Source organism: Amblyomma mixtum, chromosome 6, assembly GCF_055824585.1.
Source record: "Amblyomma mixtum isolate Tamu chromosome 6, ASM5582458v1, whole genome shotgun sequence".
Classification (NCBI taxonomy): domain Eukaryota; kingdom Metazoa; phylum Arthropoda; class Arachnida; order Ixodida; family Ixodidae; genus Amblyomma; species Amblyomma mixtum.
In genome coordinates, this window is record NC_143017.1 from 95122729 (window position 1) to 95194817 (window position 72089).

The 72089-nt window shown below is 47.5% G+C and overlaps 1 protein-coding gene and 1 pseudogene across 2 annotated transcripts; one reads left to right on the top strand and one right to left on the bottom strand.

Annotated features, from left to right (window-relative positions):
• Positions 1 to 209: 209 nt before the first annotated feature.
• LOC149339753 (uncharacterized) lies at positions 210 to 32624 on the bottom strand. 2 transcript variants are annotated; one of them, XM_089548421.1, is made up of 8 exons: positions 32542 to 32624; positions 31529 to 31561; positions 25191 to 25493; positions 20427 to 20735; positions 9870 to 10205; positions 7015 to 7431; positions 5212 to 5664; positions 210 to 4043 (listed from the first exon to the last, which is right to left on the bottom strand). In XM_089548421.1, the coding sequence occupies exons 2-8, from the start codon at positions 31538 to 31540 to the stop codon at positions 3756 to 3758; spliced, it is 2118 nt and encodes a 705-aa protein (XP_089404547.1). In that variant the 5' UTR covers positions 31541 to 31561; positions 32542 to 32624; the 3' UTR covers positions 210 to 3755. The 2 variants fall into 2 exon arrangements, with proteins under 2 accessions (XP_089404547.1, XP_089404548.1); XM_089548422.1 differs by lacking the exon at positions 32542 to 32624 and adding an exon at positions 32186 to 32464.
• A 21681-nt stretch (positions 32625 to 54305) lies between these two features.
• On the top strand, positions 54306 to 68742 carry LOC149339754 (ubiquitin-conjugating enzyme E2 Z pseudogene; annotated as a pseudogene).
• The last annotated feature ends 3347 nt before the right edge of the window (positions 68743 to 72089 follow it).

Sequence of the window (72089 nt, forward strand, 5' to 3'; positions counted from 1 at the left end):
CCCTGCAAACTTCTTCCCACGTAACTTTCCACTGCTCCCCGCTAATCTGGCCTTCTCTTGGCTTAATCTCATTACCTGCTAACACCATTGGCTGGAGAGCACGCCTGCATCTGCTGTGTGTTTCCTGAGTTGCATCAGACTTCAGCAGTTTACAGCAACACACACGCACACACGCACACACAAAAAGAGAGAGAGCAAGATAAGACAACTAAATTTGCACCCTTTTATGAATCATTCAGACAAAGGAGCAACGACAGAACAGGTACAGTAAAATGCATGAATTTGCTCTTCAAATATATTCTTCATACAGCAAAGAATGACTGATGTCTGACAAAAAAGTGAGAATGCTCTCATACACGTAAGGCAGAAAAGCTTTGATTCTGAGAAAAAAGAAGAAGGATGAGGGCAATTCGAGGAGCACACATTGTGAGAGGACTAAACATGTTGCTGAGAGGTTAAGAGCTTGTGCAAGTATTATTGCTCAGGAAGTACACTCTAAAATAAACACACAAAATCTAGCTTGTCTTGTAAGGCACATGCAAGCTTCTTGATGACACCCCATTTCCCATATTTACATAATGACAGACTGTCCACACAGAACAAAAACGACTCTGAGCTACTTGTAATGCTCCGACAGACTTCACAGGAAGGTAACTGCAGCATCAACGAATAAAAACGTGGCTCGAAAACAGACTGCTCACTTCCCCAAGAGCTCTGTTCCTAATCTTGGCCAAAAGAAGCACTCGCAAAAAGACAACATATCGTAAAACTATCTGCAAGGCACTTGTTTCAAGATCCTTACAAGAGCACTGGCGCTAGGATGACAGCATTTGGCTGACGGTTACAACAGCTGCAGTTTAAAACTTGGGCAGAGACACAGCAGGGACAATGAAGGCGGAATGTAGAACTCGCTGGCAATGGACAGCCTAGGCGTAACAATGCCGGCACTACCAAGTGGTCTCAGCCACATGCTTGAAAACTGCAAGCAAACAAAACACAGCCTGGCTTCACAACGCTTTTGCACAATGTGCTTTGCCAGGCTAGGCACAGTGATGATAGTGTCATAGTGAGGCACCACTTAAACACACTGGCGAGTGTCACTCAAAAATCTCAACAATGTGAACCCAGTGGAATGGTTCAACTGCTCAGCATACGTGGCAACAGCAGTCTTTTTTTTTGTTTGCATGATATATGGTGAAAACTTCCCAGTGCACATCAAATAGCCACAGGTGACCATAATTAGGCTTCAGAAACAGTTTTTTTTTTTCTTCATAAGCACTTACCAGATCTTACATAAGGGCAACAGACATGACGGAAGCCGCCAGCCACTGAAATCAAGAAGCATAGGGGATGTTTTTTTTGTTGTTGTTGTTAATTTGTAGTTTTTCATCAGTGGGGGATCAATAAAAGCAGAAGAAAAAATAACCACATGCAGCAGGAGGGATCTGACCTCACGACCTTTTATTAATCTCCCGATTAAAAACTACAAATTAACAAAAAAAAAACGCCCCTATGCTTCTTGGTTTCGCTGGCTGTTGGCTTCCGCCATGTATGTCATACGGAGCGTGTCTCTTCCCTTTACTCGTATGCTTAAGGGCGACAGAGAAAGGTGTAGCAGATTCTCTGCTTTTACTTTAGCAAAAAACATGCAATAATTTGCAAAAATCATAAGTATCGTTTAGAAACAAGAACATCAGAAACAGACCAGAGCTATTGCTCAGGTAATAGAAGGCACTGTGCCCTAGGGCATCATTTTCACTTTCTTGTCTTTGTATGCACTAAAAACATAAGACCAGTGGATAAAGCTGTAGTTGATGATAGCGTGTCTGATACTATCTATATATTAGCGCTTAAGGCATTCACAGTAAAAGGTACATTGTTGTCGTGTCATTTTGAACAATCATTTTTACTTGCATGAACAAGAACATGCATAGACACTTTGTGTTCCTCCATAATTTGCGTTACCGAGTTTCTAAGCTCTCCAGCTTCCATTACTACAGCTAGCTATAAGGTTCATAAGAAAATATACCAGCAGTTTTTTCTTACGCAAAAAACTTAAGACTGAAAACAGTACACATTCAATAAAAGGCAGATGACATCATATAGGCACATACTCCAGATATGCTTTATGCAAATTTTTAGTTTTGTAAGTGGCTTTTATAAATACGACTCAATTCTCTCCTATGAGTTGGCAGTGAGTGACACACAAGCAGTCTCTAAACCTAATTGAAAAAAAAAAAAAAAAAAAAAAAATTTTTTTAGTGCCCTTGGCATATTCCCCAATTGTCAATACCTGGTATTTCTGCTTGTAAACTAAAAGAAATTGCTGCACAGCATGATCACTGAAGCACCAGAAACAAACCGCTCAGGCACTCTCATATTTGGGCATCTTGTTCCTACCAGACCGGACAGGTCTATGATTTCGTGAAAACCTGGAAGACTTTTGAGTTGCACTTGGCTGGCACATAGCATTACTCTGTATCAAGTTGCGTCAACGGGTCAAAAAACAAGGCCGCGATACGAGGCCACTTCTATGAAATGAGTCTACACTTGCACGTGCTATTACTTTGCATGCTGCTGCACGAAAGACCACCCTACAAGACATCTCTGCATGGTTTGGATGGTTCTCAAACACTGTGAATGGTAATACAGACCAATGGCAGCTCTTGCAGTAGTCCTTTCGCACCCGCAGTTTACCAAGTTCTCGGGGCCACCAATAGTGAAGGCAGTAGAAGAGAGAGAGAGAGAGAGAGAGACAGACTGCAGCATTTTCTCATAATTTGGGCTGTCTGCTCATCGTCTGAATGAGCAATGTGTTGTTGGCCTTCCTTCAAATGCATCCCCTGCTGCCTGACACCAACTACAATGTTCACAATTCAGTTCCATTGAGCCCCTTCCCCCACTTTAGGGCCGAGAAGATAATCCTGAGCTTAGCAATGTCTCTAGCTGTCTGTTTTGCTCAATTTTGCCTGAGCAGGAGCATTGTGCAATGAGAAAATGAATACAAGTGAAGACGAAAGGATATATATGCTTCAATAAGAAAACATGAAGAAGGTCTGATGAGGGTGCATGAAGACAAATGTGCTAAGTGGCATACTAGCTAACATGACCAGCTTATTTATAGCAGACCAACCTCTATGTAACGACCCACGAGACCTTAAAGGCATTTCGCTGAGCTAAGTGAGCAGGTCAGTAGCTAGAACATTCATGGAGCGCAGTTTGGTGGAAAACTGTTCATGCTGGAGCAAACCTTGGCTTCTAAACAGTGCTCTTTCTTTCTTTTCTTTCAAATGAAGTTCGAAACCAACATAAACTACAGGTGTACCAATGAAATCAGGCAAACATCATCGAACTTGCGTAGACAGTATTATGATAGGCTATTTGCAGTTACGACCACTGCACAAGTCTGAACACGTCAGTGACAATTTCCAGTGACTAAAGAATCCCCGCAGCACAATGTGGCACCCGCAAAATGCCAATGCATTACAAAACTGCCAACACGGGCTAGAACTGTACAAATGCATGGGACTCCCAATACACATCAACAAACATTCCTTGTGGTCGTAAACCTCTGGCTATTGCTTTATGGTCCCTTTTCTTGGACAGCCTATGATTGTGTCGCACCTAATGCATGATGAAGTATGCGAGCTCCTTGCTCTAAGCAAAACACTTAACTACTTGCTGTCATGCACCCTCACAAGATGTGATCAGCTAACAGAGAAAGAAGAGATGAAACAGGCCACACTACTGAGAAACTAGGACTTTGCCAGACGAAGCACGTGCAGGATGACCTCGTCGACAGTCTGGTTGTTGAGCAGGGTCTTCACGGCATTGTCATCAATGACCACTGTGAAGAGCAGCTTGGAGTTCTCACGCAGCCGGTCCATGTAGTTGTAATCGTCCGGGCTGGCTGGACTGTGGCCACAGCGGCGAATGACGGCTTCCAGCAGCTCATCCACAGGCTTGTCCGGGTACCCAAATCCCTTCAGCGTCGGTTCATCCACAAGCAAGCCCAGCAGCTCGCGGATACTCTCGCAGAGAGCCTAAGGCAAAAGAGGGCAGTAAGCAGTAACCCTTTAGTCCTTGTATGTGCAACCAAGTAACAGCTTAACATCTTTAGCACAGCAGTAATTCTAAAAATGAGTTCTGCAGGAACCTAGGATTCCTTGGGTGCTATTTGGGTTTACAGAGCAAGTAAGTCTATGCATTCCTGAACACCCCACTTTCCTTTATGCACTTCATTCTCAAATTAATCATACCATAATTGCTCCGAGCTGAATGTTTCACTATATAACCAGTCGTTAATATAGTGGCCTTATATTTTTCAGACTCAATAATTCTAACTTCACTGAGGAACCACAACACACCTTATAGGAGCAATTAAGCAGACAAGCAAAGGGGAATGAGGGGCTCGTTATAAATATGAGAGAAGCCAACAGCCTCAGAAACCAAGGGGCACAGGGGATTTTTAATTAATTTATTTTTTTGTGGTGTTGATCAATTTATAATACTACTGAATATGTTATCGCTTAAAGCTAGTTGATTAGAAAGCAGAAGAAAAAACAACCACATGCCGCCGGTGGGATCCGAACCCACGACCTCCGAATTACGCGTCCGGTGCTCTACCTCTGAGCTACAGCGACAGCTGTCAAACCTTCTGCTTTCGGGGGTATTTATGTTTACAAATCACCGAACCTTGGGAGTGTTTACCAGCGCCACCCATGTACAACCATGCGCGTGCATGGTTGTACCGAGTGCTGCAGGCAGCTATTGTCTATCAGCTCCCAGCGTAGCACTATGTAGGCAAAATTATGCACACATGAAGCAACTATTTTAGCCTTTTTTTTTTAATTACTGGCTTTAGGCTCGGGGTGTGTACTGCATAAGTATATATGGTATTCAGCTGCATGTCTTTAGAAACCGTTACTCTGAGAAAGAAAAAAAAAGTCGAGTACAATGGCAGTGAGACTAGGTCAAGCACATAACGTTCTGTAGCCAGCAGCTTCTGGTTGCCTGCCACAAACTAAAAGGACATGGCTGCAATGTCCTTGATATTATTGTAATGCTCCTACCAAAGCCTGGGTAGCATTTTTTTCCATGGCTGCATGGCCTAACACAAGTGTCTATCTCGGTCAAAAACCACATTGCCACATTACACATTTCTAGCATAACTATCAGCACTAAACAAACAAACAAAAAAAAACATGCTACCTGTTCAGACAGGATACGGGCCACGGTGCCAGCAGGGGCGCCGGCCTTGGCCCCTCCCTCGGTGCTTGCAGCGCCCCCTGGGGTGGCAACGGGGGTCGGGGCAAAGCGGTCATCCTCCTCATCGAGCAGGATGCGGTCAAGCAGATCACGGTGGCGCTTGCGCATGTGTCGCATGAGGCAGTCCTTGCGGATGAAGGCGCGCCCACACTCGTGGCACGAGCGCGGCTCCTCCTTGGTGTGCGTCACCATGTGGATCTTGAGCGAGGGCTTGATGGCGAAGCGCTTGTGGCACGTTGGGCACTGGAAGGGCTTCTCGCCCGTGTGCAGCACCGAGTGGCGCGTCAGGTCCTCGCGCCGCGTGAAGCCCTTGCCACAGTCCTCGCACACGTGCGGCTTCTCCTTCAGGTGCAAGTACTTCATGTGCAGGTCAAGGCGAGCCTTGCGGTTGAAAACCTGCGCACGTGCATGCAACAGTGGAAGATTGGTTTGGTTTATTAGGGTTTAAAAGCAACTAAAGCTATCAGAGACGCCGTAGTGAAGGGCTCCGGAAATTTAGACCACCTGGGGTTCTTTAACATGCAGACATCGCACAGTACACGGGCCTCTAGAATTTCGCCTCCATCGAAATTCGACTGCCACGGCCGGGATCGAACCCACGTCTTTCGGTTCAGCTGCCGAGCGCCATAACCACTGAGCCACCGCGGCGGTGCAACAGCGGAAGAGGCACAGCAAGCATAGCATCAGGCACAGGTCTACAGACATCGAGGCAAGAGTCATTTTCATAGGGCCTGAACAGTTATCTCCCCAGTTTAAGCAAGCCTAAAAACAAATATCAAAGTTGCCTAAAAAAAGACTCACCTTGCATGCACTTCAATTGGTGGCTCATTTTCACTTTAACATTCAGTGTCCGGTTCCCAGCTCACAACTGTCCCGATTAAGCTTTCTTTTTCTTTCTTTTTTTTTAGCAGTACAGGCACAAAATCTGACCTCAAACTATTTGAGTGCTTCAATACTGATACTTCCTAGAATGCTTCTACAAAGTATAATGACCAAAGCTGAGAGCTTACAGAAACCTAATTCTCAATAACTACATGGATGAATGATTCATTATGGAGCTCCTCGAGGCATAGTACGGACATCACTGCTAGAGAAAAGGGGCTACTCAGTAGCCAGCACAATATTGCTAAGATGTGCTTAGGTCAGAAATTAGACTGCACCTCGCCTACGTGATCAGTGGCTAGTTTAGTTTGTCTTAATCCCCTCCGACATTGCAGCATGCTTGATGTTCTTTGCCTTCGAAACCAGAACTAGTGGCGGCCAGCGTAGGCATATCCAATTATTTATCCTGTACCTAAACAACTAAGGCTCCACTGTAATAAATGGGTCATTAGCTACTTATTGCGTCATAAAAGCTTGAAACTCCGACTGCTTCTTGTCAGCAGTCTGAGTTGGGATGTGGGTAAATGACCTACTGTAGACAATACGCACACAACTTTGGCGTAGAAGTGTGAACACAAAAATAACAACAAAAGATGACATACACTTGACATACATTGTGGGTGCTCTGCTGCATGTAGAGGTGTACTACTTGGCTCTGGTGCCCATGACAACACAATCGACACAATGCAGTGATTGATCGAGTTGACGTGCTCTCCTTGGAAGGTGTTTCAGAGCCCCTTTAATACACTGCTGATGGTGCCAAAGCACCAGTTCGAGTATAAACCCACTGTTTGAATCAAGCTCAACAAGAGATTCCTCTACAGCAAAAAGCCGCATACCGACTACAGTGCAACAGCTGCTCACCTTGTCACAGACGGAGCACTTGAAGCCGTTCATGCCAGTGTGGTGGAATAGGTGCGCCTTGAGCCCGCCTCCCTGAATGAACTCCTTGCCGCAGTACGGGCATTTGTGCGGCCGGATGCCCGTGTGGATGCGTGTGTGCCGGTTGAGCGTGCCCTTGAGGGAGAAGCGCATGCCGCACTCAGCGCACGCGTAAGGCTTCTCGCCTGTGTGGATGCGCCTGTGCTTGTTGAGTGCTGTGACCGAGGGGAAACCCTTGCTGCAGAAGTCGCAGGCAAAAGGCCGCTCGCCCGTGTGCACTCTGATGTGGATCTTGAGCAGCGAGATGCCGTGGAATGTCTTGCCGCAGTGCTCACACTTGTACTTCTTGCGCCGCGTCACCTCCCCCGCGTGGGCCCGCAAGTGCTCCCGAAGGTTGTCCTGAAGAATGAGGGCATACCGGTCAGTGTCCGACGTCAGATCACGGCTGCACGCATTTTTTTTTAGCAGCTGCCTGCACAGATGTCTGCTTATCCGAGTTGTTTGTCCTATAACTGCACTGCTAGGAAGTTTGCCCAAACTCACTGGTATGACCATGCAAAAAGCCTTATGCCTGCCTCTTGCAGACATGTACACTGCACAGCAGATGTGTAGCATTCAACAAAAAAAAAAGTTCGCAAATCCCCAAGGGCCGCATTTATCTTCAAACTGCTTCGAAATTCATTTGCCCATGTCTGGCTACAACTGGCTCAACTCCTTCACGTGGCTTCCTAGGCAAAGTAAGCTCATGCTGGTGTCACCAGGCTGGTGACACATCAGCCAAGCCAGTTTCTTTATGTGGGTCTCACAGACCGTTCTTTTAGCATGCTACAAACATTTAAAGATGGGTGTAAACATCCTTTTATCATGCTCATAACTGCACCATGAATTTGTTTTTGCATGCAAATTAAAATACTAAAACTAGGAATATGCGCGGTGCGGTCAATGCTGATAGCATCACTATAACTTACACTCTGCAGCCAATGGATAAAACATTGTGCTGAGAATTATGCATGATTTTTATGCCTCGAAGCAGCACATGGACTGTGATAGAGGCTCCAGATTATAATTTTGACCATCTGAGTCCACGCCCCAACTTCAGCCCCAGGAAGGGTCACTCACAAGACAACGAGCCGAAAAGCTCGGTGTGGATGTTGGTGTGGCTGTAACTGCGAGCACCTGCAGCAGTTAAGGTCTTGCAAGCGGTGCCACACAAGATGCAGTGTCAGTTTTGTAATCTGACCATGAACAGAACGTGACCAAAGAAGGCATCGGCCAAATTGCTAGTTGTGTGACGGAGGCTAGACAGGCAATCTAAGTTGCCTCCCACCCCTGTGGGCCTGAACAAATAAAAAACAATCTTTATAAAATTTTTTCTACTTATAAAGGCGAGACGCGTGTTAAAGAAAAAAAAAGTACTTTACACAACTGCATACATGCTTACAGTGACAAATGGTGGCCGCTGCAGTGGCCGATCACCTGTGGTAAATGACGGGATTGTTCGCACAGCGTAGCGTTTTTTTCACATTTACTGCCAGGCAAAAAAAGAATGGAGAGGAAAGTCTGTGGTGTGAACCTCACTCACTACACAAGTGATGGACACACAAAACTGCAGTGATACAAGTAGCAGTGACCACTTCTCTGGACACAAAACAAACACCTATACTTGCTGCCTGCAACATCGCTAAACACAAGTTTCTGCTACGATTGGACACCTGAGCAGACGTCTTGCATACATTTTACACAGGCATGGTGGGAACTGGAAGACATCACTGCGAGGCATTTTTTTTTCTGGACTAAATAAGTAAAAATTGTGATCAGTTTGACATTTCATACTTCTTTTAAGCCATGTGCATGTGGGTAGGCTTTGCACACGAAGTTCTCAGAGGTTCGCCGTGACACAAGCACATGCACAGCCACAGACGCCTGAAAACTGCCACTGGTGAAGAATCTCAACAGGTAGAAGACTTTCGATTGCCGGTCTGTAGGGTGGTCACCAGAGGCAACTCACATGCTCAGTACAGAGCCATCCTACAGCGGCTTTTTACAATCTAAATGTCTCCTATGGCATATTAAACATGTCAGTGCAGTGATGCACGGATTGCCCCTGCTGATGAATCAGCATCAGCATGATGAGCATGGCATTCATGCTGCCAGACAGTGCTGTAAACATTGAATGCAAGGTACTCCGACAGGCATTAACGAATAAAAAAATTCAGGGGGAACTTTGGCTCTCGTAAAGTGCTGCAAGGCGCTGGCGCACTGTTTGGCGGACGCCTTGCGCCACCTGTCGCAGCTGACGACAACTATTTTATTAATTGTCTGTACTAAAAGGGGGCGTCAAGCATCCGTGAATGACAGTACTACTTCGAATCCGCGTGCTTAGAGGTCATGACCATTTCGACCAACTGAAAAGCGTGACATCTCTGCTGAAAACTTTCTGTCAACAACGATGAAGCACTAAAGGCTTTCACCTTAAAATTGTTGCAACCCTTCAAAGCTCAGTAGGGGGGTGTCTTCCATCTACCGAAAACCGTGATCTGTGCTCTTCTACTGCGCGACCTACAAGACGTCCCGGCTCACTTTCTCTGGCGCTTCGCGCCGCAGCCGAGCCAGCCACTCCATCCGCCTCTGCTGTTTCGGCCAATCGGGTCGTGCTACAGAAATGGAGGCCACAGTGGCTATGATTCAAAAGCATAACCTTGGGCTCAGCAGCCAATCATCAGTCACCGAGACATTATATGGGTTGTAATAAAATGGCCCAATAGGAGACGAACGGTCACACACAACCATGTCGGTGAGTGAAGCAGTGGACGAAAGGAAGAGGAGCCACCACTCACCTTGCGGGAGTACACCTTTCCGCACACCTCGCAGGGGTGAGCAGGTGGTGGCCCGCCAGAGCAGGCGGTCATTTGCAGGTGGCGCTGGAGGTAGTACTTCTTGGTGAACTGCTTGCCGCACACAGGGCAGTCCAGCTCCTTGGCGCCTGCGCCAACAACGGCCGACGCCCTCTTGCGGCGCTTCAGCTGCTGCATCCGCTGTTCGGCCTTGACTGCCTTAATGGCATGCGCTACTGCAGCCGAGCTCTTGTCATTGCTTGCGGCTCCCGCAGCTTCTTTGTCTTTCGGCGCAGAGTCCCCATTTGCCTGCTGAACAGGTTCTTCATTTTCACCGTCCTGTAAGAGCCCGTCACCAGGGGGAGGCACGAGGTCAGGGAGAGATGCTGCTCAAAATTAGACTTTATTCTTTCCCCACAATGCCTTTTTCAAAGCACTGACTAGCAATCTCAGAACCTGTTTACAATAATAAAAAGAAGTAATAAAAGCCTTAAATATAACAACCAACTAAAACGGCACCCTCCAAGCACTTACTAGCTTGCAACCCTACTAACATCGATGTCCCTGTCGCATAATGTTAAGTTAAGGTCATTTTTTGAGATAGCTTTCTTAAAGAACAAAATAATTTGTGCCACAAAACCAGCCCAATGCTTTTCGCAATGAAGTGGCCAAACTCTAAATACACAAAGATTACGCTGAACGTTTTGCTGAAACTTAACAAATCCCATAACCGAAAAAAAAAAGGAATGTGAATGTTTTACAACCATCAAATGGGTTTTTCGGTGTCCTAACTGAGCTCCATCACAGTCATGGACACACAAGAACATAAAAGAAAAATGAACAGGCGAGTAACTTTCATTTCAATAGTCTTAAAGGAGCCCTGAAACACTTTCTATCAATTACTAGAAATATTCTGGAACCTTCAAGGTGCCTTAAGAACAACGTAATCATTCCTAAATGTGTGACAAAAGCTGGAAGAAAAATTAACTGTATCAGAAAAAATTCCTTGACATTTCCCTTAGCTCGAGCCTTAAATTCTCCCCATATCCATCAACCTCTGCCTCCGTAGTCGACTTCACTACCGACATGTACTGCATCAGGTGTTTCCCAACTGCGACTGTTGTTATACACTGCTGCGGGCTTCTGTCGACCCTGTTTATGTGAAAGCTAAGAAGTTGTTACCAGGAAGCCGTCACACAGCATACCCTATGACAAGTGGCAACAAAGCAAAGGGGCAGAGGGACTGCGACCAAGTTTGCTCAGGCTTCAGTCACTCACTTATTTGCACTCTCGCGAGACTTAAAACAATCACATCCCGATTTCGTGCCGAACAAATCTGCTCCTGAACAAATGGCAGGTGCACATAAATATTGTGCACTGACGTCGCACAGCAGCTGCTTAAACTCAACTGCGTAAGGCAGACAGAAGAACCAGCTGTAAGAAGTGAAGAAGAGCTTATTTTTACCTACATTTGCGAGCCCTAAACACCATTTAAGACTGCACAACTTAGCCATGGCGTTCATAACAATGTACCCAACCTGCTGAATAACTCGCCACATTCGAGCAGTGATTCGGGCCCCTTTAAACGTTATGTACATGCACAGGACACTTCCTTCCCATCGCTCACGAGGCCAAGAGCAAAGAATGAATGCCTTTACAACATCACAGCATTAGTTACTTTTTTTTTAACACGTTCAAATCCCAGTTCTGTCTTTGCCAATATCTAGAATCATAACTGCGGTTCTGCAGAATTTCCTCTGCATAGTAATGGCCAGAGCTTGGGCATCACACCTGTTGCAACTAATTTATCAATATCCAAAGTTTCGTATCTAATTTCCAGGCAGCCGAGAGCTGAATGCAATGTGATACATGATAATGACGTAGGTTGCACTGGCAAACAGAGCGACAATGATGGAATGTCACAATCTGCTCAGCATCATACATGCAAAAAAACAGATCATACTGGTTAACACTTAAACATGATGTGTAGCAATTACACTGATTTTAACAGGACTGGTAGTCTGAGTGCATTGCATTCTTCAAGTCCAACTGTAGAAGGAGAATGCACTCTAGCTGCTTCCCACCAGTCAAAATTAACGCTTTCAGATGTTTTGTACACAATGTGTACACATCAAATTCACAACTTTTTCTCAATGCGTGATGCCCCTTGCAGCGATTTCATTCGTTCAGGTGAATTTTTCTTCCTTCTTGTAGTGATTAAAGAGACCCTGAAATGATTTTGATGGGCATATTATATGCAACAGATCTGTAGAGGTGGGCTTTGTGGGTATTCGAGCCAAGTTTGAAGGGTCTGCATGGACCCTATAATTTAGAAATAATTTTTAAATATTGCTCCCCCCCCCTGCCCACTGACGTCGTCGGGGTAGGCGACACGCGATGAGGTGTGTCACCCGAATCGGTTGTGAGCTACTGCCAGCAGCGATATTTAAAAATTATTTCTAAATTATAGGCTCCATGCAGACCCTTCAAATTTGGCTCAAATACCCACAAAGCCCACCTCTATAGATCTGTTGCACTAGAATATGGCCCTCGAAACATTTCAGGATCCCTTTAAGATGATATTTTACGCCGTATAGTGAACGCAGTAATTAATATTTCGCGACACGTGGGAGAGGTAGCAGGTTGTCTGCCATTTCTGTGCAGAACGATTTTGTCACCAGTAATAACACAAATTCTTTCTTTCATAATTCCATGTGTAATGCACATCTCCAAAACAGAAACTGATTTGGCCATTCTTCGGATGTTTACATGACAATTCCTGGCATTTTGATGTCGCTATTTGCACCAAACGCAACGCTTCATATGCAAATCTACACATCCTTGTAAATTAACAACTTCCGGTATTCTGCGCTGAAAAACTAAAATTATCTTTCTCAGGCCTGAATATAATATTTAGATGGAAATTATATTTGTTTTCGATAGTAACAAGAAATGGCACCTGAAAGGGTTAATACAAATCATATTTCTGAGCGTGAAAACTGCATGCTCCCACAGCCACGACAACTTGTGTCCCCAACTCCCTTATCGACCTCGCCTGCTCACTGGGCTGCAACAACATATCCAGTCCAGTACAGCCACCAGGCATATTCAAAAGATACAAGGTTGCTGCGAGATAGCTTCACACAAAGCACAAGCACCTAGAATTTTAAGCAAGACATCCTTTCCTACGCTTCAGAGGAAGCAGTACCTTCAAACATATGCTGAACAGCATTATATGCTGTGGCTCACTGCTGTACAACCAAACATACAACACTGTTTATTCAAAGGCAGGGCACACATGGACACACACACACTGACAAACAAAAACGTCACAGACACAAAACCAACGACAATACTCGAGATGTGAACAGCATCCCCAACAGTGCGAGAAAGAAGGAAATGGAAGGGGAAAACACTCCATGCACAATAACTATTGCCACTTTTGACTTCTGAAGACAACACAAAAACGAAGACTGATACTGGACAAAGCCACAAAACAGCTGTCTACAGTAGCAGAAAACAATCCCCACCGTAATGAACAAGCAGCGTGAGAGAAAGATGGGGATGCGGCCTTTAGCACGAGACAAGACAGCGCAAACAACAAATAAACGAGGACGAGTTATTCAGCAAAAAAATGTATGATTCCACAGAAGAATAGCCCAAGTCCCTGCCTAGTAAACCTCAGTACCCTTGTCAATGATAAAAGGAGAGAATACATCGAAATTCCAGCTTTTCTTCTTTCAACGCCATGCAGAACAGCCACTGCTGCTCTCAAAATGCAACAAAAGTACTGAAGAGCTGCTTCTACAAATTGATTTGGATTTGGCAATTTACTGTCTGGCCCTCAACATGTGATCACAGTGGGCTGAGCAATCCTGGAGTCAAACGTCACAGAGTCATTACCTATTGCCAGTGGCCAAGCAAGCATGAGACTGCTGTAAATGCAACAGCAACAACCCCCACTCTGCTGGGACACCACATTACAAAGGCAGCGACCCACACCCCAAGTTGTGTTCTCTAATCAGGGCAGCTTTAGTTTGAGATAGTCAACTAACCTGACGAAGTGATCCAATTAAGTGGTCCAATTCTGAGTGGCTAAAAATTTATCTCAAAGAAAACATTTACTTCCTCTTCACCTCACTCCCCTTTAAAAAGCTAGGAACTCATTTGGAGGGAACCAGAGCTATCAATACTGCAATGATCAAACTTCTAGCATTAGGATGTGTTTAGATTTCACACAGAGTAACCGATTAACTGGCTAGGACAAACCTGTTTTTGTACTTCCAAGGCATTAGTACTGACCCTGGTACTAACGTCTTCATGACATGACACTTGAAAAGACATGGCAGCCCACAGTGAGCACTATTATAAAACAACATAGGTCCTTACCATCTACATTAAGATCACTTCTGTACTGTACTCACTACGGCATGCAACATTGGTAAAGCTATGCAGATAGTGCACTAGTAAAAGAAAGGTGTTGCCCTGCCAACACTGCCGCCAGGCATTTTACAACGCCAGTTGAAGAGCTATTTTAGGCTGAAAACAAAGGCCTTAAGTGGGTTGAAATTTTGCCATAACTCCCCGAAACATTTAAGAGGTGAATTATACATATGCTCAGCCTTTAGCATGCACCCTGAAATTTAAAACTGCCCATTTACTGATGAGACCCAAGTGAAATTCTGAACCAAATGACATGAGGTGAAAAGCCACAGAGGCAAGAAACTAGATGCAAACACAATGCGCGGCATTCAGATAAGCTCTCAAAAACAAATACTTGCTAATAAGAGGTTTATTCATCACTAGTTCTAGTCCCCATGGTGTTTCAATGTCCTCAAGTTAGAAAGTGCTACATTATTCAATGAGCACACCAGTGTTAAAAAAAAAAAAACAGCTTTAGCAATGTTTCATGCCATGTATGTAAAAAACAATGCCGAATTGCTCAGTTCACAAACAAAGCAGACAGAACAGAGGACAGATTGGCAGCAAGGTAGAGGAAATTGAGAGTAAATTCAATATGCCAAAAAAGCTCATTGTGAGTACAAATACAGCAGCGTGTTTTAGTTCCTTATGACTCAACTCTGCAGTCTGCAAACCTCACAACTATCAAATAACGTGAAATTTATTCTTTTCTTTACATGGATTTTCCTACCAGCGTGTGTAATACACTATTTGCAGGAAACTTCCTTCTGAAAGGTCACATAAAAAAGCATGAAGTTCAAAAGGCTTACTGTGTGCAGAGAATACTGCAGTGATTGTGGGAGAGACAGTGTGTGTCAAACAAACAAAAACAAACCCACTTAACAACAACAAAAAAAGGTGGAAGGGTGGGGAGTGTGCAAATCCACATTTTCAGACAACACCTGCCAGCTGATGCCAACTGCGTCACCATGCATGCAATGCTTTACAGCAAGGCAAAGTTAAGACAAAGATGTATTTACGGCAGGACACATACCCCATTTCTCGAGAACCTCCACTTGGCGCTGTGTGGTCCCTGGCTGAGAGTTTGCGAGATCGTTTTGCCAGCACCCAGAAGCGCTGTGTCCCATTCTCTTCGCCGTCAACAAAGTTCTCCTCCCACAATCTGAGCTCACGTCTGGCACATTGGGAAAATGCGTGAACACTACACAACGCAGCCAAATGCTGCAACTCTCTGAAGCCTGCATAAAAAGACTCGCACCCAGCATTGAAGTGCTTGCATTTATCAACCAACACTCGGCACACGGGTGGCAGTCCCAAGTCCTGTGGAAGCCGGAACAGTCACTCACTTCTTACGAGTGGTTAACAGCTCATTTCAAGTAACATTTCAAGCAACATCTAATCTATTCCAGCAAACATGAACTTTTACAATGACAAGATGTGCCCAAAAGTGCCTCCCATATCATAAAGAGCCCAATTTGGCCGCAGTGAGCATTCGGTTCTCGAATCGAACTGCCAGATCTCATTCTAGGCTCGAATTCGCTCCCTGACAGGTGAATCCTGGTGAATTTGCACACCCCCGCAAACCAAGTGTGAAAGAGTGTGAGTTTGTGTCAAGCAGCAGGAAGGTGAAGTTTCACAGAAGTGCAGAGTAGAAAACTACTGCACGGCGCATTTCGATTCGTGAATCGAATACCACACGTTACATGCAATCGCATGCTTCCAGTACCGACGGCAAAACCCAAAGCAGGTTCTACTAGTCTACAATGCATCAACAGTCCTAAAGCAGACCAGTTAGAGGCCAGCCACAAGTAAGCACACTTCCAGGCACCACCCACATATATCAAGGTTAGGTCTGACAAAAGAAACAACATGCTTACAATGATGTTTTCATTCCCATACACACTAAAGGTTAAAAAGAATAAACAGTGCTCACAGACACACAGGCACTATATGTTTCATAGAAAAGTTGTCAGAAAACATCACAAGTAATGGCACATTCACAAATGAAATTGACAAAGGCAACAATAATGTGCAAATGAAGTGGAGCCTCGTTAATTCGAACCTTCAGTTTATTTAAACCGTTGCTTTGGTCCCATCGACGTTACACAATTAAAAAGGCTCCCCTTACTTCAAAAAAATTTTTGGTCCCATTGAGTTTGAATTACTGAGTTGACTGTACAGTCATAATAAATCATACACTAACATTCAAATTTTTGTCTTCTGACTTATGACTCAATGAGGCACTCACATGGCAGTGGAGTTTGTAAGTATTGAAGTTTTTGTCCAGAAATATAGTTCCCACCCTACACATTACAAAGACAAACTGATGCGCTGTGGCGACAGTAGACACTTTTAGTTGCTGCGTATGTAGCGACATTGCGTACGCAACGCTCACTACGTTCCGTACGCTGTAAAGGACACCCCCGTCACACTTATAGTTGGCCGTACCGCCGCAGAGCAGCCGCGTAGCGCGTTGTGTTGTGTCGCCATCTAGTGACAAACACTGAAAGCGCTGTAGCGCTCGGCTGAACATTTTTCAGTTTCTGACAATATGAATAGTATATTACTGTTTTTAATAGACGAAAAAATGTATAATGTTTAATGAAGTGCAAAAGTAGGCACATGACTAAAAAAATTATTCGGTAGGTGCGGTTGCTATGATGATAAACGTACACAACGTTAGTTAGGCTTAAAAGGTCAAAAATCGCCTCATTATCTGAAAAACAAGGGGCATTTGTCCCTAATATTTTGGCGTGTGGGTGAGAGTAGACAAAATAAAAGCTAACAGCACAGGTTAGAGCGAGCCATCGCATTGAAGAAAGCAGCGGCGAAGTGAAATCGGTCCGAAGCGGGCGAGATGGTCGCCGCCATGTTCTCTACGCAGCACGTAGTGTCCCGCATTGCGTACGCTACGCTGTGCTTTACAGCGGGCGGGCGTCCGCAACGCGCGGCTAGATACGTTGCGCTCTGCGCATGCGCATTCGTTACCCGCGGTGTCGTTGCGTGCGCAAGCTCACTGCGTACGTCCAACTAACAGTGTCTAGTAAGAGATCTGTAGTAACGTGCTAGATGCACCAAATTTTCTTACTATCTACCTTTCTATGTACATTACTTCCAGTACAAAATATATATATTATATATATATAAACCTTTATTCTGCTGCTAATACTGAGAAGCTCAGGTAGCTGCACATCAACTTAATTAAAGTAGCTTTCGAACGCTGCAATTTTTCAAGTCCTTTCCATTGCCCTCAACTACATAAATAACCGCTTTCAACATGTACTGACTGATGCTCCAAGGAAGTACGCTGCGTGTCTGACTAGCCCTCAACAGCAGAGGCAAGGAACGAAACTGAATTTGGTATAACAAACTGGCGAAGCGTGTTACTACTGCTTCGCACGTAACACCGACGATGCAGACTAGTTCATTTGCTTTGACTTGACAACTGCTAGCTCAAATGGAGATGGCACTATATACTTATCAGACTAGACAAATGCCATAGACTGTTTAAAACATCAACATGCAGATACTCTCAGAGACTAATGCCCCATATAGTCACGGTCCATTTCGAGCTGTGCAGCAATTCAGTACAATAGAGCGCACAAAACTCTCCTGCATTGCACGTCCGCCATCAACATTGTTTTAATACTGCTGGGTCAACAAAAGCAGCAAACAAACTTCTAGTAGCTTTCTCCCACCACTTTGCCTCATCACCTACACAAAAAGTGACAAACTGTCTCGCTCAGCTAGAAGTACCTAAGCGCATGATCAAAACCACTTAAAGGACTACAGACACCAAAATTTTGGTTGCGCGTTTTCTTTACTTATCACCCCGTGGTCCCCCTTTATGAAATCTTGACGCTGTTTCGGTTCTGGCTTCAGCAACGAAACGATGGCTGTGACATGCAAGGAGTGGTTAGGTGACGTGAGGCATGGAAAAAAACTGCAGCATAATCGCTGATACGTAGTTTTAATTGACTTCAACACTTACGCTAGCCTTCTTCAAGAGTTTGAATAACATTAAAAAAATTTATAAGTGGTTCCATTGCAGTTTTTTTTTATGCCTAACGTGACCGAAACACTCCTTACATGACACAGCCATCTTTCCATTGATGAAATCGAAACAGCATGAGCAAAGAAATGCAATTATAAATTATTCAGTGGCGTAGGCGAATACCACATAGTGGTCTATGTTTTCTAAAGCTGCTACATGCATCATTACAGAGAAGAAAACATGTAACTAAAATGAGGTGTCCATAGTCCTCTAAACTAGATGCGCACACTCAGCCAATCCATTAGCTGCAATACAAACAGTCTATGCCTACAGGCCAACACTAACTTGTCCTCTCACATGTCGATATAAATGTTGTACAATGCAATATCACAGAATTTCACTGACAGCACAGATAGATAAATGTCCAATAAGAAAACATTGCACGCTGACAGTGCCTGGATGGCAAGTAAGAAACGAAACTGCTACTGCACTCTGTGTTCTATTGCACCCAGAAATCAACACAGAACCCATTTTTCTGCTTCGAGCTAAGGTCAATCTTGACGTAAAGCTATCAGAAAATTAGCAGTTCAGAAAACAAATAAAAATTTCAAACAGCAATATAGAGCGGTCCTGACCTATCAGTATCTCATTTCTCATTATCTAGAAAACTAACTTAAAGACCACATCGAATAAGAACTCTTAAAAAGCCATAGTTTTAGAAGATTGCTTTCGATAATACCCCCACTTTCCTGCAGTGCCAGCACAGTGTCTGGCTGCAGTGAAGGACATTAGTGCGTGTCACAGATTTCTGCCTATTGGACCATGCCCAGCATGTCCGCTTACATGTGTCCGAGATAGCGCTTAGGCTTAAAAATGGCACTGGAATGTTGTTCTAGAAATTAAAAACGACACGGTGGTGTTATATGAGAGTATCATCCTCTTCGCAAAAGCCAATACAGAGGTGTCTGTGGTTTGTAAAGAAGCGGGTGTCTCACCATTTCAAGAGGAACAGGAATGTTGTCTGTTGTCATTCAAGCTCAATTACTGTACTTTACAGAATTCGTACATGGTTGCACTTTCCTCCGCAGCGGAAACTTTTCTCACGAGGTTAAGCTGTTAAGAGGTTAACCTCTCCACATCCACACAACTTACTAGATTCAAAAGAAAAATAGCTTAGACAACAAGGACAACTGACGTGAAGAGGTCTCAATGAACCGCCAAACCTCCTTCGTCACAACTTATGAAACGGCAGCAGAAAGATGTTGACACAGGCACTTCAAGAATTATTATACAACAAAGGCGCTGCATCATGTGAAAGACCATGTGGAGAGCAAAGGTGGGACTCAGAACGGCAAAGGCACTCTCAGTACGGGCAGAGCAGGTGGTCCATCAATGAAAGCACCCAAGGTCAGCACTACGCTGCAATCACATCTGCCTGTGGCAGGCAGAAACAATAATAGCAAGGCACATGCCACCTTGCAGTAATTTCTTTTTTATTGCAGCAGTGTGCCTCCCGGCATAAAGTATTATTTACAAATATAGATGCACACTTTTGTGAAGCCACACTACAGCAGTGGACCCAGCTACTACAGACAATTTTCAGTTTGTCCTTATCTTTTTCGCGTGGGTTGTAGCTTGAGAAATACACTGCAGCAAGTAGCAAATTCTTCAAGGGCAGACATCCAAATGGTATAAAGAAGGCCTTGAACAGCTAAGGCCCGGCAGTTTCGCTGCCTTCAGAGAGCGTAAAACTGGACCCTACAAGGTGGCTGACTTGTGCACAAGTGCTGCCAATTCACCAGACTCCTCCTCCATATCCAGAAAATCACGCAACCAGGTTGGTGCTTGGAATTTCACAGACGAGCATGCCCTCAAGCCTGCTACAACCATTCTGAGGCTCCACCTTTGACTCTTCCAAGAAGCACTGCTGTCACAATGCAATGAAGTAAAATAAATTTTTAAGATGTTGGGATGGATGGTCTCCACTAGTCGACTATGTTGAGTGGCGGGGCTACCTTGCCCGCCGTGAAGGAAAAGAGGCCGTCAAAGGCTGAGGGCCCCTCGTGCCGGCTCCAGCCGTACAGCTCCTCCTGCCAAGAGCGCGGAGAGCGCCGGGCATCATCATCATCGCCGTCACCACTTGCCTTGTCTTCGTCGTCGCCACTCTCGCCGCCGCTTTCCTCGTTGTCGCGCGTGCAGTGTTTGCAGCGCGGGCCATCCCGCTTGGGGTCGTAGCTCAGGCCACAGCGCTGGCAAATGAGCTGCGGTTTGCCGCCGGATGAGCCCAGCTTGCCCTTTGCCGGACTGCAGTCGTCATCGTCCTCTTCCTCTGCGCCAGCCTTTGCCAGGCTGCCCTTGCCACCGGCAACTCTTCCCAGGGGTATGTCTGAATCGGAGTCCGAGTCCAGCACGTCGTCCAAGGGCAGGCCACCTGATGCCTCATCATCGTCTTTCTACGAAGCGAACAAAATTCCCCGACCACCTCATTAGTGAAGTTGCACATTAGCATTGTCATCACCATCAGCACAACTACATATACCGTAAAATACCGAACAAGCGCCCCCACCCATGCAAGGGCCCCCCCTAACTTCACTGTCAATTTCACATTTCCGTGCCGTTCCGGGAAAGCGCCCTCTCCCCCCGACCGCGCCCTTATTACGCACCGCGCCCAAGCAACACTGGTCTGCCCCGTCCATTCCAAAAATCCAATCTAATCCAATCCTGCTTTTCAAGCCATTCGCATGCTCGTTCGCACGCGCCATTTGTGGTCTTGTTTTGGCGTTGTGGAGTTCGCGATGCCGATGCATTTGTACACAGTGGCGAAGAAAGTGTAGGTCGTACAATGGCATCGGGAAAACGGAAGAAACGTGCACAAAGCCTCTCGACATTTCAAGCTCGACCACAAATGGATACGGGAATGGGGCCATAATTTTAAGAAGTTGCTTCAGCGTAACTACGGGAGAGCAAAACTTCGGAGACAGCTGGGCAACGGCGGCCCAGTTTTCAGTGAATGCGTGGACGATGCTCTCTTCGAGTTCTTCAAGTGTGAAACAACGGCTGGACGTGCCGTTAATAACCTGCTTCTCTCTAAAGAGGCTGTCAGAATAGCCAAAAACATACAGTGGGGAAACTGCGTAGCCGTGGCTCCAGATAACCGGAGTGGGCCTCAAGTGGAATGCTGTGAAGTTTTTTTGTTTCGACTGACTCGGAGAAATCTTTTGATAGTTTTGATAGTGATTGACATAACAGTCGTAAATCTTTCGCTCAATAAAGTTCATGTTCCTAGAGATAACTAAAAATTTAAATCCATGCGCATTGCGCTTTTTTTTCTGGCGGAAAATGTCGCCGCCATCTTGAATTTTGGCGCCGTTCCGGGATAGCGCCCCCTCCTACTTTGCCAGTGATTTCGACTTGCTGGAGTGGGGGCGCTTGATCGGAATTTTACGGTATGTCTATGTCTGAGCTATACCGCGAGGTGTGCCTCAGTGAAGTGCTCTTTCCCCCACATTTGTCAACACTGCAGACAGGCTGGGCTTCTTGACACCCTGAAGAAAAATTGCAGGCAGGTCCGCATGCACATTTGTGCTTTGTTTACCAGTTACCGAACACCTCCACAGACCCTTATTTCAGTAGATTACAGTAGAAGCTCGTTAATTCGACCACCTGTTAATTCAGAAATATGAAAAATTCGAGCCGTCGGTGTGGCACCGACCAACATCCATGTAAGTCTATGGCATCAGATCCTCGCTAATTCAGACATTACGGGTCTCACACCAACTAATTAAAACGAACTCCCGAAGGAAGGTCGCCTCTAGAAATGACCGGCACAGCAAGTGGCTGTTGGAATTGCATGCTGCAGAGTCGCCTGAACACCTCTGACATGTACACAATGGCAGGCATGACGACAAACAGGCGGCCCCGTCTCAGAGAATTGTCTACTTGCATAGTTTTGGTTTCACTTTTCCAAGTTTGGCGCCAGCCCGCAGTGATGGCGGCTATATGCCATGGGTGCTGCCTGTAGGGGTGCCACCGAAATCCTTCTTACGGCCGGTTCAGAAAAAAGTGGCGGGGTCTGCTGGCCGCACTGGGCGGCACTGGCGCATGTTGCCGTCGTCCATGCTGACACCTTACTGCTGCCACAGTGGCTCAAGTTATCGGCTGAGATTTCCTGTCTGAGTTTTCCCGTGAAGGATATTTCTACAGCTGCAGAGATACCGATACAAATGAATCAGCACTATGACAGTGATTGCAACTTCACCATTGCTGCTGTATGATGAGCCTAGTGCTGCTCGCGGCAAGAGCAACGATGCCCGACTACGAAGTACAGCAGATTGTAGTTGCACAGTTGGGAAGTTGGGAAGTTCGAGAAACAAGCACGTATCCTTTATGTGTTCTGATGCGTCAACCCAATGCCGAATATTTGTCTGTAGTCTAACACAGCAGTCGTGCACCATGGAGCACCAGCTATGCATACCCCCCACTCACGCTGCTGATAGCAATTGAAAGTCTTGCCACTAAATTACGACGAAAATGCAGAAACCACATCTTTGGGCACAGTTCCCCAAGAATTCTGGCCAAGTGGTCGGATGCTCTTGAAATTATATTCTGCGGCACCACCGTAACCTGGTCAGTTACAGACGCCTAAGCAGACTGAACGAAGGGAGAGGATGCGAGGAGTGAAAATGATTGCCTTCTGAACAGTGAAGGTGAAGCAGGCGACCACTGCCCAATCTTTCACCAAATAAATTTGCCGCAATGCAGTTCTTGTCAATTTTTTTTCCGAGGCCATTCGATAACCCAAACTTCAGATAATTTGAACAATTTTTTCTGGTCCCATGAAATTAGAATTAATGAGCTGTTACTGCGTCTGCAAGGTGTTCAGCAAGGCAGAAATTTGGGCGAGTTGGTAAGTATCCATGATTTTGTTCACAGCGCAACAAGAACGGACAGGAGACAAAAGTGTGGCATTGCTTTGAGTCGTAGTGGAGGACAGGACTCTATCTAACAAGGCAGGCACCTTGCAGACATGATTTTGTTCACAGCGCAACAAGAATGGGGCAGGAGACGAAAGAGTGACACAAACAAGTCACTCTTTCGTCTCCTGCCCCATTCTTGTTGCGCTGTGAACAAAATCATGTCTGCAAGGTGCCTGCCTTGTTAGAGTCCTGTCCTCCACTACGACTCAAAGCAATGCCACTGAGGCGACCTTACCTTTGGAATCTTGAATAAACAGCGCGAACGAAGACGAGCACAAAAGCGCTGTGTCGTCCGTTTTCTTGTCTTTTCTTGTCTCGCGCTGTTTATTCAAGATGCTTAACCAACTAGCCCGCCAAAACGTGTTACCTTTGGGAGCTAATGTCTTTTCTGGCTATCCTGCTGTCAACCAATGGATTTGAAAGCTGCCCTTCAAAGGTTACAGCATGGGTTCTGCTCTGAAGGTTGTCCCTTGTTTATTACCTCAAAGGCTTCATGCTAAGACATTCCATTACACTCTCTGTTCTTGCTGCAGCAACCAACCGCACAGGTACAATAGAAGAGGGTTTTCTATGATTCCAGAGGGTACCTTTGCACACAGGCGTCTTGGGCAACAAGGTGGCCGACACCCTCGCCCACGAAGTGCTGTGTGCTGACGTATCAAGAAAATTCCTTCGAGATGCAAAGAGATTCTTCGGGGAAGTGGTGCTGACATTTCAGATTCCTCTGGTGCCCACCTAAACAACCGTGTGTGACCAAGGAACTAGAGAGACCTCAAGATGCTCCGCTGCACCTCCTTTGCACAGCTTCTGTTTGTACCCCAGTGCGAATGCACAAGACTGGTCTGGCATCACCTCCGACGTGTTCATGTGGTGTGAATGGGGATGTAGAACATTACCTTACGCGTTGCCCAGATTACAACGCAGCGAGGTGCATTCCAGTCGCTTCCCTCAAGAGGTCAGGAGCGCCACACTGTTAACTTCAAAGCAATGTTTATCCGCATGGAAATCTCCAGATAGAAGACAGGCTTGCCACGTTCTAAAATTCCTTCAAGACATTAATGCAGACTCAAAATGGTGACAGCAGCAGCTGACGACTATTTTGGAAGTTTTTGTGCCTGGCAGCATAGCTCTGCCCCAAACTCTCACATTTAATTAATATTCAAGTGTCACTCCAGTGGAGCAATAGCAAGCATAATAATTGCAAGGCTAACCCAACCAGTCATTTACAACAACCTCAACTTCTCAACTATGTCTACTGCACGACAAGTGGCTATCCTACTGACCTCCAATTAAAACCCTGTCCCTATGAAATCCCTAATGTGATCTTGGTTTGGTTTATGGGGCTTAACGTCCGAAAGCGACTCAGGCTATGAGGGTCGCCGTAGTGAAGGGCTCCGGAAATTTCGACCATCTGGGGTTCTTTAACATGCTCTGACATCGCACAGTACACTGACCTCTAGAATTTCGCCTCCATCGAAATTCGACTGCCGCGGCCAGGATCGAAACCGCGCCTTCCTAATGTGATCTGCCCATCCAAAGTGCGTGTAGGCATTACAAAACGTTTGCAACAGGAAACCGTAGCGCCATCTCACACTGTATGGAACAAATTCAGATGTGCTATACCTACCACAAATGTGATGTTTGTACCAGAGTTCCTACAGTTTCATTTGTTTACAACTCGACTAGGTTTCTGCTACACAGGTGACTGGCTTGAGGTCACCAGTCAAAGCCAACTCACGCGACTTGTACTCTCGTGTGGTCAGATTCAACACCTCCCTGGAAAATTCACGTGTGCGTCAACTTTGCCAAAAGTAAGCGAACAGCCAAGTTTCATGCACAGGAAGTTGCATGCTGCACAAAATAACTGTATGCGGCAACGAGTAGACACTTGGTGTTGCTGATAGAACGCAGAACATTCGGCTCTTCACTTACAGCAGGTTCTGGCTTGCAGGGCCACCTCTGGTGCATTTTAAGGCCCCGTTCTGTGGTAAATGTGCGGAAACAACGGTCACACTCGGGACCGCTGGTGCCATTTTTCTGCGGGGTTGCAGCAGCCTCCGAGGACGGCAATGGCGATGGCACCTTGGCACCATCCTCTGCCACAGCCAACTTCTTCTTGCCCGAACCCGGAGGCCTTCCACGGCCCCGTTTGACTGGAGCTGGTGTTTTCGCAGGGCTGGCGCTGGCGGCCTTGGCCTTCGCAGCAGCGACAGCCTTGGATGGCCGGCCCCTCCGCTGGAAAGCCAACAAATTCCAAATATTACTCTCAAAACAAATATTCGCGCACCATCTCTTCATGATGAGGCGAAAGCTTTGGTACATAAGCATAATGCTGCTGGCATGCAGTAAAGAGAAGTCAAGCAGCAAGGCACGATAAAAGCCCAAAGGCAAGCAAGAAAAAGCTATGGCACTTCAAAAAAAAAAAAAAAAAAAAGGACGAACAGAGCTAAAAATAAAGTTTCATTTCCGAATGAGTGCTCCAAAATTCTGTTCGACCAAAGTGGTTTTCCCAGCAGAACTTAAGCTTTGCATTACAGCAACACACACCTCAGGCCACAAATGCAATAGGTTCCCTGTCATCTAGAGCATCAGCAGACTGGTTTATGGTGTATGGGGGGGTTTAACATCCCAAAGCGACTCAGGCTATGAGAGACGCCGCAGTGAAGGGCTCCGGAAATTTTGACCACCTGGGGATCTTTAACGTGCACCGACATTGCACAGTACACGGGCCTGTGTCTTTCGGGTCAGCAGCAGAGTGCCATAACCACTGGGCCACCGCAGGCGGTTAGAGTGTCAGCAAAGTTCTTCAGTACTTCTGATAATCAAGAAGCGTTGCAGCAAGCTCAAAATGGGGACAGAAGCTGCCACTAGGGGCACCAATGACCATCTAAGTGCAAGGGAGCGGCACTGGCACTTTGTGGCTTGTTACACAGCTGCCGTTGTGTTACCAGCTTCACATACTTAATTCTTCATGGCTTGAGACATCGTATTTTGCGGGCTTGTGTGGATCACATGTGCTGCAACACTCAGCCTGTTTTATGAAAGACAGGAGTGCATTCTGTCATAAAATTCGTGCCAGTCACTGCTTAGCCTCCATGCACGAGATTGTGCGAAGCCCTTCTTTTGCAACACTATTTGCAACAGCACCTGTGTAGGAGAGGCTCATGCGTAAAATTTCCATTGTATCCACTGCCCCATGGTAAGCTGATGGCTCTTGCCAATACTTTGCTCACTTTCGTTGTCTTATCAGCCGTGGTCTTTAATTCCGGTTCGAAAGACACTGAGAGGCCACTGAATAACGCCAGTACAGCGTTCGGCTTGAGCTTTGGTATCTCGCGTTGCCACATCACAATGGCACCTTTGAAAACTCATTCACTGACGCGGCGGGCATTTGGGGAGTTGAACGTCAGACTCCCACATTATTGACGAGGCATGGCCTGCTTTGACTTTTTGCACCATCTTGGTGTCACTAGACAAGAACACCTTTTCCTGCCTTCCTCTGTGCTTCATGCCACTCCCACGGAGCGCACCAGTCGCAACACTTTGAATAAATGCCAAAAACCACGTGCCCAACTGTCACTACAGCTGCAGTTCACTACACCGCCTGCACCAGTTCACGATGCGCTGCATTCAAGTTCTCGATTCACAGCATCCCCTGCACCACCATCTTCGATTCAGTTAGGTGCAGTCTTGGCGGTGCTGCGGCACACACAACCATGGAACCAGCTAGCAAAGAGGTGCAAGAAAGTTGTGCACATGCAGATGTGCAGATGACGCTACTGATGCACTTTTAGTGTGAAAGCACTCATACGCTCACCAACATCAACCAAGAATCTCGTCATCTTTGGATCTTCTGCCATTGCCTATCAACAGCGACACCTCGCTAGGTTAAAAATGAAATGAAATCAATATCCACGACTGGGAGTCGAACCCGCAGTGGTGCGTACAGGTCAGCATCGCAGGCCGCTGCGTGACAGCAGTGGGCTATTGCTGCAGCTGAACACGCTTCATACTAAACTGCAACACACTCTTGCACTGTCCATAGCCCATCGTCTTCTTCATCCACTCATACTACTACGAAACTAATATTTGCGCTTTTAGCTATGTGGCAGTAGTGACGGAGAGGTGTACGCTGCATGCGTTGACATGGACAACGATGTGCCAGGCACACGGCACTAAAACAATACCCGCAGGTGTTGACAACATCGCTGCAGAAACGTGGCACGTGAGCAAAAGCTGCCGGTGTACTTTAGGTAAATAAAGACTGACGATGATAATGTTGAAGACACTCATAAGTGGCTTCCTGGGTCAATGGAAACCCCAAATGTGCTTTCATGTACACCCCCCATCAAAAGTATACAGCCCAAGGGGTTTGCTTGTCAGGCGTGCTGTATGCCTCGTTATGCATCCTCAGCCACCACAACCTTTCCAAAGAGGAAAGGCTTCGCGCCCTCAATCCTCCCAAGCTTTGGACTACTAGATGTGCTTGGGAGCCCCGCTAAACAGCTTAGAAGCAAACCCCTTGGGCTGTACACTTTTGACGGGGGCTGTACATGACCCTTGCTTTCGCACTGTAATCGGTTTAACCAAGTTAAAACCCAGACACTTTATTTCAGTATTGGTGCCAAGGACCAGCAATGAATTGAATGCAGGTTATATCATCCATGTCCAATGGCGGTCACCTTCCCTACAGTCTGCTCGCTACCCTTAGATGGCACCTAGTGCTTCGGCAAGGCCTCCTAAAAAGAATCTTAAAAAGCTCTCCCATAGCAGTGTTAAGGCGAAGCTTCATGACCGATCAAAGTACTGAACGATACTGGCATTGATAGCAACGACTGCTTGGATCTCTTTTATCACAACCGGCACAACACTTAATAACCACACGTGCCAACTGTCAGTACTTTCAGTCTCATGCATGCATGAAATATTCCAGCAACCATCTGTCATTGAAACAGCCTTTTCGAGGTGACTGGTGATGTGTGCCTTACTGAAAGTACAGTGCTTAGTGCAGTAATTCTTTTACTAATACATATAAGTGTAGGACTGACAAGGAGGTCCCGATTTAGAGGCTTCGTGGCACAAAGTCTTTCCTTACCTCTCATATTCAAGCCCATGTTTTTGATCGACAGCAAGAAACAACCAAAGAAACACATTTGCGGCCATTTGTGTACGTGCAATGTCTTCTCATAAAGAGCTGAAAAAATTCATTACTCCAGTTTCAGATTTTGTTTTCATATCTTCCGCTAAAGAGCTCTTCTTTCTTTAACCTCTCCATGAAAGCCCTGACTGTTTGACTGCATCGAGAAATGAGCATTCATTCCACACTAATTGCACTTGAAAATGGTGCCCGTCTTGCAGTTCCAGGACATCGACTGTTCAGTTCTGTCATGAGCGGTAGTGACAGGTGCATAGAGGACAACCATTCGCCAACCTCTTTGTAATGGCGCCAAGACAGTCAGCATTAGCGCACGCATAAAAAGATAAGAGAAGCTGCATGCAACAGAAGAGCATCTAAATTTCAACCTTTGCCCTGATATGTACACAGCTGGACATGAAACTAGCACTTTCTTTTTTTGCAATGCATATGAACAGTGAATGTGCTTTCTGCGGCCTCCAGAGACATCTTCAGTGGCAGAACAGTAGTCACAAGGGCTAATATTTTTTTTTGGCTGGTCAGATGACTATTAGCTAGGAGTTTTTAGGTTTTTCATAACCTTTTCCGATATGAATAGCTACAAACATAGATGCTAAATTTTTATTACGCTAAATCTTGGGATCCCTAAACTGACTTTTGGTTTTTAATTTTTGCGTCGATCACCCAAATTTTGAAATGAGAATTGAAAGGGAATGATGCAGTAACTGTCCCACATATATCTCAGGGGACACCCAAACCGTGCCGCAAGGAAGGGATAAAGGGAATGAAAGAAGAAAGGAAGGAAAAGGTACCATAGTGGAGGGGTCCGGAATAATTTCGACCACTTGGGGATCTTTAACGTGCACTGGCATCGAACAGCACACGGGCACCTTTCGAGTTTCGCCTCCATCAAAATGAGGCCGTCGTGGTCGGGTTTGAACCCGGGTACTCCAGCTCAGCAGCAGAGTGCCCTAGACACTGAGCCACCGTGGCGTTCCCAATCGGAAGTTTTGTTTCTCAGAACATGCTGCGACTAGCATATTTTTTTCATTCTTCAGAAAGAGTTTCTGCAGCCATGTTTTAGTATCCTACAATAAACAAAACGTTTATATTTAAGGCACAATCAATTAAAAAAAAAACAACTTTCCTGCTGTAAGGCAAGTTAATGAACAAGCATTGGTGATCAGTTTGTTTGGTTTTCTTTTCCAGGGCTCCTGCATAAAATACCTCTTTAGCACAAACACTGCAATCTTGCAAATATGACCAGTGCTATTTGCCCAGTTCCCATACAACTGTATAACACATCGCTAAATACTCTCCACGGAGCATATTTTCCCCAGCTTTTGTTGTCACTACTTAAGAGGCCTGCAGTGATGTCCAGCTCCAGCAAATGGAGTTCTAGAACAGAATGCCTTAATCACGTTTTCTCCAAGGCAAGATAATAACGCTGAGAAACTTCACTTTACAAACTCGCTGGTCTAATAGAAGCAATCCAAATTCGAAGGAATACTGGCACCTTTATTTTTCTGTCATGTTTTAATCTTTGTAATGATGCTTTAGACATCTGACGTGGATCACCCCTTGGTATTCCCCTACAACAGCTATATAATTTATGATTGAATTTCTTCTCTAGCACTGCGCCCGCTTCAACAGCTGCACAATAACTGTGATGAGAAAAGTTTGTTTGGGTCACGTGAGGCATGAAAGAAACTGCTATGTAATCACTGATATGCTGTTTTAATTCTCTACAATGCTTAGACAAGCCTGCCTCAACAGCCAGAATGACAACAAAAGGTGTGGTGCTATGCTACTATGTTATGCTTCTAACTTGAATGGGCTGTCTGATTATGATCAATGAGAATGTACGAAGTCTCAACACTCTTACTTTTCAAAAGAGAAAAAAGATTACCACGACAACCGTTTTTGCTATAACTTAGCAGTCACAAAGTTATAACAATGCAAATACAACAGTCATTTTGTACTCCAAGGTGACAAAGCAATTACTAATAGATCATTTCTTAAGTTTTGGTACTGGCCCTGGACACAACATACTGGTCGCTCGCCGTAGTGGCTCGCTGGTTATGGAGCTAGGCTGCTGATCCGAAAGACGCGGGTTCAATCCCGGCCGAGGTGGTCGAATTTCGATGGAGGCGAAATTGTAGAGGCCCGTGTGCTGTGCGATGTCAGCGCATGGTAAAGAACCCCAGGTGGTCGAAATTTCTAGAGCCCTTCACTAAGGCGTCCCTCATAGCGTGAGTTGCTTTGGGAGGTTAAACCCCGATAAACTAACTAACATACTGGTCGCCCGTTTACATGGAGTAGGGGTATACCTAGCCGACCATTATACGAGATGTACGCACTGAACGCGTGGATGTGCTACGGCACATATTTTCTCGTTTCTTTAATAAAAGTCTTGCAATAAGAACTATAAATAAGATGTGTATTCAATCAGAAATAAAATTTAGAGTACAGTGAGCAGAGATTATTTTGGAAAACAGACAAATGCAGAAAATCAAGCCATGATTCCAATGCTATTTCATGTCAATTCTCTGGACTATTCATGGGTAACTGAACAATGCAGATGCTAGATTAAAAACTACCGGGAACATGTCTTAGTATATGTATGCACTCATCACTATGTTTAATGAACGCTTAATGAACGGAGCCAGTGATTAACAAGTAGCACATTGTTAACGGAGCAATAGCTGCAAAAAATTCTGACAATAATTTGGAACTAAAAATCTGCTCTCAGCAACCACACATAAACACACAAGTGACAATGCAAAAATAATTCAGAGGAGTAAGTGAACAATAATGTCAGGCCACGTAGCCCAAATCACTCTGCTGCCATATATATGTAAGCAATAATGCAGGCAGGTGCAGACTCAGCAGAGGGTGTTGCGAAACCAGGAAGGCGGTGGTGTGCTTTACTCCGTATTTACATCTTACACGACAGAACACCAAAGCTAATAGTGACGTATCTAATGTTAAGATGTTGCAAGCTCTCTAGGAGATCGATCACAATTCCATACCGCGCGTAGGCAGCATGATTCGGAGTGCGCACGCAAAAGGTGAAAAGAAATAAAATGTGCACAAAAGTAATTAACAAAGCTCAAAACAAAAGTGACTGCATTACCTTTTTATCCATGGCAAAAAAACTGCCTCGGCTCTACAAAGGAAGCAAAAGAAAAAATACACATAAGCGAAATTGGCAACCAAAGAATCGGGAGAAATAAACCACAAGAATGCACCAAAAGCAGAGCAAGAACGAAAGCATCAGGCAAAACGATAAATAAGCGGCACTTAATGACCAGTGATCGCACTTCCAGCACTCAGCCAAACAGCGGTAGAAACGAGGTTTTTGCAGCAGAAAAAAAAGAAAAGCGGTTCATGTCAATCCAACGGATTCGCAGAGCAACATTAACAGCAAGCGCACGCAAAGGCCCTTGAACGGGTCAGAATCTGCGATAGTTTGGCTTAAATTCAAGACGACACAGCCAAGGCTGCCAATGCGCCGCCGAAACCGCCGTGAACGGGAAAAATCGCTTCCGAAACTGGCGCGATGAAGCGCTTCGGTAAATTAAGCTTGGCCAGCCCGCGCAAATAAGACACTACGAAAAGTGAGAAGAGGCCATGAGATTCCTCGCCTTAACGTAAGTCACGCCGCACGAAGAAATCAACCCCGGTAAAAAGCGAGCGAATAAGGCTGGTCCGCCATCACCGACTGAGGGTACTGCCGGGATAGGCATTCCACCATATCACCAGAGCCGTAGGGAGAAGCTACGATGTTTACCGGTCGCTTTGACGGGCTTCCAAGACGTGCTGGTGCAAATATCACGACGACTGCAGAAGGCGAAGGGCTCGAGGAATGCTACGACACGACAGCGGGCGATTGTGTCATTTGAGCACGACGCAGCGCGCGAAATTAAAACATCTCCCCTCTGCCGCCCGCCTAGCCGCGTTTCCTGGGGAGCTTCGAAAGACAACGGACAATGCGCCCCGTGACCTGATCCCACCAAACGTAAACGAGCTGGTGTCAGGCCTAACACACGCTCGCTGCTCGAAACAACGCAAGGGCGTACCGAATAATTGACCGGGAAATTTTCTTCCGAATAAAAAAATCACGCAAACATTAGCGACCCAACTTACCCTATGTACGAGTCCTAGCACCAGTAATGACACAACAAATAAAAGAACGAACAACAAAAAAGTTAACTTTATACGTTCAAGAGCGCCGCCACGTGCCTGGTTTTGGCTCTTGAATTTTTTTATTAGCACTCATTTTCATGTTAGTAAGCAAAAAGGTTTGAAATAAATTAGTAACAACTTTTACTAAATTATTTTTTAACAAAACGCTAGAGAAAGAATTACTCGAAGCTGCGTTTGAACTGTACGCTAGCACCGCGTTTTTGCGTGCTGCTTGCAAACAACAATGGCGGCCATCTGGTTTTGTGGAAGAGCGTCAGAGCTATTTCACGGCTCCGCTGTTTTTCCTTGAACGTAATCGCTGAGAGCGGATTTATTTTACGCTTTCTATCCGTGTGGTCTTGCTTGCGAGATAATGAAGCTCGCTTCGAAACAGCAACGCCGAGAAGGTGGACATCTGCGCATATTATAGCTATCGTTGTGAGCAGAAAAATTCTCGTTTTAACCATTTAATGACGTGTGGCCGCAACCAATTCCACGCTCAAGTAATCTTGCAGCAGACCAGCCAATTTTGGTTCCCCGTCCCATGATGATCGTGAACATTTTGATTTTACTGTCGTGAAAACCGAGTATGATAACCGTGAGAGGCATAACGCCACCCGGCATATCGTTTAACGGAGACAGTGAGACGTGTCATTATGTTCGCATTGACTTCGCGTGCATTCCTCCGACCTTGCGTAGTCCGCTATCTGTTGCGTGGTTACATCTCATTTGCCAGCCTGTTAACTGGTTCGCTCAAGGTCATGAAACTAGATTTTCGGTTTCGCTCGCCGTCTAGTTCCTGACGGTACAAAATGTAACGTGTTATTTTTCAACACTGAACCCTTTTTTCTGCGCGTAACCTTCCAGAAAGAAGCGGAGACGTTTGCAACCTAAGCAGATTCTTTTTTTTTTCACTGACGTGAAAGCGCAACAGAGCGCCGTCTTTGGAAGAGAGGTGTGGACGTTGGTCGCAGGTGGACCGCCGCCTCCTGATCGGTATGTTTTCCTGTAGAGGAAAGCTCGTTGCAGGGAAGTGACATTGCGAGGAAATGTGACGGCGCTCCCGGCAAGTGCGCACACACCACTCGGTCACGCATCGTCAACGCGTGGCACGAGCGAAACCGTGAGACACGCGAGCGGCGATTCGCCAGCTCCCGCAAAAACTAGTTTACACCTGGAAGTCGCACTCTTGGCTTCACGCAGGCCGTCGCTCGGAGCGGCGCGCGCAGTCTGTGTGCGAGCGCGTTCAACTGGTTCAAGAGCCAACGCTACGAGCGCTGTGGCTTTAACTGGCTACGAATTTAATGAAGCAACCGCCGACAGGTATGGAGCGGTCGCTGAAAGAATGATTTAGTGAATTCGCACCTTTTTAGACTACACGGGGAGCGGGGAGTTGCTCATGTGTGTAGCACAGCTCTGTCGTGACACTTTTTTTTACTGGACATGCTATAACGAAGCCAGTAAATTACAGCAACGCCATTTCCTGGTTTGTGCCCACAGCTGTACGGCATATTTTTTTTTTTCTCGTATCCTCAAATGAGGCCGATTACGTGGAGATAGTAAAGACATCATTTTTTGATCAGCCTTGGGCCCCTTAGGCGGCATAACTGGCTTATATTTATTGTGGCGTCGCCAAAGGTAATTTGCTTTGCCGTATTCTATTAGTACGAATACTTCTGTGCGGTGTGTGCGTACGACACGCGTCGACGTACCGACGCAGCTTTCCAGCTTTCTGAGCGAGTTGTCAACGCTCGCTTACCCAAGCTACACTCTACCCAAGCGGCCGACTGCCCTTAAGCGCGGAAGATGGCGCCACCTTGCCGCCTTTAAGCCTACGTGACTGCTGCGTTCCATGAAGCGAACGAAGGCAGTCGCGGTGTGGAGGGTATGTGTGAATTTTTACCTCCATGGTGAATGAGGATATCAGGCGGAGGTTTTGAGTCCTGGAAGATATTTGTGCTATACTTTTCATCCACGAAGGCAAGAGGGCTACGGTTTGACTTTCTTAGTAGACTATTCTGGTTACGCAAGGGATAGCAAAACCACGAAGGCAGATAGAGCGCGAAATATCGGCCGATTTTAATTGCGCGGAAATTCATTTTACATGACACGTTCAAAAACGTGCATGAAAGGGAACATGCGCACACACAAAAAATGATGGTGTCAGCGTGTTTGAATCCGAGAAGAAGAGAGAGAGAGGGAAAGGCAGGGATGTTAACCAGAAAGGATTCCGGTTGGCTACCCTGCACAGGGGAAGGGAATGAGTGGAATTAAAGAGGAAAGAGAGAAGTAACGGGAAATAATCACAGTCTGTCAATTAAGGCAGTCGCTCTCAAAAAGCGAAAGAGTGCCTTGTAAGCCTTGATGGCAGTTGACTGTTGTGGCCACGGACCGAGGATCTTGGCCTCTGTGAAAGGGCGAGGGTCCAGGCGGTCCAGAGCACATCGCAGCTTATGTCTTTCGGCTACAAAGGCAGGGCACTCACACAAGATATGGGTGATTGTCTCATCACAGGCGCAGTTCACACAAGAAGGGCTGTCGGCCATCGCGATCCGGAAAGCATACTTATTCGTGAAGGCAACACCGAGCCATAGACGACACAGTAGTGTTGCTTCACGACGCGCTACATTACACGGAAGACGGAGGCGCAGTCCAGGGTCCAAAGTCCTGAGGCGACGGTTGCACAACTCACCAGAGTTCCACGCTGAAAGTGTGAGCTCCAGCCTCAAGGAACGAAGCCCACAAGCTGCGTCAGCTCTCGTTACGGGGATATTAACGGGGATTCCGTCATTGTGGGCAGAACGGGCAGCTTCGTCAGCCTGGTGATTGCCATGAATGCCGCAGTGGCCCGGCAGCCACTGGAAAATTATGTTGTGTCCTTTCAATGTGGCGTCATGGTAGAGCTAGCTTGTGGATTTCGGCAACGAGTTGTTCGTGTGACCCACGGCGTAGTGCAGTTTGCAGGCCTTGAAGGGCTGCTTTAGAGTCGGTGAAAACTGTCCAGACATGTGCAGATTCCTGACTAATGAACTGAACTGCATCCCGTAGGGCAGCTAGTTCTGCACCAGTTGAAGAGGTGAGATAGGTAGTCCTCACCTTCATTAAAATAGACCTGGCCGGTATCACCACAGACCCAGCAGAGCTTGTTGAAGTCACTGAGCCATCTGTGTAGACATGTATGCGGTGTGTATGGTTAAAATGCAAATGATGCAGTGTCAGTTGCTTGAGAGCAGGCAATGATAAATCAGATTTCTTATTAATTCCAGGAATAGATAGGTGCACCCGGGGTTCATGGAGACTCCATATGGGTGAGCATGATCTTGATGGGTGGGCGAACTGCGAAGGAAGATAGGCACGGTGAGCTTGAATTACATTTGCAAATGCAGTATGTGGTCTGAGCACGGGAAGAGCTGCGAGATGATGACTCGGAACTCGCGTGAGGTGCCGAATGTGTGTTCTCATGGTTTCAACAGCAATGTATGAAGTAACAGGATGCTCCCCAGCGACAAGAATAGTGGCTGCCGTTGAGGCACATTTAGGTAGCCCAAGGCAGATTCGTAGAGCTTGCGCTTGAACACTTTGAAGTGTCTGAAGGTTTGTCATTCTGATATTGTTTAAAATGGGAAAGCTATACCGCATGTATCCCAGGAACAGCGAACGGTACAGTTGAAGCATCGAGCGTACAGATGCACCCCAGGACTTTCCCCCGAGGAAGGAGAGAATCTGAACAATCGCTGTCAGTTTCTTTCGCATGTCGTAAAGATGGGGACTCCACGAGAGGTTCCTATCGATAACAACGCCAAGGAAGCGATGGTTTTTCTCATAGGGAATGGCGTTGCCATTAATATTGTTACGTAAATGTAGGCCCACAAAGAGTAGTCACTGAGGAATGCTGACAGCAGCTCACAGCAGCTCAGTCGAACCACTGCCGGCCAACGGCGCACAGATCACACTTCGTCCTCTTCGCGCTCATTGCACGAGCACAGCACTGTCTTCTTCGTTGTCCACTTACCACCCGATTCTTGGATGAAGAAGTGCGTCGCTTCTATGTGCGCTAGTATCAGCCCAGCGAGACGAAGCCATACTACCAGCCGTGCCAGCCCGCTGGGGAACGATTGGTTGAGTTTCGGGTGGTTGGTTGAGGTTTTGTTTTTCTCCCTGAGCCTTTGTCCTTGTCGTTTTTTGGGCATCAAGCACACGGTGAGGCCGTAAGCCCGGGGTATGTCTACCCAGTCTCCCGGCCAGGGGAGCTCCTCCTGGTCGGCATCCCTTTCCCCTGATGTCTTGCCCTTGGAGGCTTTTTTGCGCAGTGGCGTCGGCAGCATCCCGGTTGCGCTGGTGCCTAAGGATGGTGGCGCCATCAAGATGACTAATCCTGGAATTGTTCGGGCTGCGCTCCAGTCAGCCACTTCTCATTATGAAGCCATCAGTGAGGTCCGCCAGTTTGGACGCGGCGGTATTCTCTGCAGGTCCTCAGACCTTGCCTGCGTCAGAGATCTTCTAGCTACCTCGTCTTTCGCATCTCTCCGGGTAAGCTCTTTTATTCCGCCTCATCTGGCTTGCACGAAGGGCATTGTCCGAGGCGTCGACTCTTCGCTGTCTCCAGTTGAGACCCTTGATCTGCTGTCCGCCGCAGGTGTTGTTGCTGTGCACCGCTGTAACCGTGATGTTGGCAACATGCGGGTGCCCACTGAGTCGGTAATTGCCACCTTTGCCGGCACGTCTTGCCCCAGTGAAATAAAGGCCTGGCCTCTAATTTTTCGGGTTGACCAGTTGTCGTCTAGGCCTCTACAGTGCTCCAACTGCTGGCGCTATGGCCATAGCGCCGGCGGTTGTAAATCTACCTTGCGCTGCTGTCACTGTGGAGAAGATCACGCTACGAGCACTTGCTCTGAGCACAACGAGAAGTGTTGTCTTTGCGGTGGCGCCCACGCTGCTAATTCTTCCAACTGCCCCTCTCGTGCGCAGGAAATTCAGATCCTGGAGGTTATAGACCGCAAACGATGTTCGCGCCGAGAAGCTATACAGGAAATTAAGGAACGGGCCTACGGGTATGCAGGGGTGACCGCTCGTCAGGGCATGACTTTAGACTCAACGCTGACTCAGGCAATTGCGTCTGCTGTGGAAGCGTCCATGACAAAAATGGTAGAGAAAATTGCAGCAAGTGTTTCGGAATGCCTCACCAACGTCCTCGCTTCCCAGCTCACTAATGCTATGCAGACCAGTTTGGCTTCTCTATCGAATGATATTACCCCTGCTCTTGTACGTTCTTCTCTATCTGCAACATCTCAGCCCCAGGAACAAACTTCTGCTCCCAACACTGTTCTTACCTCGGGTACTTCCAGTGACGCTGGAGTTATCTCTGATTCCGAGATGATGGAGGCTGACGTGCGGGTCCTAAAGCGTATGCGGGTCCCCGATATCTCCTTCATCTTCTTCTCGTTCACAATCCAAATCACAGAAGAAGCAGCTTGGCAATATGCCGAAGGACACCATTTTAGAGCAGGCAGTTGCTGCTGCTCTGCTTTCGAAACCATAGCGTCGTTGCGAGTTTTACAGTGGAACTGTCGCTCTATTCTTACAGCTAAAACAGATTTACACTGTATTTCTTCCCAGCTTAATCCGGATATCATTATTCTTCAAGAAACGTACGCTTTCAGCCGACAAACATTTTCACTTTAAAAATTATCGTTCATTTCGTCTAGATCGCCAGTCACGAGGAGGGGGTTTGCTTACGTTAGTTTCTTCAAAACTTTGCCACAAGGCTAAGGTATCTTTCCAGCTAATGTCCCCTGACTGTGAGATTTTGGCATTAGACTTTCTTCTTCCTGGGTGCTCCCCATTTTCCTTAGTAAATGTTTATTTCCCCTATGGAGTCCAGGATACTAGACCTCTAGATTCGCTTCTCGCTAGCTGTGGAAACCCACTTCTCATGGCTGGCGATTTCAATTCACACCATGTGTCTTGAGGCTACCGCACAAATCTATGTGGGAAGCGCCTTTGGGACTGGGTTCCTGATAACAGCCTTACGTGTTCAAATTCTGGATCAGCCACTTACCTTTGCGCTCAGTCTAAATCTGTTTTAGATCTTACATTCACCAGTCCTGGAATTGGCATAATGAATTGGTCGACTGTTGATTGCGGCTTCTCAAGTGACCATATACCGGTTCGTTTTGATATCTTATGTCGTGTAATTCCTGCGGCTCGTCCGTTGCGGACGCATGTAAATTATGACAAATTTGAGACGATGTTGCGCTCTGCCCTCGCGTCAGTTTCTAACATCGCCGAAGATCACCAGTCAACAAGCATATGCCTGGCTTTAGAGGATTGCCGGAAAAAGTCGGAGTTCCTGGTGCGGCCCTCAAATGGGAATTCCTCTAATCATTGGTGGAACGCGGACTGTACGAGGGATTACAGGCGGAGGAAGGCAGCATGGAAAAAGCTTCTTTATAACCAATGCCCAAATAACTGGAAAGATTATAAATTCATAGCAGCCACCTTTAAACGCACAGTTTCTCGTGTGAAAGAGAAATATGACTCTGAACATTTTGATTTTCTTTCAAAGTCAGGCAACCGACGGGCATTATTTGGCTTTTTACGGTCCAGGAAACAGGTCCTGCCGTCTCGTGATTTACAGTCATTAGTTATGTCTCCAAAGGAAGCTATCGAGGTGGTTGAATCAATTGCCGCGGGCTTGCATAAGCGGTTCTCGTCTCTATTTCCTTTGCGTCCCATGTTGTTTGCGCACAGGACGCCAGATAATTATTTCACTAAAGTCACTCTTTCGGAGCTTTCTCAAGTTGTTCAAAGATTACCAGCTTCTGCTCCCGGTCCTGATGGTGTTACTTCAAAGATGCTCAAGATTCTATTTGAGGCGTCTCCGAACTCTTTGTTACACCTGGTCAACTATTCTATCAAACTCGCTTGGATCCCTTCTGAGTGGAAGCTGGCCAAGGTGATCCCTTTACTTAAAAACCAGGGCGGAGGCTATGAATTGGAAAATATTAGGCCTATTTCTCTAACATCAAACGTGGTAAAATTAATAGAAAGGGTGTTACTTATGCGGGTTTCTGCCTTTGTGGACCGCAGAACTATTCTCAGCCCGTGTCAACTCGGCTTCCGGCCGCGATGTTCGATATGGCATGCACATGTAGATCTTGAGAGTCGTATTCTTCTAGCTCGTCGTCAACGCCTGTATGCTGCTTTGGTTACGCTCGACGTCTCTAAAGCTTATGACAGTGTAGAGCATTCCATCCTAATACACAGGCTACAGTCCCTCCAGTTTCCGGAATATTTAGTTGCTTGGATATCTGCGTTTCTCTATAACAGGGAATTCTCCTGCGTCCATAATGGGGTAAAATCCGAGAGGTACAAACAGACGAGAGGTGTTCCGCAGGGAGCTGTCCTTTCGCCTGTGCTGTTCAATATTCTCATGAGCTCCATTCCTCTCCACCACCATGTTCGCACTTACGTCTATGCGGACGACATAGCATTTTTGCGGCTGCGCCTGATATACATTCCCTCTATGATCAGTTGCAATCATATTTGAGTTCTCTTGAGCTCTGGTTGAGCAGTTTACACCTCTCATTAAATGTTAACAAGTGTGCTGTCCTTGTTTTTCCTCTACAGGATCCTGTCGTGCTCTCTCTTTCATGCAAATTTCAACCAATTCCTCAAGTTCAATCCCTAAAATACCTGGGCGTCATTTATGACGACAAACTCACATGGCGGCCTCACATTGACCATGTTGCTGTAAAAGGGACTCGTGCCGCAGGCATGTTACGGAGGTTATGTAGTCACAGGTACGGCATGCGCAGGGATACGCTCCTAATGATTTACGTATTGTATGTTAGGCTAATTTTAGAATTTGGCTCTGTGTTGTTTTCAGGCTCGGCTTCATACAAACTTCGTCCTCTCATCCTTTTGGAGAGGGAGGTGCTTCGGATGTGCCTTGGCGTCCCCAAATTCGTGGCTACCAATGTGCTATACCTTGAGGCCCGCATTCCTCCTCTGTTAACCCGATTTCACTTTCTAACTGTGCAGACTTTCCTCAAAATTTTTGAATCCCATTTTCACCGTTCGCAAAGCATTTTCTGTTGCCAGCCGACCTCCTTTTTTGGTGTCCACTGGCCTCGTTTTCATACCCCACAGGTTGTGTTCGTGCAAAGGCTGCTTGAGCCTTTAAACGTGCAGATTTACAACATCCTTCCAGCATTAAGCAGTGGGTCCTCTGTCCACATTGTTTTCGACAACATTTTTCCTCAAAACGCGAAACTTTTACCACCCCGTATTTTAAATGGTCTATTAGAGGATCATTTAAGGTCCCTACCTACAAAAATTGCAATAGCAACCGATGCCTCTCAGTGCAACGAAAAGGCAGGGGTGGGAATTTACTGTCCGAGTTTAGACTGGTCCTTTTCGCTGCGCCTTCCGGATTACACCCCTATTTTTTCAAGCTGAGTTTCTGGCAGTAGTTCTTGCTCTGCGCAAGCTTGATCCTTCTATTTCTGCAGTGGCAGTCATTACCGATTCTTTATCTTTGTGTTCGTCCCTCGCGTCGCATGTTGACTGTCCCACTTTAAGCACTTTTTTATCGCTTCTTCCTTCGCATTTGAGCCTTGTTCACTTGATATGGGTACCCGGCCACAGCAGCGTGACTGTCAATGAGATCGCGGATAACCTTGCAAAGGCTTCCCTAGGCGGCCCTGTGTTGCCCATCATACCGGCTACAGCGTATATCACAGCATCTAGGTTCCGGCGTCGAGCGTTATTAAGCGTGCAAGACACAACACTTTTAACATTGGTGGAATATCAGCATCTGAAATATTCATGGAGCAGGAAAATTTGTCCATCTCGGCAGCTAGAAGTATCTCTGACGAGGTTGCGCTGCCGCATCCCCCCTCTAAATTTCTATCTGCACAGATCTGGTTTGGCGCTATCTCCCCTCTGTGCATTTTGCCGTGAGCCTGAATCTATCGATCATTTTTGGCTCCATTGTCGTCGTTTCACCTCTTTGAGAAGAAGACTGCTGGAGTTGCCCTTACAGCAACTTGGCCTCAGTTTGAGCAGCCCACAGTTGCTATCATTTGGTGCCACCACACTTGGGTTCAGCCACAGGTCTGTTTGTGATGCTGTTCAAAATTTCTTGCTGGAATCTCATCGACTACCTTGCTAACGCTTTCAGTATTTTCCTTTTATGCTTCATTTTTTTTCTTCGAATTATTCTCTTTTCTCTCTTTCTCTCTCTCTCCAATCCAATCTCCTTTATATATATATATATATATATATATATATATATATATATATATATATATATATAAGCAAACAAGGGAAGGGGAATGAGGGGCTCGTTATAAATATGAAAGAAGCCAACAGCCACAGAAACCAAGGGGCACAGGGGATTTTTTAATTAATTTATTTGCTTTGTGGTGTTGATCAATTTAGAATATTACTGAACATGTCATCGCTTAAAGCTAATTGATTAGAAACGCAGAAGAAAAAACAACCACTGCCGCCGGTGGGATCCGAACCCACGACCTCCGAATTACGCGTCCGGTGCTCTACCTCTGAGCTACGGCGACGGCTGTCAAATCTTCTGCTTTCGGGGGTATTTATGTTTACAAGTAACCTAACCTTGAGAGTGTTCATCAGCGCCACCCACGTTCATAAGCGGCGGACGTAGAACGTCCTGAGTAACCGCAGGTAGTGACGTAGAACGTCATCGAACGGAGAGGGTGGAAGCTGCGTGAGAACCCTCTTATGCTTCCTGTGGAGTCAAGGCTGCCAGAACCGAGGCCCTCGCTAAGCAATTAAGCAAACAAGGGAAGGGGAATGAGGGGCTCGTTATAAATATGAAAGAAGCCAACAGCCACAGAAACCAAGGGGCACAGGGTTTTTTTAATTAATTTAATCCCACCGGCGGCAGTGGTTGTTTTTTCTTCTGCGTTTCTAATCAATTAGCTTTAAGCGATGACATGTTCAGTAATATTCTAAATTGATCAACACCACAAAGCAAATAAATTAATTAAAAAATCCCCTGTGCCCCTTGGTTTCTGTGGCTGTTGGCTTCTTTCATATATATATATATATATATATATATATATATATATATATATATATATTATGATTATTATTATTCTTATTATTTGTTTTCAGTTTTGTTGATTTTTTTTTCATCCTCTCCGTGCCCTTCTTGTGGTAGACTCCCCCGGTGTTCCTCTCCCGTGTGCTTTCCTTTTGCCTTTACTACGTACAGGTGAATACCAACCTTTTCCACCCGATTCTTGGCCGATCCCCCAGAGTGGGTATGTGCCATTCTGTCGTAGGCTACAACAACAACAACAACAACTCCCGGCGGCGAAAGCATCGTCCCGATGCTAAGTGGAAGACGGAGCAGGTGCACGGTATGGCTTGAGGCGAACCACGTGAACAACGTCAGTGGTAGGGGAGGTGGATGACGACGGAGGATCGAGGGGGGCAATCTCATAAGTCACGTCGGTCACCTGACGGAGCACGCGATAAGGGCCCTTATACTGATGTAGGAGTTTCTCTGAAAGGCCGACACGGCGAGAGGGATACCAAACGAGGACGAGTGATCCTGGCGTGTAGTGTACTGGGCGATGTCGGCGGTCGTAAACTGACTTCTGGTAGGCCTGGGAGGCGGTGAGACGGTCGCGGGCGATTTCGCGGGCCGAGGTTGCTTGAGCGATGGCGTCACGTGCGTACTCCGTGGTCGAGGCCGAAGAAGGCGGCAGGAGTGTATCCAATGGCAACGCAGGATGCCGGCCATACAAAAGATAGAAAGGCGAATAGCCCGTGGTGTCATGCCGCGATGAATTGTAAGCAAATGTTACATAAGGCAAGGCAATGTCCCAATCACGATGGTCGGGTGCGACGTACATAGATAGCATGTCAGTGAGGGTCCTATTCAGGCGCTCGGTAAGCCCGTTCGTTTGAGGATGGTACGCTGTAGCGAGTTTATGCTGCGTGGAACAGGACCGGAGTATGTCGTCAACTACCCGGGACAAAAAGTAGCGACCGCGGTCCGTCAGCAATTGGCGTGGGGCACCGTGATGAAGGATGACATTTTGCAACAGGAAATCGGCGACATCGGTGGCGCAACTGGTTGGTAAGGCACGTGTGATAGCGTACCGAGTGGCGTAGTGAGTGGCGACGGCGATCCAACGGTTGCCGGAACTGGACGTAGGAAAAGGTCCGAGGAGGTCTAGTCCGACACGATGAAAAGGTTCCAGAGGTACGTCGATAGGCTGCAGAAGGCCGGCAGGCAAAGTGGAGGGCCGCTTCCTGCGTTGACAGAGGTCACAGCTGGCAACGTAACGGCGAACACTACGGTAAAGGCCGGGCCAAAAGAAGCGGCGTCGGACCCGATCGTACGTGCGGGAGACACCGAGGTGTCCCGCGGTGGGCAGGTCGTGTAGTTCCGCGAGGACAGACGAGCGGAGACGTTGAGGAACGACGAGCAGGAGCGGAGGGCCGTCAGGGCGAAGGTTGCGTCGGTAGAGGATGTCATCCTGAAGAACAAAGAGCTGGAGCGAAGGATCGGGGTTGGCACAGGCGAGGCGGTCGATAAGGGGACGCAAGGAGGAATCTTGCCGTTGCTCGGCCGCGATGTTAAGCAGATCAGAGATAGCGAATAAGCACGGGCCGAGATCATTGTCGCCAGGATCTGGCGGCTCCACAGGGTGACGAGACAGGCAGTCAGCGTCTTGATGTAGACGCCCGGACTTGTAAACAACGGTGTAAGAGTACTCTTGCAGGCGCAATGCCCAACGACCAAGCCGGCCGGTGGGGTCCTCCAGCGAAGAAAGCCAGCAAAGAGCGTGGTGGTCCGTCACAACTGAGAAAAGGCGGCCAAACAGGTAGGGTCGAAATTTAGCGACCGCCCAAACAAGGGCGAGGCACTCGCGCTCCGTTATGGAGTAATTGCGCTCGGCGGTGGAAAGAAGACGGCTGGCGTATGCAATGACACGGTCTTGACCTTGGTGACGTTGGGCGAGCACAGCTCCGATACCATATCCGCTGGCGTCTGTGCGAACTTCAGTTGGTGGGGACGGGTCGAAATGGGCCAATATAGGAGGGGAAGTGAGCAGTTGGATTAAGGAAGAAAAGGCTTCTCCTTGGGCAGGGCCCCAGCTAGGTAAAAGGGCTGTCTTTCTTAAGGAGGTCGGTGAGGGGACGAGCGATGCCAGCAAAATTTTTGATGAAACGTCGGAAATAAGAGCACAGGCTTACAAAGCTGCGCACGTCCCTGGACGATTGCGGAGGAGGGAAGTCTTTGACAGCTTGAACTTTAGCAGGGTCCGGGCGGACACCCGAGGCATCGACTAGATGTCCAAGGATGGTCAGTTGGCGACGAGCGAATTGGCATTTCGACGAGTTGAGCTGCAGCCCGGCTTTACGGAAGACAGAAAGAATGCTCGTCAGTCGTTCGAGGTGCGTGGAAAATGAGCGCGAAAAAACCACGACGTCGTCCAGGTAACACAGGCATGTAACCCATTTAAATCCTCGAAGCAAAGAGTCCATCATTCTCTCGAAGGTAGCTGGCGCATTGCAGAGACCGAACGGCATAACTTTGAACTGATATAAGCCGTCTGGTGTGACGAATGCAGTCTTTTCACGGTCTTGGTCATCCACAGCAATTTGCCAATAGCCGGATCGAAGGTCGATGGAAGAGAAAAATTTGGCTCCGTGAAGGCAATCCAAAGCGTCGTCAATTCTGGGGAGAGGATAGACGTCCTTTTTCGTAATGCGGTTAAGGTGCCGATAATAAACGCAAAAGCGCCAGCTCCCGTCTTTCTTTTTAACTAGGACAACTGGTGAGGCCCAAGGACTCGACGAGGGCTCTATAATGTCTTTGGTAAGCATTTTGTCCACCTCCTGCTGAATGATGTTCCGTTCTGCACTGGAGACCCTATACGGACGTCTGTGGATAGGAGCGGCGTCACCGGTGTTAATGCGATGCGTAACCACAGAGGTCCGAGCCAAAGGGCGGTTGTCGAAGTCAAAGATGTCGTGAAATGAGGAAAGAAGACACCTGAGGTCGTGAGTTTGGGCTGGTAAGAGGTCAGGGGCAATCATTTTTGCGTATTGGTCAGATGGTGTCACGTCGGACTCGGGGCATTTCGGCGAGGGAGGTACACAGCCGGTGACAGCTGATACAACGCAGTCGGAAGCAGGGCACAGCGTGGCGAGCGACATGCCTTGGGGAAGCGGCTGAACGTGCGATGAAAAGTTGAGGATCGGAAGGGACGCTCGATTGGCAAACATAGTGACCACTGTATGTGCGAGGGCAACACTCCGTGTGAGAGGCACATCAAGGGCTGGAGTAACGACGTATTGACCATCGGGAACTGGTGGGACGGAAGAGAATGATACGTAAGTGACGGCTTCGGGGTTCAGGCGGACAAAATCCACGGTACATAGGCGATGGACAACAGGAGCCGGTGGCTCCTCGTTAAAAGGTAGGGCGAGCTGAACGACACTTGTGGCGCAATCAATGAGGGCAGAATGTTCGGAAAGAAAGTCAAGGCCAAGGATGAGGTCATGAGGGCAGTGTTCGAGGACAGTGAAGAGAACCGAAGTATGGCGGCCGGCGATTGACACACGGGCTGTGCACATTCCAACGACAGCGGAAGTACCGCCATCGGCGACACGAACAACAGCGGAGCGGGCAGGAGTAAGCACTTTCCTTAGGCGACGGCGTAGACAGGCATTCATAACGGAGACGTGCGCTCCCGTGTCGATGAGAGCGGTAACAGGGACTCCGTCCACGTCGACGCTAAGTATATTCCGTCGGGCATGTAGAGTCAAAGGAGGATTTCCAAGGTCGGTCGTCGGAGCAGCATCACCTCCAGACGCTGCTATATGGGGTAACTTGTCATTTTTTTTCGCGTTAACGCCACGAGGGAACATTTTTCGGTTGAAATATTTAGGCCCTGCTGACGAAGGTATAACGTCAGTATCGTTGCCGCCTTTTGTAGTCTCGCACGAACTTGTGGACGGGTCACGCTTGATGCCCAAATACAGATATCGGCGTATATTGAGATCTGGACTGATTGTGGCAATGAGTCAACCAGGCCGACGAGAGCTATGTTGAAAAGAGTTGGGCTCAGCACTCCACCCTGCGGGACTCCGCGCGAATTTAGATGCGAAGAGGTTGGTCCGTCTTCAGTCTGGACAAAACACGACCTCCCTGACAAATAGCTGCGTATCCAGCTGAACATGCGGCCTCCAATCTGAGCAGCTTCTAATGCGTCCAAAATGGCCTGATGCGTTACGTTGTCGTAGGCGCCCTGGTGGTGGAGGTGAAAAACTTTTATTTCACCAAAAGAAATCGTAACTGAGGCTCCATATATTAAAGAACGGCTGTCTGAGTGGGCCGAAATTTGGGGGGGGGGTTAAATGGGGGGTTAAGTGATATGATCGCCGCCATTTCGAAACCGTACACAGGCGCAGTCAGCGAGCGATCCCAGTAAAAAAAAAACCATTGGAACCAATTGGACATTCCAGTTGGAACTTAATGGACCTTCCCATTGCTTCCAGTTGGATTTCCCAATTGGAACCATTTGGTTCCAGTTGTGTTTTTAGCCCACGACCAATTGGATCCAACTGGACTAGCCAATTGGACCCATTAGGCCAGGCAGTTATTTGATCCAGAAAATATTCACAAAATATATGTTACGTTCATTGAGAAAGGTAGCTAAATGTTTGAATAATATGCTCTAGGATCTTGGATGAATATTTCTACAACTTACGTTATAATGTGCAAAAGGAAAACTGATTTATGAGGACTGCGGGAGACACTCTGCCTAGTGCCAATCAACGTTTTTCTACGGAATTGAAATTAACATGCTTTTATGGAAATCAAAGCCAACAGACACACATGCATCACACACAAGCAACACTGCACATTCAGGCACTAGTAGCATACATTAACTCAATATGTACTACATCCAGAGAACACACATCTGCTCCAACTTATATACCCAATTTATTAGGCTCTCATGCTGGGGCCGGTGGCGCTTGCCCACTGAGCGCAGATATTTAATTTAATTTCAGCTCCAGTGGTGGTGTAGGTGATGAGTACAATTTATTAGGCTAAGCTGCTGATAGTTATTATTGTAAGTACCATATTAGTTCTACCTTTTTTGTCAAACATGCAAACATTCATTCGATAAATTGGGTGCAGTTCGGCGGACCAATTAGATGCAATGGGTAAGACCAATTGGGCTCATCCATTTGGACCATCCAATTGGAACACCATTCCAATTGGAACCAATTGGAAACCCAAACGGTCCAATTGGATAGTCCATTTGGACCATCGAATTGGAACACCACTCCAATTGGAACCAATTGGAAACTGAACTCGTCCAACTGGAACCAATTGGAACCCATTAAAAATCCAATTGGTTCCAATTTTTTTTTTGACTGGGATTATGCGCTTCCCGGGGTGCCCCTTTTCTGTGCGGGCGCATGAGGTGCCGCATTCCAAACCCGGCTCGGCTGCGGCTGTCCCTATAGATCATTTATTTCACAGCAATAGCTGGTAAGGGCTCATTCTCTGGGTTTCACGTCGTTATAGTAGTAGCAGCGGTAATAGTAGTAGTAGTAGCGCTAGTAGCAGTACGTAGTAGTAGTAGTAATAGTAGTAGTATAGTAGCAGTAGTAGTAGTAGTAGTAGTAGTAGTAGTAGTAGTAGTAGTAGTAGTAGTAGTAGTAGTGCGTAACGGGAGGATGGTTCCCACGGGAACCACTCGGAGGGTGTTTACCTTGGAAGGAGGGGAGTGTAGCGAGAGGTTCCCAACCATAGAGGGGAGTTGCCACGGGAACCATCCGAAGAATTCTTCCTCCGGAAGGCAGAAGGGGAGTACGGCGAGAGCAGAAGTATGTATATCTGTCCATCTGCAGCGATTGCTGCGAAACGTGCAGCCCGTGGTGGTGGAAAACATTTATTTACAGATAAACTTCGGGAGGTGAGGTATGAGCTGACCCAAAGGGGGCCAGCCCTCACAAGTACTAGGTGGAGGTCCCTAGTTCGGGACCCCAGTGGCGTCGGCCGCTGCCCGGGCTCGCGCGACCAGGGCCCGTTGGGCCTGCAGGTCAGAGCAGCCGAGCAGGGTCGCCTCCCAGTCCTCCCGGGTTGGGTTGGGGTGAGGGGGGATAGCAGGGTTGGAGGGGCAGGCCCACACCATGTGGTAGATGTCCGAAGACTTCTCCGCACAGTGCGGACAGCTGCCAGAGAAAGAAAGGTCAAAGTGTTTTAGAGCTGCCGGGCACAGCAAAGTATTTGTATATAGGCGAAGCAGAAGCCGCTCCTCCGCCTTTGAGAGACCTTTACACGGGCGGGGATAAAGACTATGGCCAGATTGATAAAGTAATTAAACGAGTAAGCTGGAGAGAATTCGAGTTCCTGATCGTCAGGGTCGGAGGGGAATGTCCGGTGAGAGAGCGCGCGGGCGGCGGCGTCAGCTGCCTCATTTCCCTCAAGGCCCATGTGAGCAGGAGCCCAAACGATACGCCGGTGAGCGGGGTCCCCGGTATAGACGCTGTTTTGGAGAATGCGGTAGGCTAGATACGGTACCCAGCCCTGCTCGACGTTCCGACATGCCCCTCGCGAGTCGGAAATAATTGTTTTTGAATTGGAATGAGATGCAGCCAAAGCAATGGCGACCTCCTCCGCGTGTGTTATGTCACGGGCTCGGAAAGTAAGGCCGTTCACTGTTTTGGATTCGTGGACGACTGCGGCCGTGAACCATCCCCCATGGTGGGGGCCGGAGGCATCCACGTAGAATACGCCGGGTTTCGATCCATAGTGGCGGGCCAGGGCTTCCGCCCGCGCCAGGCGCCGGCCATTATGGTCCTCACGGTTCATGTTCGCGGGAAGAGGGCGCACGTGGAGGGCGCATCTCCACTGGGATGGAATACGTACGCGCTCTTCCATGAGAGTGGTGTGTTGGATGTGTAGTCGGGCAAGAAGGCGGCAACCCGACGATGTCTTCGAGAGACGTGTGTATTGGTTGGTCAAGTGAGCTTCCCGGAGCTCCCGAAATGTGTTCACCATGCCCAGCCCCAGGAGGCGTTTGTTGGAGGTGGTCACGGGGAGGTCCAGAGCCCGCTTAATAATTTTGCGGAGGATGACTTCGAGTGAATCCTCGTCTTGCTTCCGCAGGTGGAGGTATGGAGTCGAATATAGAATTCGACTGGTTACAAATGCATGCGCCAGCCGCAAGGCGTCCTTACATCGTAACCCCCCGCGCTTGTTAGAAACCCGGCGGACTAAGCGGCCCACCTGGTCCCCCACCTGACGGAGTTTGGCCAATGTTGTTTCTGACCGTCTGTCTTGATGTATAAAGAGCCCGAGTACCCGGACTTCGATTTTTTCAGGGATTGGACCTGTCTCAATTTGTGCACATACGTGCAGCCCGAGCTCAGACAGCGGAGATGACACTTCACGCCTCCATGGAACGGCGTACCGGACAGGAGCACTGGTCGACAGACGAGTATACGCGGAAAGTGTTCTATGACTGCACATATGTGTATGTCGGTCTGAAGTTCTTTACCTCATATCGTGAAATGAAAATACCTGAACGGCTGCCGCTGAATCTCTCGTTAAAAAGTGGTAACTTTTCTGTGAATTTGTTTCTTTGTTGTTGTTCTGGGTGTTATGTGGAACGCAGCTGGCACCACAAACAAAAGGTGTTAATCCCGCTGCAGCTAGACGATCGGTCTACCAGCTGCTCTACCGCGCGCCCGGTCCAGGCGACCGCGGCAGAGGATTTCAAGTTTCAGATACGACACCATGCGGCGCCGCCGTCGATACAACTTAGATGCGCATGCGCATAGACCGACTGCATCGGGTGTCCTGTGGTGAATGGCTTCCTTTTGCAGTACGCAGAACGTTCCGGGGCATGCCGCCGCTGCCCAAAAATCGTATGATTTCCTCTGATAAATGGCTTATAGCGACGTCACTCAACCAGGAGGAGGGCGGAATTACGCCGCCTGCACTTTGAAAGCTCAGTGGAAGCTATGCGCAGTGCACTACATGGCGCCCGTTACGTCATGTGCAAGCTATCTTGCACTACAATTGAGTTAACTGTACTTACACCTGCGAAAGTTTACCTACAATTTTGAGTCCCCCCCCCCCCCCCCTCTCCAAACGGCTTACCCACTAACACAACTTTCTGACATCTCAGGTACGTCTTGGCAAGATAAGCGACAAATCTTGGAGATAATACAGAAACTCTAAAGACGCCTTGAAAACGTCGCAGCAAAGATTGCGAGAATTTCCAGTATTTGCACAGCGAAAATGTCTCATAAAACCTTGTAGTTCTCCTTAATTAAGCGAATGCATCGAAAATTTTGGGATATATAAGACATTAACCAAGATGTCCACAAGAACTCTCTATAAAATGTACTATCTCGAAGCATTTGGGAGGCGTTGAATGCAAGCATTTTATTAATCGCTCCTGCGGTGCTATTCGCAAGAGAATTGTGCGACAACGAAGAAGAGCGATCGATTTCATTCTCATGCGTCATGCGTTGTGTCTTTCATTTACAACACTTGCAAGACGATATGTTTACAAGACGTTCTCTCTAGGGCGACATAAGTTTGTATTCGTTGAAGCGAGAACCGATGACGAAATTTAATACTGGCAGGCCAGTATTAAAGCCTATGAAGGTATGCAGGAATGCTGCTAGAAATCTGTTCTGCTGACTACCTCTTGCGAGGTGCAGCATGTGAGCGGTCATTCGCAGTTCTTCCTTGTACAAGCTGTCACACCTGCGTGGCCATATGCCCTCTGTTTGAACTCTACTACAGCCTCTCGTCGCGAACAGCGCTTACTGTCAGTGATCCCCAGGATGAGAGATTAGAATAGTTTGCTGTGCAGAGACAGGAAGAGGGCAGAGTGAGTCAGGGATCAAACGCGGGCTAATGACATCCTAGTCGAAATCAAGAGGAAGAAATGGGCTTGGGCAGGGCATGTAATGCGAAGGCAGCATAACCGCTGGTCGTTGAGGGCAACGGAGTGGAATCAAAGAGCATAGCAGGGGCGGCAGAAAGTTAGGTCGGCGGATGATATTAAGAAGTTTGCGGGGATACGGTGGCCGCATCTGCTAACTGGGGTAATTGGAGAGATATGGGAGAGGGTTTTGTCCTGCAGTGGGCGAAGCCGGGCTGATGACGATGATGCTATGTAGGAGCAACCAAAAAGGCAGAACCTCTCATTTAGTTCTGTGTATGCGTTCGTTGAATGTCCGTCCTCGCAGTTAGAACAGGGAACGCTGGACTTGCACTCACCAGCACTGCAACGCAACAACTCCAGCAGTCGTTGCACTGCAGTGGTCGAGATGTTAGCGGGTCTATACTAAAGATTAGAGGTCAAGCCTTAATTCCCAACGGGCAAGCAGTGCCCGCAGAAGGGGTAGTTGCTTACTCGGTTGGCAACCGCACGTCGTTCGTATCGCGGCTACGGCGATGTAAAGCAACGACGTCTGCTGCGGGCAACAGTTCAGGTATTTCGATTGGGGTTAAATAAGAATGAACGCCTCGGAAAAGAGCTTTTGTGCTGGCAAGATAGGGGAGGGACAAACGAGCTTACCGGAAATGAAGCAAAGGAAGTGCGAGGTCCGGCGATCTGCAAATAATGCTGCTCAAGCCGCTGCACAAGAAAGCTGACAAAGGCAGGAGGTCAGGGGAATGGGTGGATGGATGTTAAGAGCGTCACCTTTGAACGGGATGGTATAGCAGCTGCCACCGTGCTCAGTATTTTTGTTGCTTTGTATTTCTCTAACCAGTTTGTCAAACTTAATTGTATTTTATGTAAATTCGCTATCTTCCTTTTAATGCAGATTTGGTTGACTTCTACGTTGAAGGAATTTTGAGCCACCAGTCTTCCAATCGCAATTTTTTGACGTCTACTGCAGCAGCCGACAAGGAGGAGGTTCCCAGGGGTTCCTGGCCGGGATACTGCGTAGACATCACTCCGGTCGTTAGACCTCATCGCGTGAGTTGCTTACTCAAGGCCAGATTTACGAAAGCAAAAGGAGAAAAGAAACAAAACTAAACCTATCGCAACATAACTGACCCGACAAGAGAAAAAAAAAGAGTTTTTCTCCTTCGCAGGTAGATGTCGGCATTTGCGTTGTATCCGGGGCAGCGGCATGTGCCACCTCGTCGAGTAAATTGAATTGTCTGTTTTATCTATTTCAGTACTCCTTTTTTTCTTGTTTTAAATCTTGTTCTGCTTATTCCATCCCCCCCCCCCCCCCCCTCTTCGATTCAAGGAATACTTTTCATGTCCTAAGCTATATTACTTTCTGACGCTTCGTGCAATTTCTGCATTCTGCTTTCACGGCACCAAAACTCCAGTCTTCTCTCTAGTGGTGATGGTGGTAATTAATTTTCATTTCCCTGTTCCTAAAACCCAAAAGCTGTTGAAAGGCTCACCATGTCCTCTTTGATATTTGGATGTGTAATTTGCAGTCTACCAGAACACGTTTCATGATTTTGTTCACAGCGCAACAAGAACGGGAAAGACGAAAGAGTGACACAAGCGTTCTTTCCCGTTCTTGTTGCGCTGTGAACAAAATCATGCATACTTACCAACTCGCCCAAATTTCCGCCTTGCCATACGTTTCATCTTTTCAACACTGCTCCCGCATGCTACACAAGGCAACCTGATCTATCCTCAGCAGAAGGCTCTTGAATTATCATACAACGTTTCCTTACGGATTTCGCTCCTTCCAGCTGTGTTGTTTCCAGTTTTGTCTCCACTTCGATTTCTTGGGCGTTGTTTCTGATGTATAAGACAGCTTCGTTATGCCAGTTTATGCCTGCGCAAGCAGCAAGATTTCTATTGCTTTCACTCCGTCGCGCGTGGGCGTTTTTACTGCACAGATACCTGAACGCTTTGGCTGCTTCTTTTGCTTCCTCTTGGTGCCACCTACTGCCTTTATCTATTGCATTTATCTACCTATTGCCTTTATCATTTGGTTTCTCGTATTTAAAAAAAAATTCCCGGCAAATAAGCCGCCATCAAAGGAACACCCAAATCTTACCTTTCTCAACGAATTCACGAGGCGGCCAAAAGGTTTGATCTCGGTTTTGACCCCTATAGTGGGCAACAGTGTCGCCCTAAATGCGTCAACCCAATTCGCCAGTGCGCGTTCACTAGCACGCCGAAGAAGAAGTACACGAGCAGCCATCCCTCGAGCAGCAAAGTCCCTCTTTCGAGGTTAGGACTCCCTTTGTCTCTACCCGTTCTGCTCTCGTTTGGTGCGAGCGCCACGGGATTCTCGTTAAGCACTATTTGCGGCTACCTTCATGATTACATCAGTGCAACTGGTCGCTTACCCTGTTAAATCCATATAAAATTCCACCGAATGTCCAAAAAGCGTATTTTATTTTATTCCTGAAATATCTGATTAGTTTATTTATTAAAGATTTTTAACAACTCATACATATTTTCTAATTTCAAACAGTCTACTATTTTACTTAGCTTTTTTTTCCCCGCACATGTACCTCCTTGGCATTCACCACCGTACCTTGGCCAATCCCACCGCGTGGGTATGTGCCATTTTCATATGGTGAAGAAGAAGAAGAAGAAGAAGGAGAAGAAGAAGACCGGCGTTTTTCTGCCGATGATTCAATACTGATCTCGATTTCAAAATTTTTTCCGAATTCTTTAGCGATATAGCTGAGGCAGATGGCAGTTGTAAGAAGTCCGCGCTTCTGGGACCCCCTGGAATGCGCGAACGAGCAGCCGTCTGAAGTGTGCCTGTCGCGAGTGAAAAAAGACATCGCCGATTTCAGCGCCAGTCGCCCACCGCTACTGCACATCTCGCCCGTGGAACGCGACGTCACCAAAATCTACGCCTTGATCGAGGGCACCCCCGGAACGCCGTACGAAGGTGGTTTCTTCCTGTTCTTGATCAAGTTCCCGCCGACGTACCCGGTAGACCCACCGCGTGTTCGCTTCCTGACGACGGACGCTGAACGAGTGCGTTTTCACGTGCACCTCCATCAAACCGGGATGGTCTGCTTAAGCATCCTCGGCACAGCGGGCAGGTCCACCTGGAGTCCGATCGAGAGCCTGTCGAGCCTCCTGACTGGAATCCGGTCGTTGATGGGGGCGCGCCCTTACTTCGACGCCTTTCAACGAGAATTCAAGCCGGGCGACGCCGACCGCTACCACACCTTGATTCAGCACGAGACAATCAGGGTGGCGGTTTGCGACCAGGTGGAGGCAGCGCTGAAGAAGGACGGTCGGCTGCCACTGGCCTTCAGGGAGATCGTGCTGCAGTGCTTCTTAAAGTACTACGACAAGTATGAAGACGCGATCAACGCCAACCGTCATATGTATGGCAGGGTACTTACTGATCCGATCCTATTCAGTCACGACACGCAGCTCCAGTACAGAGCACTAAGCAAGCGATTGCAGGATTTAAAAGTGCAAGTGCGTGAGCAATAAGTAGTTGACGCTGCGAAGCTTCAAAAACGACTTTCCGGTGCAGGGGTCTTGAATCTTGTTGATATCATTCACACAGGTAAATCTCCATCTGAATGACAATTTAAATGACCCAATAATACTTCGCCAAGCCAAGCCGCGGAGGAAGACACGCAGCTCACGCGACTCAGAAACCAGAACAAATAGGTCAACAAGATCAACAAGTCTGATGCTGTCCTAATGAGCAGAGACTTCTGTGCGAATAGATTGATTCCAGCTTCAGTAAACCTGTGCAATATAAACAGGAAGACGAATTAGGTTAAGAATTAATGCTATGCTGTGCTATGCTATGTTGTGTTCTCAGTGCGTTATCATACCATACCACACCCATTCCATGGGCAATATTTTATATGCTATCGGTATAATATAAAAATTGTGCGCACGCACCAAAACGTCAGTTTTCACTGGTTTATCTGAGTACTTAGCTGCCTGTGTTGCCCGATGCAATACAAATGCATTATTATATCCATATATACATATATATCCCATATACAGGACAACAGACGTCCCGCGCCTGACTGCTATAACCAGCGGCTGGTACCAGCTTTTCGCAACGCCCTATAGTCGCCGAAATTCGCAATTAACCACCACGGCGAACATCCGCGGGACGGTTTGCAATTCGTTTAGGAAGTAAATATTTCATCTACGCTCTTTCTAGGGTCCCGTTTAAAGTCGTATGGCAAGCACAGTGTTCATAAACAGCTTCCTTCTTTATTAATCCAAACAAATTAACTGCATTTGCCAAGTGCCAACCGTGGCAGCAGCAACGTGGGTCTCTCAAGTCCCAGCGCAGGCTCTGTTTGCAACATCCACAGGTCGGGACCGCGGCGCATCGCTTAACCGCTTTAGCGGTTATGTGAACTCTCCGCCATCTAAGAAGACGATTGAGATGCTCGGGACGTCATCTACACTATGTGATCACCAGGGGAGCAATCATCGGCACGTACGTCTCAAAAAATGTGAGGGCCCCCAAAATTTTGGAACTTGGCTCACCATAGAAAATTCCGATTGTGATTCTATTCCTAATCTGACTTCGCAACTATGCAAAATGTGTGGTTGGTTGGTTGGTTGGTTTATGGGGGTTTAACGTACCAAAGCAACTAAGGCTATGAGAGACGCCGTAGTGGAGGGCTCCGGAAATTTGGACCACATCGCACAGTACACGGGCCTCTAGAATTTCTCCTCCAAAGAAATTCAACCGCCGCGGGCAGAATGTGTGACACGGCTGGTTCTCATACCACTACCGGCGAAGTGTCTCAATGGTTAAGCGATGCGCCATTTCACTGGGAGGTGGCTATTTCAAACACAGCCACCGATAGGGCTTGTGAGGCGCAGGTTGCTTTTCCCGAGCAATACAAGAATGACTAGCTCCCAAAAGCCGAATTTTTGTACACATTGTAGTGCAGGATGTCTTCCAAGGCGCTGCGTCGCGAACGACTAGCGGAACAGCCCAGGTACAGACCAGAGGCAGCGGCCAGTCCAGAGCACGCACGAGCATCGGAACGTTGTTTCACTTTTCATCGTCTTCTGCCTTAAGGGCCAGCCGCCGATGGTTCGGGAGCCGAAGACCTGTCTTGCAACTTTTTTTTTAATTGTGTTAATGAATGAAATATTAATAGTGTAATTATTTTATCGCTTAAAAATAACTGATTAGAAAGCAGAAGAAACATCCGCATTCCGCCGAGTGGGATCCGAACCCATGACCACCGAATTTTGCATCCGGTGCTCTACCAACTGAACTACAGTGACGGCTGTCCAATCTTCTGCTTTCGAGAGTATTTATATGTAGTGTAACCGTACCCTTAGAGTGTTAGCATGTGGTTGTTTTTTTGTTCTGCTTTATAATAATATATTTGCACTGTTAATCTCCCATTGATTAACAACGCAAATAAAGAAAGGAACGTCCCCTACACTCCCTGGTTTCATAGACTGCCGGCTTCCTTCATGTGTAAAAAAGAGTCCCTCTTTTCGCTTCTCTTGTCTCCCCAAACAATAGTGACTCACGTCACTTCCGCTGGGAGTTTCAATTGTCCAGCCATCAAATATTTTGATTAGCTCAGTTAACAGAACGACTGCCACATCCTGGCGTTTTATCCGGGCTCATGTCTGGTGCCAGGATTAATTTTTTTGCGGCTATTGTTTCTCGAAACAAGTGTACCTGTCCGATGTAGCCATGTGCTTACACTCGGTGGGGATTCATCCTATTTATTCCTTCGTTAGTCCTGCCGCGGTGGCTTAGTGGTTACGGCGCTCGGCTGCTGACCCGAAAGACGCGGGTTCTATCCCGGCCGCGGCGGCTGAATTTCGGGGGAGGCGAAATTCTAGAGGCCCATGCAGTGCACGTTAAAGAACCCCAGGTGGTCGAAATTTCTGGATGATGATGATGATGAAAAGCCTTTATTTAATAAAAGAGGTGAGGCTCTCTTAAAGAGCCCCGCAATGGGTGGAGTCCCTATTCCGGGACCCCATTGGTCGAAGCCGCCAGCTTAGCCCTCTTGACCAAAGCCTTTTGGGCCTGAAGGTCCGAGCAGGGCCGCCTCCCATTCCTCTCTGGTAGGGTTGGGGTGGGGGAGAGAGCTGGAGCCCTTCACTACGGCATCCCTCAGAGCCTCAGTCGCTTTGGGACGTTAAACCCCGATAAACGAAACCAAACCTTCGTTAGTCGCCAATATATTCTAGCTGCCCTGATTATAAACATTATTGGTATTGTAGAACTAAAACAAAAAGATATACTTATTTGTGCATATCAAAAGAAAGCCAAGCCTCCTTGACGTGCCTAAGTACAGTGCTGCTAAGAATGCATGCAGCGTGTCATAATACTGGCGTTTTATTTTTTTGCCCTGCCGAGCCAGCTGGAACTGTGCCAGAGACCAGACAACCCACGCAGTGCATGACGTCAAAAAAGAAAAACGAAAAGAGTGACAAACCGCCGCTCATTTCAGAGCGAAAGCCTGCGGCCCGCTAGGAGCGAATACCGGCGGACAGCGTCAAAATATTTTTTGCCGCGGTGATCCCGCTTATAAATCAAGGCCGTACACATATACCGAGTCTCTGAAACCATGCGCCAAAAGTTGACGAAAAAAAAAACGACTCTCCGGTTTACTGCCACATCTTTGTGAGCCCCAGACGAGCGCGGTTTTATCTTCAGTGCAGGAGTTATATGATCCCCACAATTTCGAAACAACACGGGCGCAGTGAACGGCCAACCATGCTTTCCGCCTGCAGCGCTCGTTGTGCGGGCGCATGATGTGCCGCATTCCAAACCTGGCTGGGCTGCGTCCGCTGTCGCGCAATGAATGTTTTTTTTCTTTGTTTCTGTAATGCGGAATGAACCTGTCACCTCTAGTGTAGGCAATCATATCGTGACGACCGGTCTACCACGTGCTCTGTTGCGCGCGGTCTAGGCGATCGCGGCAGAGGGCTTCAAGTTTCAGATGCGACACCACGTGGCGCCGCCTTCGAGACAGCTTAGATGCGCATGCGCAGAGTCCCATCTCTCCTCCAATGAATGGCTTAGAGCGACGTCATTCTGGCTGCCATATTGGAGAACCAGGAGAATACGGCGGAAATGCTGCCACCTTGCCCGCGAAAGCTTAGTGAAAGCTATGCGCAGTGCACTATCATTGCGCCTGCGCCCCTGACGTCACGTGCAAGTTATCTGGCACTACAATTTAGTTCACAGTTCTTACCGCCCCCCCCCCCCCCCCCCCCCCTAGCAAAAGTTCACCAACGGCCTCGGGGCTGTTTCTGCAATCCGCTTGCAAGAAGGTGACGCAGTAAAAAGGGGATGCAGTGCGCTTACATCGCATTCGTGTAAATGCAGCAGCTGACACCCCTAGCTGATCACCGCCGGTGGTCAAGGGGATGGTTCTACAAAACCTTCGGCCTTGGTGTCAGCTGACGCCATGGCATTTGCTGTATGAAGATAAGCACATACCTGAGGCAGGGAAGCCTAGCGGTGCAGTAAGACTTGCCTCAAAACAGCTCTGTAAATGCTGTGGCAGCGAATGGGAAAGGCCCATTTCCATAAAAAGAAAAAGGCTAGAAGATACGGTTCATGACTACGCAGGCCGTTTGTGTTTCTTCTTTCACAATGAGACTTCCGCTGTCAATACATGTATGTATACTATCGGGGGCAGAACTATACCCAGCACGCGCCGCCATGGGCTTCCGGAAGGGGAGGCAAGGGGGAGGGGGCGGTTGCCCCCCCCCCCCCCTTTTGGAATTAGGGATATTTTTTAAGCACTAGTTCCTTTTTGGTGCTAACCTACCGCCGCCGCCCCCCCCCCCCCCCCCCCCCTGGAAAAAGTTCTGCGGACGCCCTTGCGCACCGCCGCTGGCTCAAATGCATCGCTGCTTCACTGAAGTCATCCAGCGGTCTAAGAACGGCGCGTCCAATTCGCGCGTCAAGGGTTGCTCGTCTGGAAGCGTCTGAGTGCCTGCAGTGTCCCACACTTTCCCACAGCATTGCGATTGTTCGTCTGTTTCAATGAGGGACCGTGTGATGGCGCCAACTTATTACCCAACCCATGGAGGAAAAAAAAAGCTGAGGAGGAAGCGTCCGGCGAGAGCCTTGAAGCCTAGTTTGCACAAGTAAAAATATAGTAAAAAAAAGAGTTATCCCCCCCCCCCCCCCCTTCCTGTGATCACGCCACGTGATAGCGTGCGGTGAAATATAGCCCCGCTGCGCGCGCGCATGCGTGGATTAGCGGGGCAAACTGACTGTAGATCAACCTCCTTGCTGTAGCGCGCACACTAAAACATACCAGAACCAAAACATAAAGGATGACTGGGAGAACGAAAATCTGAGGGAGAAAACGGCTTCACAAACACTCGGCTTGCGAACGCTGGCCGCGTGACGTCATGCTGTCTCAGTTTTTTTCCTCCGTGACCCAACCTCGTAAGATTTATTTCTTTAGCATTATTACAATGCTCTCGTTCATAGGAAATGCGCAAACTTCTACAAGAAGTGTCTGTCAGAGGGTAGTTTGGTGTCATGGACGCGACGCGGCGCTACGCTATTACCCAGTTTGAGGGAGAGAACAGAAGATAGCCAGGCGGCCACTCGGACCCCTCACGCTGCAGGCGCTCTTCCTTGCGGCCGGTGCGAGAAGCCGACCACTCGACCATTCGAACAAGATGGCGTGCTTCACAGAATATTCCGTAACTTTGGCAAGACGCCGGCCAGCTACATTTCTTATTGAATTTTACCAGCAGCTCGCGGTTGCGTCCTGCCGAAAGGTTACAAATATAGATCCGAAAGATCGGACTATCGCCCCTTGCAGCAGGAATGGATATGGCGTTAAGAAATGCATCGGCGCGATCGATGTGCTTTTTGTGATCGTTCGCACGTCCTGGGCACTTCTGTTTTTGATATTACGTTATACCCTTCAGCAATGAAGCAACGTATACTGGCTGTTTCAGAGACGTTGACCCAGAATATTTAAATCTAGGCTTGAGACATCGGGACGGCTTCTGCGACCTTGTAATACGAGTGTTGGCGAACATCATAAAATAGGCGAACCATGCTTGCTAGTAAGCTGGTTAACTGATTCTTATTAGTTAACGTTTTGAATGTTACAGTTGGGCTCCAGGTTGCAAATGAAAATTTCTAGCCGGTTGCTAGTAATAGCCGCATGGCTCTTTAGAACTCCGAAAACGCGGTTACCCTGGCCGCGTGGGCACAAGAAGTATTCGCCGCCGCCCGTCCTTTTCGAAAAGGGTGCGTCTTCGGCGAGCGTGAAGCATGGCGTGAAGCGACGACGACGTCACTTAGTGCCGCGCGTGTCACGTGACATTCTCTCTCCTGTGCGAGCAGGAGCAATGGGCGGAGGCAACATCGCAGCGCAGGCATGACAGAGATGGTCGCGTAGCATATATGCGTCACGGAATGACGCATAATCATAGTCGTCGCTGCGCGGCGTGCCGGGACCGAAATTCATTGAGCCACAGCGCCGAGGGAATTCGCTTTTCAAAACATGGGTTCGAACAAGTGAATGGTTAAGCCGAGAGAACCGTAATTTTTTTCGATTTTCGCGGTGCGAAAATCTGCAGCCGCAGTGTGCAGTGACTTAATTCTGCTTTTGCGTCTCTGTATACTTTGGGCAGTCACAATGAAAAAGGCAGGGAGCTGGTGCTTTCAAATATACATCTACCTATACTCGAAGGCTCTAAAACAGGAAAAATCAAACCACAGGGGATTTTTTTCTTCTCTGACATATCAACAACAAAAAGAAAAACGGAACTTAGTGCGAGATCACTTATTCGATTGATATTACCGATACAAATCGCGGGACAAAAAAAATAGAAAGGGTCACCTAAATACCTTATACGTTGGCAATGCGATAGCATTGGAAGGTATTGATGCCTTACCGGATGTGAAGTCACTTCCGGTCTTGTGACGCCACTTCGTGCCATTGGGAATTATCTGGTCCGATGACGTCACTACGCTCTAGCCAATGGGCGAATATTATGACCCAGGACACATTTTCCCCCGGTAGGTATATACCGCAGAGTGGGGCCTTTGATGCGCACCCAGGAAATCAGAGCTCCTTTACATCACGGGGGACCAAAATCGGCCAGCACAATTCAGAGATACATAGATGAAACTCCGGTGTCGGAGGTAGAAACCATTCGCGTGTTAGGGCTACAAATCCGCAAAAAGGTGACAATGTCATAACGGTTAACAAACTAAAGTCCACATGCGAGCAAATCAGTATCATGATTGGCAGGGTATCTGGAAAGCACGGCGGACTCTTGGAAAAGGAGACGTTACGCCTGGGGTAGGCTTTCTTCATTAGTAGAATAACATATGCAGTGCCCTACCTCAAACTGCAGCAGAGCGACGAGAAGAAATTAGACGCAATAGTCAGAGTGGCCATCAAAAAGACGCTTGGACTCCCCTCCAAGACGTCCACTACTCTTAGAAAAAAGGTAGTAGTACTTTTCTAACTATGCGGTAGTAACTGGTTGTCACATATGTTACTACCCTATTAGTAACTGCAGTAAGTAACGGGAAGCTAGTAGTATTCACTAAGAAAATGAATAGAAACTCGCATATATGTTGCTAGATTCATCGCACGATGTACTAGTGTGGTTTGTCAAATTTATGCGTACTCGAAAAATAAAAAAGCTTCGTAGTCAGTTTGAATCCAAAATCCAGTTTGACTCCAGAATCCAGACAGACCTATCAGAGCGTGCTGGCTGTAAATCACGCACTTAGGTTTAAGCTTATCACGCATTACATGTACAAATTATGCGAAGTGATGGCATCAACAACCTTAGCGTGCGCACACAAAGGTTCAGAAAGCAGGAAAAGCACAAATCAGAAAGAGCCACACCCGCGCACTACGCGTGCACAGGTGAATCTTTCTCAGTCTTATATACTCCGTAAATCAGACTCTCATTTACGGGCTAGTGGCTCTTACCGGTTGAGCTAAGATACCAGCGTTAATTATGATGTTGATATTGCAGAAACAGCTTAGTTTACCTAACCATATGCCCCTACAGAAATGTTTAATTACAAAACCAATTTGTTAGCACGACAGTCTGCGTCAGTTATACTTTTTGACTTTATTTTATGGTTAAATGAACGGTTACTAACTAGGTAGTAACTAGCGACCATAGTTAGTAAAAAGGTAGTAAGGGCTACTTTTACTAGCTATACCTAACTAACTAACTTTTTTTTAAGAGTGTGATCGCCTTCTCCACCTAGGAATGCATAACACTCTGTAGGAACTACTCGAAGCTCACCAAACAAGCCAAATCATGCGGCTATCAACGATGAAAGTTGGTAGACGAGTCCTCGAGGATCTGCACATAGCGCTGCCACCCACAACAGAAGACAGAGGGGACATTCTCAAGGACTGGAGAAATAAACCACCAGTTAAATCAGTACCAAAAAAAAAAAAACATGCATCCCGAACACTGTCAAGGTAGGAGAGAAGCTAGAGCTATAGAGAAGTATTACGGGAGCAAACATGGCACGTATTATGTAGACGTGGCGGGTCCTACGCAAGAGGACATCTGCACCGTCGCGGTCATACACTAGGGAAAGCAGGTGGATGGACTCGGTGAAAACTAGCAAAGTTGCGTTAGCCGAGGAAGTGGCGATAGCGCTGACAGCCACACACTCCGATGCCACGCACATAATTTCTGACTCTCAACACGTCTGTCGAAATTATATAAGGGGAAGAATAGCGCCGCTTGCCAGAAAAACTTTAGCAAACGCGCAACATAGCTCAATGCAGAGAACAAAACAACTGGTATGTGCGCCCGGACACCAAGGAAGGGAACGAGGCTGCGCACATAGCCGCCACAGCGTCCCTCCCCCGGAGTTCCACTGAATTCCCAGACTCTGTCGGGACTCCTGTACCGAATCCGCTTACCACATATACGGACATTACAGCACATCTGCGCCTCAGCAGGCAGACGCTCCAAGAGCCCGCCAAGGGCCTGGATAGAACTGAGGAACGACATCTCAGAAAGCTAAACGGGGTCGTTTCTATGCCCCGCGATTCTGAAACACATAGACCCTACTTTTCCGGAGTACTGTAAGTTGTGAGCAGCAGAAACTGCCCGGGAAGGCATTCCTACGAGTTTCTCAGACGCCCCTTTACGATCGGGAGCAGCGCATCGACTGCCGCTGACTGAACAGGCAGAGCAGCTGGAAATAGAGAAACAATTTGCTCCACTGCTCAACGAAGAATGCTGTCTAGGAAGGCTCCCTTCTTAAATATACTAAAGCTTTTATAGAAGGTTTGGCCCAGCTTCTACTTATGCCACTTATGCAGACGTCTTTCAGAGCGCAGCTCTGCGTTCCGCGTCGTAGTCGGCGTCGTCGGTGGCGTGTTACGGCGTGTGACAGGTGGCGTGGTGGCAGGTAGTAGCAGAACGAAACGCCACCTGCCGCGGCGAGAGCGGAGTAATGGACGACCGGAAGGTGACTGCCACGGGAAGATACCGGAGGATGACTAGCAGCGTCACGCCACCTGCCAGTGGTGACAGGTGGCGTGTTGGCAGGTAGTAGCAGAGCGAAACGCCACCTGCCGCGGCGAGAGCGGAGTAATGGACAACCGGAAGGTGGCTGCCACGGGAAGATCCCGGAGGGTGACTAGCAGCGTCATGCCACCTGCCAGTGGTGATAGATGGCGTTTGAAGAGCTGCGCTCAAATTCCGCATTACCGATTATCGTAATCATCTGCAAATTTTTATGTGGAGTTTACATAGAGCACTACAGCTCATATGTGCTTGCGCAGGCCTTTTTTTTTCCTGCCTCGCAGGTGCACGATATGTCCTAAAGAGTAAAATCAGGCATCTGGTACTAAATAAAGCTATTAGAATATTAGAAAATAAATAAAATAAAATAAATTAGGAAATAAAGCTATTAGGTAGATAATTAAAGCTATATTCGATTTAAACATCCCGTCTTTGCCAGAACTAAAGAGACAACGGTGTCTGTTTCTTAGCCATGCAGCGGAGCACTTATGGCATCCCCTTAAAGGGCCACTGACCAGGGTCCGGACATTTTTGAAAAACAAGCCCACTGCATAGATGAGGCATCGAAGATAACCTCTGCAAAATACTAGAGCCATGCGCGCCCCGAAAAGCTGCGAAAATTCAAATCAAAGCCCGTTCGTTCTTTCCTTCCTTCAAAAACGGGCCCGGCCCACTACTCTGCACCCCGCTGACGTCAAGGGGGGCTACTTTCGCTAAAGGCACTCCATTGGTGCATCGTTCTGACTGACGGGAGAAGGTTGGGCGTAGCCTTGGCGTCGAGTCGTCTGCACAACGCTTTCCGCAGCGCCTTCTGTTCTGGCTCATGCCTACAAACCCGCATGAAGGAACAAAAAAAAAAAACTGCGGAGGGAGCGTGCGGCGACAGCCTTGAACCCTAGCCATAAAAAGTAAAAAAACAGTAAAACTGAGGGAGTTGGCTCGCCCCCCCCCCCCCCCCCCCCGCCGTGATCCCGTCACGAGACGCTCTGCGTGCGCGCTCCCTTCTCAGTTTCTTTTCTTCTATGCGAGCCCCCCAAAACAAGGTTTTAATTAGTAGTGCAGCAGAGCCTTTCCCTCGCTCGCCCACTTTACCGCTCCGCACACATACCGCTTATCTTTCGTGCATCTTGCGTACGCCTTGACTCCAATGAATGACATATGCTTTGGAGCGGAGAAAAGACACAAACACACAGAACACAAACACGCATGGAGAAAAGCAAACGGGCGGTTGCCGGGTCCGCGCTTCGCCGTGTGTTTCGAACACAACCGACTTCCGCCCCTCCGCTCGTGAAACGGTGGGGAGGCCTAAAAGAAAATGAAAAGGTGGCTCGTTAACTGGGAATGACAAACAGATGTATGAAAGGATGCGCTCGCTAACAAGTCTAGGTGGTCGAGCCGATCGCGCCTCTCGATCGTTCAGTGTGCGGAGAAAATGCAAAAACCAAGAAAAGAATTCTATTGAAGGCGGGGCCATGACGTCGCCCTGTGACGCACTCCACAGACACCACGCCTCCGGCTTACACCGGAGAAGGAAGGGGTGATTTTGCCTTGCCGAGCCTACTCGACGAGGAGCGGGAGAGAAAAATTTCGAGGAGGGAATGGAAGGAGAGGAGGCTCGCTCAAAGTGAGGTAGAGAGTGTCTGCTGGCCGCGGGTGGGCAGGGGGCCTTTAAGCTCTAAATCTGCGTAAGGCAAGGAGAATACTTGTCCACACCTTTCGAGACATTTCGGTCTTTAGCGGTGCCGTAAGGGCTCCGCTGTACTGCTCAGTAGTGAACACCATTTCCTTGTTATTTTTTGGCACAGGCGGTGCGCTACTTTCGACGCATTCCTTGCATTACTCCGAACAAAACAAACTCGTTTTGCACTCAGGTTAAAGAGGTCTGCAAAATTATGACTCGGTAGAATAAAACCTTTCTCTAATGTTAAGACAAAGCTTGACTTGCGATACTTACTACGATCGCTGAGGCATCCCTCAAAGGCAAGATGCGCGGGACCTCTTTCGGCGCTGGCGCCAACGCTGTGCGACAGAATAACGAGAAACGTGCCACTCGCAAATATACATGTACAACAGCTTGTCGAACTAACTTGAGTTCCCATTTAGATGTTGCGATTTGTTATGCCGCAGTCGTGTTGAATGCACTTGACACTGTGAGCCGCCGCGGTGGCTCAGTGGTTATGGCGCTCGGCTGCTGACCCGAAAGACGCGGGTTCGATCCGATAGAGGCGAAATTCTAGAGGCCCATGTACTGTGCGATGCCAGTGCACGTTAACCCCAGGTGGTCGAAATTTCCGGAACCCTTCACTATACGGCGTCCCTCATAGCCTGAGTCGCTTTGGGACGTTAAACCCCGATAAACCAATAAACCAAGAACATGACACTATGATGAGTACGAGGTGCATGACAGGGGACAGACCGCGGCGAAGCACGCTGCTTTATTCAAACACGCTGCGTTGCGCTGCTTCAATCATAGTGGTGCCGACGGCGGCAAAGGGTGGTCCTCTCCAGTTCAACAGCCTGCCACATCCTTGTCTAATTCGGCATAGGTGGTGAACATCTGAACATCATCGTTGATTTGCATTCAGCGTGTCCGCCACGCGCCAGCCTTCGAAGCACTTTTCGCGCTCGCCTTTGTCGCTGTCCGCTTGATCGGGCATGCGAGGCAGGAATCACACTGACGCAGCGCCGTGTCAATCTTGGCGCCGTCTCAAAACGCCCTCCAGGAACACCAAGTGCATCTGTCTTCTCTACAAACGCAACGCGTGGACAAAGGCACCAATTTCAAATAACAAAAAAGGCGATGCAGTCGTGATCGTAGGCGAGCTTTGTGACATTAGCCCGCGGTCTGCATATCGCGCGTGCATATCTAATAGATCGGCCCGCAAAGCTGCGAAGTCGGATGCATGCCCGCTATCTAACATTGGTTTCACTGTGGTCGCTCTAATCGTAGAAACAGTCAGCGCGCACCCGCTCGAACGGAAAATCACGTGCGCGGCGATGCGGAAGCCTGTAAGTGCGACCCGACCGTGTTTCCAGTGGGCGCCGCTTGGAGGCTTTCAATGGTACCTGTTCAGGCGATTTACGGGGCCTGTTCCGGGTGCGTGTTTTTTTTTTTTTTTTGAACGTTTACAAATGTTTATTTAGAGAAAGTACGAGCGATACGTCGGTTTGGTCTGTGCAAGTGTATTGTACTGCAATCCAATTTAAAAAAACAACAAAAAGTTATGGTTTAGGTTTATGGGGTTTAACGTCCCAAAGCGACTAAGGCTATGAGAGACGCCGTAGTGAAGGGCTCCGGAAATTTCGACCACCTGGGGTTCTTTAACGTGCACTGACATCGCACAGTACACGGGCCTCTAGAATTTCTCCTCCAAAGAAATTCAACCGCCGCGGCCGGGATCTTGCCCGTGAACTTGTAGTAGCAGCAGAGGTGTTTGCAGTAACAACAGAATTTTGTGCAGCTGCTACAGAAAAGTACTGCACAACTATATACAACAGAAGAGCACTAAAGAAAAAACTACAGAACTAAAGACAAATACTACAAAGCAACAGAAAAATCTGTCGCTACGCCAGAATGACAAAACATTTCTCGTTTTTTGACACGCTCTGTCGTGCTTCTCGACTGGGAAGGCGGACATTATGTACGTTATCGAGCTCAAATATTAGACGATTAATGAACTGCAATTAACTAAGGAAGTTTTATTCTTGATTTTAGGGTGCAAAATTAAACTACGAAATTGCAACATCGAAGGAGAGCCTAGTTTTTAACTTTCTTTATAGGCAATATGGTTCGAAATTTCGAACGTCAAAAATACGCATTTGGCAGCTCGTTGAGCTGGCTTACCCGCGTTGGCCATTCATACTATTGTGTCGCTAATATTTGTTATGCAGCAAATACGGACGCCATTGGCGTATTTTATGACGTCGAAATAGCTAGTGTGATGTCGGCGACGATACTACCCGCAGTGACATCATTTTATCAATATGCAATGCGGGAAAGCCATTTCAAATGGCTTTGAAATGCGTAATTCTGCCGTTCGATATTTCGAACCACATTATAGATAAAGAACATTTATGTACTGCGGACACGTTCAATGTCCACGGCCTTCAATTTCGCAGTATAATCCGGTCCCCAAAAAGAGACAATTAAAAAGTTGACCAGTTATCTTTAATTGATTAATCGCCTAATGATTGAGCTCTGTCAAGTACATAATGTCCGCCTCGGTCACTGTACAATCCACTTGCAGATACCACATCAACGCGTCTCTTAAAGATTTTAAAATAAAATCAGTTAAAGTTATAAAATATGGGACAGACGGAACACTGCTGGGCGTGCATATAAAAAGAAAAGTGAGAAATGACGCAGAAGGAAGAAAAGAAACGACAGAGCCAAGCGACAGTGAAACCCGCGAAGGTATAAAAATGCGCATACGGAACACACACCGTTGCCCGACGAACTCATACACTGATCTCCAGTAACTTCAGTGTACGTATGTGCAGAGCTTTGAACATGTTCTTACGCTCCCCGCAGACGCGACGAGAACTGTCCCTCTCACTGTCCGAACCGTCCAGTGACCCTCAAAAGCGCGATAGGAACACCACTGCAAGGAGGGACCCAGCGAGCATTCAGGGCCGGTGATGCATGAAGCATCCATCAAACTGCTGGTACGTGTGTGCATCTCACTGTATTATGACGTCACCTTCAATCACTCTTTTTAAATCGAAAGCCTTCAATGCCTAATCGTTGTCGACAGAAGGTTGTCAGCAGAGGTGTCATGCTTTTCGGTTGGCCGAAATGGTTATGACGTCAGAGTGCGTGGATTCGAAGTAATGAGGTCACCCACGGATGCCCGACGCCCCCTTTTGGAGCACACGACAACTAATAAAATAGTTGTGGTCCGCTCCGACAGGGGGCGTAAGGCGTCCGTGGGTGATATCATTACATATTTCATTACGGCGAACAGAGCCCTGGATACAACCGAACTCAACGAAGCAGAGAGAGAGTCGTGCTAAAGAAGCAGTTGAAGTCGGCAGTCAAAGTGTGCAGTTGTAATGTGTAGTCAAATAAACAACTAGTGCAGCACATACAGTCTCGCAGTCAATGCCAAACATAGCGTCAGGAAAGGCTTTCGCCTTGCAGCACTTTAGAAAGCCAAAGTGCCCCCTGAATTTTTTTCTTTCTCCCCTTTTTCCTGTCCTTCTCAGCGCTGAACTGTGCATCAGCTAGGCCGGAGACATATCTCTCATCCATTCTAACCCTTTATTAAACATCTACCCTTCCTGAAAAGTCAGCGCGCAACGAACCCCAGCCAACCCCGGCTAAAACGGAGCCCTAACATGTCTCCTGTTCCGGGTTGAAAGCATCCCGACTTGCAATACGACCAACGCATCGCTTCTGTCATCGGGAAACAAATCGCCCATTTCGAGCCCGCTCCTTGTTTCGTATCGAACGAGGAAATATAGCGCGGAAAATAGGAGGGGGAAGGGGAAGGGCAGGCGAAATCGAAACGGGCCAAGGGTTTCCGGCAAGCGGTGCAGGCGTTCACTTAGCACAAAGGAAGCGAGGGGACATGGCTGTAATGGAAAGGGGCGGGGGGGGGGGGGGGGGTCGCTGCCGGAAATATGACCCGAGATTAAACAGTCGAGCGTTCCGCCTTCGTAATGGGCAGGAAACGACCGAGATGACAGCGGGGCACGCAAAGGCCGCGTCCTCCACGATCGACCGGAGAGAACAGCTCTGTCTCACGCACGCAGTAGCTTCTCCTAATCCGCAGAGGCTCCGTTATTACACTGATTACTTGTGGCATGGCTGATTGATAATCCCTTTCATACGCCAACCTCCGTTTTTCCTTTTTTAATTTCCACTTAATTTCGGTCAAATGCAGGGTCCCCGAAAGGTGCTCGCAATAAAAAACCACGCATGTTGTGTCAAAAATTTTTTTCAGTGCGCTCTCGCAGAGCACCAGCTGCAAATTCAGCGCCGCGCGACTAGCTTAGATCTATACTCACTTAAAAATTTGTTCCGTTATATTTCATTAGAGTATTTATTTTAAAAATGGAGGATTAATCAGTACAAGAACACCTATTCCACAACTCAACGGGGATCTTATATTTATTGTAAAAGCGTCGTACATGACTTTTGTTTTGCGCAGGGGCCAGTGAAGTTTCCGGTGCTGTACTTTGTTTTGCAGTTCAGGAGAGCAAGCTGCCGGGCTAGTTGGTGAAGCATGTTAAGCATGTTAAGCAGCGCTCGTGTTGTCTCAGTGTGTCTCTCTTTGTCCCTTGTCTGTTTTTTTGCGCAGAATTCAATTTAATTTAACTTTGTTTTGCCGCATCCGGTTCGCGTTAGTGGAATGCCCATTACGTTCTTTCTTGGACTCTCCGCACAACCGCACAGAAGGGGGTGAGCTCAACCCAGCGAGATACGGGGGCCGCCGGATAGCGGAGGATTACGGGAAAGGTCAAACATTAGGTCGCATCCTGTGTGCACGTGTTTACGGCGAGGCGGTCCCGCGTCACAGTGCGTGGCTTTCATGTCTGCAGCGGCGTGCGTTGACAGCTTGAAGCGTGGCCAACAGGATATTGCCACGCTAGCTGCAGGCAGGGGGAGCGACGATGCGGAACAGATGGGTTGAAGTGACTTTCCTTGAACTTGGGTCAAACGGACATTGGGAAAGTGAGAGTGTTCGCGAAGCTCGCAGCAGGAAAGCATAAGTTTCCAAAATCGTGATGGTAGAAAGTGTACACATGTGTACGGTGTCGCGATGAGTTACCTTCTTTCCATAATCATTGATTGGTTGTGTTATCCTTTCCAAATTGCTGATTGGTGATGTTTTCCTTTCCCCAATAAGTTATTGGGTGGATGTTTGTACAGTACCTGATTGGTTATTCTCCGCACCGAGGGCGGGGACATAGGGTTTAAAACCAGCTGTCTCGGCAGGACCGAGGGCTGGTTTCGTCACGTCGAGTCTGTCAAGTGTAAAGATATTTTCTCCTTGCTTGTATCTTCCTTTGTGCTTTTAATCGTTATAAAAGTTAACCTCTCCAGAAGTGTCCTCTTGCAATGTGATTGAGCAATTCGAATCTGCAAGACGTCAAGCATCCTCCAACAGTTATCATCAACCCAATTTCCCTCTATGAGATCCAGAGTGGGGACTATCAACTGGGCCGAAAACAAAATATGGAAAGTAAATCGTGTGCTCTCTGGGGGTAAAAAAATAAACAGCTTAGGAATGCTGTATGAATGAAATCAGTACAGAAAAAAGAAATAATTGAATATAGAATGAATGAAAACAATTGAATGAATTCAGTACACAATAGGAACTCCCCAGATTTGAAGTTCCGAGTCCCCGTAGATTACTTGCAACCAGTGCTTTCAAGGGCTTATGAGCAGCAGTACATGACATTCGGACTTATCAGGGCCGAAGTCAAATTAAGTCATCAAGCTAACTTCGTTAGGAGTGACAAGCTAGCTGTTCCGAAATATTACCGCCTCATTAAGAAGACTTTACGACTGGTGCGTTTTTTTTTCCTCTATTGACGGCAACTCCGAGTTATCGTGGAGTACCACTGTCTGTGGGTAAAAAACCATAGAGTTTCTTATTATTACCTGGAGGGAAAGCTGGCGGCCCTTCTATGGAAGTTTGTGTGGAGCCCCCTCAAGACCACTTCAGCCACCTTGCGCGCTCAAAGCATCACGGGACGGTGAGCTACCGACTGCAGAACTACAACTTTTGGCCAAAAAATAATAGAAAAATGAACGCTGTTCAATAATTAAGAATGTCCTAACATTCAATATCCCATCTAATAATTGCATGAAACGAGCAGGAAACCATGTAAATGCAAAGTTTGCCCGAAATAAGAGCTGACTCGCTCGCCTATTGGCCAAGTATTAACGCTACAAAAACTAAGATTTTTTGCTTAACATGGACACTTTTAAAACGAAATATGTTTTGAGAAAAAATGTTGTTGCTTATACACTTTAAA

What these genes read in the sequence shown, in the direction of transcription:
- LOC149339753 (XM_089548421.1), bottom strand. An exon ending in GTGGCGACGACGAAGACAAG is followed by an intron (nt 10,206 to 20,426) that starts GCAAGTGGTGAC and finishes GGGCTCTTACAG; the next exon opens with GACGGTGAAAATGAAGAACC. An exon ending in GAAAGGTGTACTCCCGCAAG is followed by an intron (nt 7,432 to 9,869) that starts GTGAGTGGTGGC and finishes CTCATTCTTCAG; the next exon opens with GACAACCTTCGGGAGCACTT.